General features: G+C 42.0%; 1 protein-coding gene across 1 annotated transcript; it reads left to right on the top strand.

Moving 5' to 3' along the window:
• Positions 1-17,467: 17,467 nt before the first annotated feature.
• cckbra (cholecystokinin B receptor a) lies at positions 17,468-68,734 on the top strand. The gene is made up of 5 exons (XM_064967978.1): positions 17,468-17,639; positions 25,915-26,163; positions 62,975-63,236; positions 67,623-67,750; positions 68,169-68,734. The coding sequence occupies exons 1-5, from the start codon at positions 17,468-17,470 to the stop codon at positions 68,732-68,734; spliced, it is 1,377 nt and encodes a 458-aa protein (XP_064824050.1).
• Positions 68,735-72,089: the final 3,355 nt, after the last annotated feature.

Here is a 72,089-nt window from a genome sequence, read left to right as displayed (position 1 = left end):
AGACCACAGAGTTAATGAAAAGCAGACAACAAGTGCTCAGCATATGTGGGAACTCCAAGACTGTTCAAAAAGCATTCCAGGTGAAGCTGGTTGAGGGAATGCCAAGTGTGTTCAAAGCTGTCATCAAGGCAAAGGGTGGCTACTTTTAAGAATTTCAAATGTAACATTTGGTTACTACATGATTCCATACATGTTATTTCATAGTGTTGATGTCTTCACTATTATTATAGAATGTTAAAAATAGTAAAAAATAAAGAAACCCTTGAATGAGTAGGTGTGTCAACTTTTGGCTGGTACTGTATATGCAGTGCCCTGCAAAAGTATTCATACCCACTGGATTTCAAATTGTGTGTTACAAAGTGGGATTCAAATTGATTTCATTATCATTTTCTTTTCAACAATCTACTCAAAACACTCTGATGTCAAAGTGGAAGAAAAGTGTAACATTTGTTAAAGATGAATTTGTTTAGGAAAGCCTATATATACTGGGGCTTAATCAAATCTCGTAATACGTTACAGACTCAGTCTGTGAAATAATAGAGGTTGACATGATTTTTAAATGACTTTCTTTCCATGTCTTCCATATATACAACATATGTAAGGTCCCTCAGTCAAGTACTGAATTTCAAAAAGATGGTGCCGTTTTGAAAAGCTCTGACCGAACTTTGCTATTTTTCTTAAAAACGACAACTTTTTGAACATCAGATTGGCAGTTACTTACCTCAATTCTGGCTTCAACTTCGAATTCCGATCCAATTTTCAGGCTACCCAAGAGGAAATGCTGGCATCAGAGACAAGAGAGGGGGCGATCCTGGCAGGATTAAGGCGTAGGGAAATCTGGTCACCTCTTCTCTCCATTCAACTTTCCAATGTACTCGAAAATAAGATGGATGACCTCAGATCACATATTTGCTACCAACGCGATGTCTCAAAACTGCAATATTCTCTGCTTTTCTGAAAAATGGCTCTCAGACAAGATACCCCGTGGCTAACCAACTCGATGGATTCTCCATTCATCCTGCAGACTGGAGAGTGGGGTCCGAGAAATCGAGGGGGGGGGGGTGCTTCTTCATCAACAACAGCTGGTGTGCTGACTCGAGCACGTTGGAAGTGTCAGCAAATTCACCCGTATTGGAATACCTGATTGTCAAATCCCGACCCTTCTACCTCCCAATGGAGTTTTCAGCTGTTATCATGACCCTTCGTATACATTCCACCCCAGGACAAGAAAAATAATAAGCTGTCACTTACAAACTGTGCAAGGCTATAAACAAGTGGGAAATTGTTCATCCAGAGACTGCTTTGCCGGAGGATTTTAATTCCGCGTCATAAAGACGCATTATGTCCAACATCCATCAACACATATCCTTTACCACTAGGGGCGATGGAGTCATAGACCATTGTTATTCTACCCACAAGCATACAAGGCACTCCCTCACACACAATCACACTCTCTCTATCTCTCTCTCTTGCACACTCACAATCTCTTTCACACACTCTCTACCCCTCTTTCTCTCGCTCTCCGTGTCCTCTCGCGCTTCTGATGCAATTGACCACATCAATTCATTTATTTTCCTTCGAGTTGTGGAGGCCGGAAATATCAAAGTAGAGTTAGCAGACATGGTAAATACGACACATGAAAACATGATGCTTACTGCTGATGGAAAGGGGTGGGGTGGGGGGGGGGGGTTTAAACTTTGTGGTCTGAAGATTCTCCATCTTTTTTTCCTAATAATCTCCCCCTGTGTATGCTTTCAAACAGGCATACACACCATGCGTAGTACTTTGTATTCGATTAAGGGTAATATTGTGGATGTTTGAGTGCTTCTGTATGTTTTTTATAAATGTTAGTCTAAAAGAAATTTCAGATAATGTCTTGATGTTTTTTTATAGTGGATCAAGTTTATAAATTGCCTTGCTGGGTTGATGAGACAGTGGATTGTGCAGTCAGATGGAACTGAGTAAATAGGCATTATAACCTCATAGATTTAGCCGGAATAGACACTGTCTAGAATGCGGTTTTATTCAGAATTCAAGATTCAGCATTCACTGTATACATTCTTATATGAAAAAAAATGTTAAAGTCAACCATTAGTCTCTCCCTGTACACCCTGGAGCAAATCATGAGAACAGGGACATTAAACTGTTTTAATGTTTAACATAACTAACAAAATTACATTTAATGAAAATTGACCCGTAATTAACCTGTTGAGTGTAGGGGGCAGTATTTTGATGTTTGGATGAAAAACGTACCCAAATAAAACTTCCAATTTCTCAGTCTCAATCTAGAATATGGATATAATTGTCAGATTAGGATAGAAAACACTCTAAAGTTTCCAAAACTATCAAAATATTGTCTGTGAGTGTAACAGAACTGACATTGTCGGCCAAAGCCTGAAGCAAATCCAACCAGGAAGTGCCTAAGAGAAACAAATCTCCCTGTTCCATTGCATGCCTTCCCTCCATTTAAAGGGATATCAACCAGATTCCTTTCCCCATAGCTTCCACATGGTGTGAACAGTCTTTAGACATAGTTTCAGCCTTTTATTCTGAAAAATTAGCGAGTCCGATCACATCGCGTCTGTGGATGGCTGGGTGCAAGCAGAATTTTGCATGCACAACAGCTTGGACCAGACATTTTCTCTCTCTCTCCTATTGAAAAAGCTACGGTGCGGTTGAAATATTATCAATTATTTATTGTAAAAACAACCTGAGGATTGATTATAAAAAACGTTTGACATGTTTCTATAAACTTTACGGATACTATTTGGAATTTTCATCTGCCCGTCATGACCTGTACGAACGAGCCTGTGGATTTCTGAACAAAACGTGCCAACCAAATGGAGGTATTTGGATATAAAAATAATCTTTATCGAACAAAAGGAACATTTATTGTGTAACCGAAGATCATCAAAGGTAAGTGATTCATTTCATTGCTTTTCTGACTTTCGTGACCAGTCTATTTTGCAGCTTGCTGTTTGTAATGTTTTGTCTGCTGAGAGAGATATCCTAACATAAACGCTTGGATAGCTTTTGCTGTAAAGCTTTTTTGAAATCTGACACACCAGGTGGATTAACAACAAGCTAAGCTGTGTTTTGCTATATTGCACTTGTGATTTCATGAAAATTAAATATTTTTTTGTAATTTAATTTGAATTTGGCGCTCTGCCAAAGTGGCTGTTGATGAAAATGATCCCGCTAACGGGATGGTTGCCATGCACACCCTGGAACATATCATGAGAAAAGGGACATTTAAAATGTTTTAATGTTTACCATAGCTAACAAAATTACATTTAATGAAAATTGACCCTTCATAAGTCCAATATAAACTAATGTATGACACGAGACAAAATTCATAAATTCACCAGCACAATGGCAGAGTCATGTCTTATGTGTAAAACTAACAATGACTCAATAAGCTATGCCTTCTGGGAATGATATGAAGTCCAAAATTCAAGGGCAGAGTTAGAAAGTTGGCTGTCAGAAGTATTACAATATAAATGTACTTTTAATCTGTCTGTCTGCATATTTCAAGACATGGCATATGAGAGTGCAGTGAGAAACCCGATGGGTTGGACAATACTTTTTCTCGTCAATCATCTTGAAAAAAACTTAAACTGGAAATCAGCTAATCCTCTATCGTTAACTCAATGGAAAGATCAAATGCTTTATCACCTAAATGTGGAATGTTCGTGGGTGACGGAAAAAAACAAAATGGTGCAGTTTGAGGCAATGTGATAGGTTAATGCAGGAGCTGGAGATGATGTGGGCAAGTGGGTCTGGGTAGGGCTAATTTTGTGGATGTTTGTATGCTTATGTATGTTTTTTGTATTTGTATGTGTTGTGTAAAAAAAAATGAATATTACAAAAAAGATTTGTTCCAAAGAAGACAATAAGATGAAGAAATGAACATTGTTTCTAATACATATAATGAAAGATACTGTAAAGTGTTACCTAAAACATGGAAACAATAGCAATCACAGTTGTAATTAACAATGAGTTTACACACGTCTCAGTTAAAACCACATCTACAAGAAGTCTACATTAGTTCAAAGGATCTCTTCCGCCTTACAGCATGGGGAGGGGAAAGGTATGCTATGCATTCAGATAACATTTGTTACCATGTTAGAGAACAACCAGGGACCACACCAATACAATGATCATGTTGAATGCCTTGGTTGGTATCATCATCTTATTAGGAAAGCAAATTCAAGGTAAACATTTTAGTATTTCATTGTATCCAAAATGTGTATATAATGTTCAAATTTTACATATGTGTTTATTATATATTATAAGTAATGAATGTATGAACGGCACAATTTTATCTGCTTGTTGGGGAAATAATATTGTTGTTTTTGTAAGGCCTTCGTGTTTACTGTTACAAAATATTTGATGTTTTTCTATCTTATAAACTACATACTTAAACACCACATATGCACACAGACAACGACACAACCCAAACAAATACATACACACACACGAACACACACAAAAACATACACACACACGAACACACACAAATACATACACACACACGAACACACACAAAAACATACATACACACGAACACACACAAATACATACACACACACGAACACACACAAATACATACACACACACGAACACACACAAATACATACACACACACGAACACACACAAATACATACACACACACGAACACACACAAAAACATACATACACACTTTTACACATTTTCTGCTCTGTAATTTACTTTACTCGTATTATCTATCCTGATGCCTAGTCACGTTACCCTGCCTTCATGTCATGTAACGTTACCCTGCCTTCACGTTACACTGCCGTCATGTCACGTTATCCTGCCTTCATTATCTACCTCAAATACCTCAAATAACTGACCTAAAACAGGGATTTCTTTTTACCTTAAATGTCAGGAATTGAGTTAAAACTGAGTTTAAATGTATTTGGCTAAGGTCTATGTAAACTTCTGACTAAAACTCTGTATATATATACAGTATATATATATATATATATATATATATATATGCAGTGCATTCAAATAGTATTGACACACCTGGAGTTTTTCCACCTTTTGTTATGTTACAGCCTGCACCCATAATGTCAAAGTGGAATTTGTTTTTAGAAATGTTTTGTCGTTCATACAAACTACAAAGCTAAAATGTCTTGTCTATAAGTATTCAAACCCTTTGTTATGGCAAGCCCAAAATACATTTTGGAATAAAAATGTGCTTAATTAACAAATCGCATAATAAGTTTCATTGACTCATTCTGTGTTCAATAATAGTAGTTAACATTATTTTTGAATGACTACCCAATCTCTGTACCACACACATACATTCTGCATCGTTGGGAAGGGCTGGATAGCAATAATTTCACGGAAATGTCTAGAGTTGTATTTGGCGCATGTGATAAATACAATTTGATTTGATATTCCCGTAGCAAAATGTAGATGATAATGCAAAACAGTCTAACGCTTTCGGTAATTTCCTTTGGATTGTTTTATATACGCGAGAATGGGGAACACACATGTCACAATGTAAGTTCTAGCATCAAGTCCACTGTGTTCAGAATAATTTGATTTCAGTTCATTCTCATATTTGTCTTTAGGAGAAGATTATGACTGTTTCCCAGAAATTAGAGTGCCACGGAACGTTGTGTGGAATGCTTCACCGGGGAATCAGCTGAAGATTAACTGTACTATTGGTTTCTGTCCCAACTCTGTATCATCATCAGTCTCATGGTGTAAATGGGATGAAGAAATGCAGTGCGTTGCTGTCAACATTAATGCTCACGTTAAAACATGGTGGAGAGATTTAACAGACAGTACAGGGATGTCATTTCTAGTTTTTGTCAACATATCCAAACCAGATTCTGGTCTATACAGGTGTGAATTTCTCAGTTCTATAAGTCATTTCATCAATGTTACCGTCTCAGGTAAGCAGTTCATTAATCACCGTTCTCAGATTGTAATACATATTGCATCAGTCAAAGGTTATAATGTTAACTTATTTTGTCGGACACAAACTCAGCTTTACTTAGACACCATTGATATTTGATTCAGTGAGTGTTGAGTTGGTCATTGGGCACACCACGTCATTTCAAAGTGGAAATGTGGGTAATATTTGGTTGAGATGCTGATCAATGAGATTTCAAAATTGTATTAACCCACTCGAAAAGATAGCTAGAAGTGTGTTGAATTCCCAATGTGTTATCGTGCTTTTAACCATTTAAAAGCACAACCAAATTCAAAAAATGTGGGTTAGTGCAAGTGATCAATGGTGTTTGAGATTCTGCACGTTATTATAACAAGCTCTCCACAGACGACCTTTGCAAGTTATCTTGAAGATGCACGCTTTCTATGATTTACATAAGAAATGTATAGTCACATTGACCTCAAAATGTGGCCGTGGATGTGTTACTCATTTTAAGGTTGAATAAATAGTGATAAATTAGTTTGTAAGATAGCTTTAACTCTAGGCTATTTACTGTATTACATATGTCATATTGAATTGTTTGGTTGACAACGCAACTAAATCTTAACATTTTTAAGGTGATGTGTCTAATTCCTGGACAGTTGACCTTACTGACCTTACTGACCTTACTGAACCCATTAACTTTCTCAACCTTCTGTCTCTGGACTGTGATTACTCATGATTATTAATGAGACTGTTTATTGTATTGCAATTGTGATACTGAATTGTGTTTGGTTATCAACACAACCAAATATCAACATTTGAAGGAGATGTATCTTTTCTACCACTGTCTTAGTCTGGCTTTAATTCCAGTTGTCTGCAAAATAATTATTCATATGTTGGATTCATGTCTCCATCTTAACCAAAAATCTAAGTTAAAGAATAGGACTAAATCAAATCAAACTTGTAGAAAACAGAAGGATGTGAAGCGCTGTTTAAGGTACACAATAGTAGGTTTATGTAGACAGAAGGTGCTCTTTGGTAATATGGGTCAATTGGTCATACAAACGAAAGGAGGGCCAAGGCACTTCACATAATTAATTCAAATGCCTTTATTTGAATCGCATGTTCAAATGGAAACAAAGAGTAAAAAACCATGACGTGTTTTGGCTGCATGGCCTTCGTCTGATGTAATAATAGAATGTCCTCTTTTGAACAGCATTTTCCAATCAACCCTGATTTAAAGGAGTGGTTACAGAATTCACTGGACAACACCCAGTATCTTTCTACCTTTATTTACTACGCAAGTCAGTTAAGAACAAATTCTTATTGACAATGATGGCCTACTCCGGCCAAACCCGGATGGTGCCGCCCTATGGGACTCCCAATCATGGCTGGATGTGATACCGCCTTGAATTGAATCAGGGACTGTAGTAACACCTCTTGCACTGAGATGCTGTGCCTTAGACTGCTGCACCACTCCAGAGCCCAGTGAGCAATACTATACACATAAAAAGTGAAATAGATATGTTCTAACCTTAAATATGACTGGGCAAAGAGGTCTGATTTTTTTCAATTTTTTTTCACCTTTATTTAACCAGGTAGACCAGTTGAGAACAAGTTCTCAAACAAACAACACAGAGTTACACATAAACAAATGTACAGTTGGAAGTGGAGAGGCATCTATTTTATAGTAGTACTGAAACGCATCTGAGGTTTTTATCTTTGTTTCCGTGCAAATAAAGGTATTTTAATCAATTATATGAAGAGTGCATTGGTCCTCCTTTCATTTTATTTAAAGTGCATTTAATGTTTGATTAAAATTGATTTAGTCCTATTTTTTACTTAGATTTTGGGATGAGATGGAGACGCGAATCCAACATATTAATTATCAACTTGGAGATAACATTTGAAATCAACCAAAGCTTGAAACACCAGGCCTATATGTATTGTTTATGTTTTACTTTAACTCTGGGTTGACTTGAAACAAAGCTGTTGATTACTTTTGAAATGCTATTGATGATATATGACTTATAAAGTATGGTTACATTTAATTTGCTCTGTTAAACCTAAGCTTTGGAATGACTTAGATAGCAACAGTGAATCTATTTAGTTATTAAGAGATCTCTCAACAATCATTCTCACAATAGCACATTGGTAGTAGTCATTTCGGTGCTGGCAGGTAGCCTAGTGGTTAGAGAGTTGGGCCGGTAAAGGTTGCTGGATCGAATCCCGAGCAGACAAGGTAAAAATCTGTCGTTCTGCCCCTGAACGAAGATAATTAACCCATTGTTCGTCAGTAGGCCGTCATTGTAAATAAGAATTTGTTCTCAAACTGACATGCTTAGTTAAATAAAAATAAATAACGTGTTTTGAAGCTGCACTTGGTTTAAAACCCTGGATTTGAGACCACATGGTTAGCTGTAGATAGATAGTTGCTGCCCAGCCTGGATGTAACGTTGAAAATCTGACATTGTTTCAAAGGTACAAATTCAACAGATTTTATACAAGGTTTTGCTCTGTTGAAAGTTGGTTACTATGATGACATAATCCTGTGTTTGAAATTTGACCCCCAAAAAAAACATTTTACTTTGATAACATTTTTCAAATCCAATGTATTTTCAGTTTGTGCCCAGTGGGTGATGAATATGTTCTGTTTAGCAGGCAAGAGGAAACTTGTGGTAGAGCGTGGGGAAGAGAATGACAATAAGCCAGGGGAAGGTACAGTATGACCCTCTCACTCACTATACTTTCTGTATGACCAAATCACCTTTGCTTATAGCTATTCATTAAAGAATAATCTACTTTTCAATCTCGGTCACCTCACCAAAACTGACTTGCCATAATATCATTGATGTTTGATCCATGAGTGATTGTTCAGTTGGTCAATGATGAAAAGGTTCTGTTTAGCAGGATAGAGGAAATTTGTGGTAGAGCACGGTGAAGAGAATGAGAATAAGCAGGGGAGGTATGACATTCCCACTCACTAAGTTCTGTCATGATGCGAATCAAACACTATTTATCAAATAATTAACTATTTGTAATTATTATGCAATTAAATTAATAATATAACAATTTATTAAGTAGTAATCTGGGGCACCACGGGAAAAGTTCATTTAACGCGTTACCATTTCCCGAATTAACTCAAAATATCAAAATATCTCGATATCATAGCCGTCATTCATCAATCATTTGCTCCTATTTCAGTCTCATTCTGAATGTCGTAATATCCTAGAAATCTGCATGAACCCTAGTCTCCATGAGGAATCAGATTGACTTAATGATTTATTTACTGACTAATGAAATAATCACACAGAAAACACACACACACAGGATATAATTGAATATTAACATAATGCAATGAAAAGTCCCTAGTGGACTAAACCATTATGATGGCTTGTTACACTATTTATTGATTTATTATTTCAACTTTATTTAACCAGGTAGGCCAGTTGAGAACAAGTTCTCATTTACAACAGCGACCTGGCCAAGTTTAAGCAAAGCAGTGCGACAAAAACAACACGAAGTTGCACATAAACAAACATATAGTCAATAACATGAAATAAAATAAAAATAGAACGATCTAGGGTAAGTAATAATATGGGGATGAGGTGTGCTATTTACAGATTGGCTGTGTACAAGTACAGTGATCAGTAAGCTGCTCTGACAGCTGATGCTTAAAGCTAGAAAGGGAGATTTAAGACTCCAGCTTCAGAGATTTTTGCAATTCATTCCAGTCATTGGCAGCAGAGAGCACTGCATTTCTAAATCCGAATGAGTGGTTGTTATGGTGAGGGGGTGGGGAAAGAAAGAGAGGGAGAAGGAGAGACAAAGGAATTCAACTATCGTACATACAGTTAAATAATGTGCTCATCGTAAATGTGGATATTTAGCACCCTCACGACCACTCATTCGAATTTAGAAATGCATTGTACATATTTACGCTTGTATGTCTTTGTCTTCTTACTTTGTTGAAAATGCCCTGTCCATTTCCTGGGGAGTCAGTTGACAGAAAGTCTGGTTGTGTCTGTTAGAACGTATCTTTCAGAGGTGTACCACACTGTGTTCCGTGGGCCTTGTCCTTCGCTCTGTTTGTTTAGCATTGATACCCTAGAGATACCTAAAGTGGTGAGAGGAAATTGTTCTTTGTCTCTCGTCTTCGGTCGAGTTTCCTAGGATAACTGCGCATAAGCAGCTGCAGAATGTTCCTGTGTAGTCTTCTTCTTCTGGAGAGTTTCAGAGTCTTACCATTTTCTGGTATTGTAGTCTTTAAACCATTTCGTAAAGTATTCAGCTCGCGCTGCAAATATACTGGTCTTTAGTTTTAACCCATTTCGTAACGTTCAGCTCACGCTGTATGTCACGCTGGTCTGGTATAGTCTAACCATTTGTGACGTCTGTCTCAACACCGTCCGCCTGCTTGGTCTAATATGTTAATTATTTAGGAGTCCTTTATAAGCACTCTGGTAAAAAAAGGGTGTTCCATCCTTTTGGCAAAATGTCTGTGCTCACGTGGGCGTGGTTACTGACTGGGTAAAACTTTACATGAAAAACAATTATCTCATTTGGAAGGCTAAAATCACATTTCATCTTCTCACAAATTGGTTCATATTAAATCATATAAGTTTTACAACATCTAAATGTAAATCTGATAACTGGGACAAATACATTTGTAGAGTTACCGTTATTTGGTTATAAAGTCCATAATGATATCACAAAACGGTTATTTCCCCTCAAGCCTGCATGGTAAATGAGAGACAGTTCCATCATAAAACTGGCCAACTTCAACCCACTGTAACCTGATCCTTTGGATTTTCACAGGAGAGTCATGACATTTCAGAATGAACAAATCCCCTTAACGTACAGTTATTCATCAAAAGAAATTCTGTACTTTTTAAATCTCACTCACACACTGCTGGGGAGACGTTTTAACCTATTATCATCACATTTACATTTCTGTTTATATTGTAATTATTTTTGAAATGCATAACAATGTAGACATCAAACAGATTACCTAACACTTTTTTTGTATGTTTTGCCTTTTCTAAAGACAAGCTCAGTGTCATCGGGAACATCATGCGCATCGTCTTCTTCGTGTCTCTCACTTTGGTTGTCATGGGGTTGTGTGGGCGTTGGGTTATGAAAGATAAAGGTATGGTACCAATCTTCCTATTTAAGCTAAAATAATCTAAACAAACAGAGGACAATATCCATGTTTTACATTTCCTTTTATGTTTTGTTATGAAATCATTGTTGGGAGACTTTGAACCAATCCCAAATGGATACCTAAAACTTTTGGGATTATTTGATCGCTATAAGCAAAGTTAAAAAACTTTAACCTAGCCTCTCCGAGGGCAAGGTGGAGTTGTTATCATATTGATTGCACCTGTCAAATCCTCTCAGATCTCCACAAGTGCATAGCGTGTTGGGTCTAGTGGTCCACTTATGTTACTGAATGTAAAACCCTGTGACCTGCAGGAAAATTCTGTCCTGTGTGGATCCCACCACCAGAGGGCAGTATAATGCAGTGTTCCAATGAAGAATCCCCACAGGCTGGCTCGTCTAACATGGAGATGACCACCATGGCTGCAGCTGCATGGGCTGACTCCCCAGAAGACTCCTCTGAAGAAGATTATGATGACTTTGTGTGATGCTGATCTGAGAAATACTATACAATAATACAAAAGTCTATATTTAGTCATGTGCTTTTATTCATTTTAAATACATTTATCTAGATACATTGCCAGTTAAAATCATATTGTTAAAGTGATGCAGCAGAGTTTTTGAAATTATTGCTCACGAGCCAAAACGGATTCACGGGAATTATACACGATTGTGTACAACGCCAACCATTTCGTATGATATGTTACATCCCGTAAAATGTTTTTTTTTTATAAAATCCTGCAATTCATATATATTATGAATTTGTAAGTGCTTAAGATCCCGTTCAATCGCTTTAATTAATAACAAGGAAACAGTAAAGATGTCATCCCCTGCGAATGATGCAGCACCTCCCCTTTCGCCAATTAGTGACAACATTTCAAGCTCAAATGGGACAGGAGATATGCTTGTTCAAAGTTTGGAATTACTAATGTACGAACGGTCGGTGACAGAGCCACAGTCTCCCCTCTGATTTATTTGTGGGGAGAACAAAGTGCCAATTACACGCCAGCGAAGAGCAAGACCGATGTGTGTTTAATCTACTCCCTTTTCACTTTTAGTAACTGTCCAAATTTGAACCTACCAGGTAAGACAGAACCTACTATGGACGAAGCTAACTAGGGAAGAGAGAGAGAATAAGCAAATAGCCTAATACACAAACTCTGAACCTCTATCTATTGAAGGGGAAATCTGGGATTGGTACATCAATTTGGGAATTTGACCACAGGGTGATCGCTTTGTTGTTGTTTGAATCGCTGATTGCCCCTTTATTTCTGTGCTCATTTTCAAACATTAATCGGTAGCTATTTATTCATAAAATTATGGTTATTCAATTACATCAGAGGGATTCATTAACTTTTGCTCAGACATCAGGCTGCTTTTGCCTCCAGCAGAGAATACAGACACAAACAGAAAGGATCAAAGAAGATGGCATATCCCTTCATCCAAATAATAGATGGATGAAAGACCTAATGATGAAGGTATATTCTCAGAATAAAGGTGCACTCTCCTGTGCTCATGCATCACACACACGCAGGCGCACACACACACACACACACACACACACACACACACACACACACACACACACACACACACACACACACACACACACACACACACACACACACACAGACACACACACACACACACACACACGTCTGTGCACACACACTGCTGTGATTTACAAGGCTTCTCCGTCAGACTCCCACTCAGATTGGTCCTAAAAAATGATCCAATTAAATGGCTTTCTCCTTTCATCACTGTCACTCCCATCATTACCCATGATGCTTAGCGCCCTCTCTGATTTGTCACTGACTCAACACAAAGTAGTACACAATAGGACAGGCAGCGGAGTAAGTACATTTCAAATGGCACCCTATTCCCTAGTCTAGTAAACTACTTTTGACCAGAGCCCTATAGACTCTGGTCACAAGTAGTGCAATAAATAACCATAAATCAATCAAATTATTTATAAAGCCCTTTTTACATCAGCAGATTTCACAAAGTGCTTATACAGAAACACAGCCTAAAACCCCAAACAGCAAGCAATGCAGATGTAGAAGCATAGTGGCTAGGAAAAACTCCCTAGAAATGCAGGAACATAGAGAGGAACAAGGCTTTAAGGGGTGGCCAGTCCTCTTCTGTCTGTGCTGGGTGGAGATTATAAACGTACATGGCCATTAAGGTCCGATTGTTGTGTCACAAAGTTCTAAGAGCACAAGGACAGACGCAGAGCCTTGGTCTGACGCCATTAAAAGGTCATTTAGCACCTTCACGAATGCAGTCTCAGTATTTTGATGGTGTCTAACACCAGACTGGAGTGTTTCGTATACATTATTTGTCTTCAGGAAGACAGTGAGTTTCTACACAACGGCTTTTTTTTTTAAATTGAGAGGAATGGGAGATTCGATATTGGTTGATATTTTTTTACATTTCAGGAGAGGCTTTATTACTGCCAATTTTAGTGAGCACAGGAAATAGCTCTTTCAGTAGTTTTGTTGGAAATGGTCTAGTAGGCAGTTGGAAGGTTTAGAGGTACAGGGTTAAAAACCTGAGTGTCTCTATTGATCCTAGGTCCTGGCAGTTCTGTGCAGACTCAGGACAACTGAATTTTGGAGAAATACAAATATTCAAAGAGTAGTCCATAATTTTATTTCTAATGATCATTATCTTTTTGTCGAAGTAGTTCATGAATTCATCACTGCTAAAGCGAAAGCCATCCTCACTTGGAGAATGTCAATTTTGTTGTTAACGTCTTGGTGACAGGGGGGCAGTATTGAGTAGCTTGGATGATTAAGGTGCCCAGAGTAAACTGCCTGCTACTCTGTCCCAGATGCGAATACATGTATATTATTAGTAGTATTGGATATAAAACACTCTGAAATTTCTAAAACTGTTTGAATGTTTTCTGTGAGTATAACAGAACTCATATGGCAGGTGAAAACCTGAGAAAAATCCAACCAGGAGGTGGGAAATCTGAGGCTTGTAGTTTTTTAACTCCTATTGTAGATACAGTGGGATATTGGTTATGATGCACTTCCTAAGGCTTTCACTAGATGTCAGCAGTCTTTAGAACTTTGTTTGAGGATTCTACTGTGAAGTGGGTCACGAGAGAGTTAGCTCTCGTTCCATTGCTTTTCTACAGACATAGGAATTCTCCAGTTGGAACATTATTGAAGATGTATGATAAAAACATCATAAAGATTGATTCTATACTTAGTTTGACAAGTTTCTACGGGCTGTAACGGAATTTTTTGAACTTTTCGTCTGACATTCCGCTGGACCTAAACACGTTTATGGATTTGTTTACCAAACTCCCTAACAAAAGAAGCTATTTGGACATAAATGATGGACATTATCGAACAAAACAAACATTTATTGTAGAACTGCGATTCCTGGGAGTGCATTCTGATGAAGATCATCAAAGGTAAGTGAATATTTATAATGCTATTCCTGACTACCCAATATGGCGGATGTCTTTTGGGCATCTTTGTTGTCTGAACGCTGTACTCAGATTATGCTTATTCCATAAAGTTATTTTGAAATCTGACACAGCGGTTGCATTAAGGAGAAGTATATCTCTAATTCAATGTATAAGTTGTATTTCCATCAACACTTATAATAAGTATTTCTGTAAATAGATGTGGCTCTCTACATAATCACTGCATGTTTTAGAATTACTGAACATAACGCGCCAATGTAAAACTGGATTTTTTGATATAAATATGCACTTCATTGAATAAAACATACATGTATTGTGTAACATGAAGTCCTTTGGGTGTCATCTGATGAAGATCATTGAAGGTTAGTGAATTTTACTTCTGTTTGTGCTTTTTGTGACTCCTCTCTTTGGCTGGAAAAATGGCTGTGTTTTGGTGGTAACCTAACATAATAGTTTGTGGTGCTTTCGCAGTAAAGCATTTTTAAATCAGACACTGTGGCTGGATTAACGACAATGTTATCTTTAAAATACTTTGTAAAATACTTGTATGCTTGAGGAATTTTAATTATTCGATTTTTGTTGTTTTGAATTTGGCGCCCTGCACTTTCACTGGCTGTTGGCGAGGTGGGACGCCATCTTTCCACATATCCCAGAGAGGTTAACTTTGCGACAGTATAAAAACAACATTTTTAATTGTTTTTAATTCTCTACTTCAGGGTTCTGGTATTTTCTGTATACCAGGGAGCACATTTTTTGAACAAAGTTTTATTTTTATTTTAGCGGTTCGACTGCATCCAGGGTATTATGCAAAGTTAAGTTTCGATCCTCGGTTACATTTACATTTAAGTCATTTAGCAGACGCTCTTATCCAGAGCGACTTACAAATTGGTGAATTCACCTTCTGACATCCAGTGGAACAGCCACTTACAATAGTGCATCTAAATCATTTAAGGGGGGGGGGGTGAGAAGGAACTTTTTGAACTTTTCGTCTGACATTCGGCTGGACCTAAACACGTTTATGGATTTGTTTACCAAACTCCCTAACAAAAGAAGCTATTTGGACATAAATGATGGACATTATCGAACAAAACAAACATTTATTGGTTAGGTGGTTAACGTATTTTTGTACTCCAATGTCCGTGGGGAGGTGGAGGGAGTCTGGAAGGGCATCTAGGAAACTTTGGGTTGTCTGAGATCCAGGGAGATCCAGGGTATAATTGTGGCAATAAGTAGGTCTGGAGACAGGTTGGACAAAACCCAGTCGATAATGGCTCCAAAAGACTTTTTTGAAGTCACCAAAAAGTTGGTTATTATCTGCCATGACTACGAGTTCCAATAGGAATTCAGGGAACTCAATAAGGGATGCTGTATATGGCCCAGGAGGCCTGTAAACAGTAGCTATAAAAGGTGATTGAGCAGACTGTTTCATCCTAGCATTGTTGTTGCCGCCGTGGATAACAATATCCTTATACCATCTACACACGCCAGTTTTAGCCTCAGCCAGTAACATCTTTAGATTAACCTTTAAATCGGTAGCCCCACCCCCTGGTAAACAATGTATGATCACTGGATGATTATTTTCAAGCAATGTTACAGGTAATGGAGTCGCTAATGACTTCTGTTTTTAATTTGTCCAAGCTAATGTTAGGCTGTTTCAGCAGCTCATACCCATAACTGGTGGAGGAGAAAACCGAGAAGATCAGGCTCTGATGCTTAGAGGGGAAAACCGGTTGAAAGTTTTTATTGGCTGAATGAAATTCACCAGTTAAGCATGCCTGCAACATTTATTTCCAGAAGCCATGAGAAAATTGTTCATCTGTGGGGTCTGTGGAGGGGTTTTAACACCAATACTTGTATTTACTTGTGACACAGACACTTTACCATCCTTTCCAAGACTTAAATTGCCCTTGCCTAACGATTTGTCTTAGACCAAGCTTGCAACTCAGCTATCCTCACCATAAGGCAACAGTTCTCCTATATTTTAAGATTACAGCGACTGCAACGGGAAGGCATAATGTTACTTAGCTTTTTTCCTCGGCCGGAGAAGATCCCACAGATCTATGTCCAGATAAAGCGTCCAGGTGAAAAAGTTTAATGAAAAATGTTGTGTGAGGACAAAACTAAGACCTTGGTAGACTTGTTAAATACAGAGTTTTATCAAATACAGTGGGGCAAAAAAGTATTTAGTCAGCCACCAATTGTGCAAGTTCTCCCACTTAAAAAGATGAGAGAGGCCTGTAATTTTCATCCTAGGTACACTTCAACTGACAGACAAAATGAGGAAAAAAATGATTTTAATGAATTTATTTGCAAATTATGATGTAAAGTAAGTATTTAAGCATAGGCAATTTAAGCATAAGCAATATGCTTAAAAAAATCTGAATTGTAGATCTCAGCTTGCTTTGGTCTCAAAAAGTGATCTTGGCTCAGAAAATGTTGGCGACCACTGGGCTAAAGTGTTGTAACTTCCACTGGGAGGCAGCATCAAGCTGCAGTATATTCTACTGTGCTGCAGTTAAGTAACTGCATGGCCTCTCATGCCAAACACCCCTCTCCAACGCGTGTTTATATAGTGACACGCAAAGAGAGGAGAGAGAGAGCGAGAGAGAGAGAGAGATATCCTTCAGTATAAAAACACACACCCTCTCTCTATATGCCAGAAAATCTCTCAGGTCTCCACGCAACAGTAATGCCAGTGTGCTCTCGGTGACTCTACTCATGGATCTGCATCTTTCCGCAGACTGTCAGTGGATTGACATATATGACAGGTTTCGTTTCTATGTCGAAACGACAGGAGAGTAAATTGGAAATAATCCCGTGGACCAGATATGCTACCATGGGCATTTTTGTGATGCACTTTGCAACTTTATAGTTCTTTCATAGAGATACAACTGATAAGGATGAAAAGTAATTTGATTAATTTTAATAGTTTGAAGAACAGAGAAAAAAAACATGGCATTACAAACTTCGAATGACACTTCCTTGACAACATTCCTGGACTGTCTGCCACGCCTGCAGAGCAAATCATCCATGAACGCATCTGGAAATATGAGCAAGGAAGTTACCAATACTACCTGTACCAATGCGTCTATCATCACAAAACCCCCATCCGCACGACAAAAAGGTAATACTGGATGATTCCTAAAGATTCTCTATAACTATCTCTGTTGTTTTGAGGTTCTTGAATAATTTCCTATCATTAAATTAATTACATGAGATTAATTCCTCCATTAAATGACATGATGGGTTGTGAAGAAAATCATTTTCAATATTTGGCATTGTTTGTCACAGCAGCAGGTTGTTCACACCACATTGAACAATAGGGTAACTTGGGGGAAGATGCCCACCTTAATGGAAATGTATATTTTCTGAGAGAAAAAAAGTTTTGTAAGATTTAGATATCTAGATGCTGGCTATCCTAAGGCAAACCCATTTTAAAGGGAAATATGAGGGCAGAATTCTTTTGGGGCAAAATGACCCCTGAAGATTTGTGTGTTCAAATTAATTTTACTTTGTCATTTTTGAGTAATTGCCTCTTAAAAACCAGTAAATAAATCAAATTTTGGAACAAAATGACATTGCACATGTAAAGGACGTCATGCTGCTTGCTTAGAGAGTACTACTTCCTCCCGATTCGGCCCGTTCCTGGCGCAAACTCTGCCTTGCTGGCACAGGTGACACCTTCCTGAAGCGTCTTACCAGTCAATGCCACACAAAAGCTAGTTATTCGGTGATGCAAGTGGGGACACTTTGGATAAAACAGATGAAATGTTTAGTTGAACAAGACTAGTGGTATCCAGAGAAAGTGTTGAAAATACATTTGGTGACCACTCATTCAGTGTGCACATAATGTAATGGTTCTTTATCTAGGCACAAAAAAAGTTAATATACAGTACCAGGCAAAAGGTTTGAACACACCTACACATACAAGGGTTTTTCTTTATTTGTACTATTTTCTACATTGTAGAATGATAGTGAATAATCAAAACTATTAAATAACACATATTCAATCATGCAGTAACCAAAAGTGTTATATAAACATATTTTTGAGATTATTCAAAGTAGCCACCCTTTGCCTTGAAGACAGCATTGCACATTCTTGGCTTCCCCTGGAATGCTTTTCCAACAGTCTTGAAGTTCCCACATACTCTGAGCTCTTGGTGGCTGCTTTTCGTTCACTCTGCCGTCCAACTCATCCCAAACCATCCCAGTAGGGTTGAGGTCGGGTGATTGTGGAGGCCAGGTCATCTGATGTAGCACTCCATCACTCTTGGTCAAAGAGCCCTTACACAGCCTGGAGGTGTGTTGGGTAATTGTCCTGTTGAAAATTAAATTATAGTCCCTCTAAGCGCAAACCAGATGGGATGGCATATCGCTGCAGAATGCTGTGGTAGCCATGCTGGTTAAGTGTGCCTTGAATTCTAAAAAAACTTGTAGACGGTGTCACCAGCAAAGCACCACTACACCATCACACCTCCTCCTCTATGCTTCAAGGTGGAAATCACACATGCAGAGATCATCTGTTCACCTACTCTGCGTCTCACAAAGACACAGCGGTCGGAACCAAAAATCTCAAATTTGGACTCATCAGATTTCCGCTGATCTAATGTCCATTGGTCGTGTTTCTTGGCCCAAGCAAGTCTCTTCTTCTTATTGGTGTCCTGTAGTAGTTGTTTCTTTGCAGTAATTCGACCATGAAGGCCTGATTCATGGACTCTACTCTGAACAATTGATGTTGAGATGTGTCTATAACTTGAACTCTGTGAAGCATTTATTTGGGCTGCAATTTCTGAGGCTGGTAACTCTAATGAACTTATCCTCTTCAGCGGAGATAACTCTCGGTCCTCGTTTCCTGTGGCGGTCCTCATGAGAGCCTCTTTCATCATAGCGCTTGGTGGTTTTTGCAACCGCACTTGAAGTTCTTGGAAATTTGACTGACCTTCATGTCTTAAAGTAATGATGGACTGTCGTTGTCTTTTTGCTTATTTGAGCTGTTCTTACCATAATATGGACTTTTACCAAATAGAACTATCTTCTGCATACAAATAGGGCTATCTTCTGTATACCACTCCTGCCTGTCACAACTGGCTAAAACGCATTAAGAAGGAAAGAAATTCCACAAATTAACTTTGAACAAGGCACACCTGTTTATTTGAAATGCATTTCAGATGACTACCTCATGAATTTGGTTGAGAGAATGCCAAGAGTGTGCAAAGCTGTCATCAAGGCAAAGGGTGGTGTCACGACTTCTGCCGAAGTCGTTGCCTCTCCTTGTTCGGGCGGTGCTCGGCGTTCAGCGTCACCGGTCTTCTAGCCATCATTGATCCTTTTTTCATTTTCCATTGGTTTTGTCTTGTCTTCCCACACACCTGTTTCAATCCCATTCATTACCTGTTGTGTATTTAACCCTCTGTTTCCCCTCATGTCTTTGTCAGAGATTGTTTTATTGTCAGTATAGTGTGATTGTTGTATAGGTGCGCGTCGGGTCCTCGTACCCATCTTTGGTTTGTTTGTACATTTATAGTTATGGAGCATACTCGTGGAACTTTATTAAAATACACCATTTTACACTCAGTTTGACTCTCCTGCGCCTGACTTCCCTGCCACCTATTACACCTATGCATGACAGGTGGTTACTTTGGAGAATCTCAAACTGTTTTCGGTCACCTGGCTGGAGTGATTTCTATTGATACCCCAATCACATCGATCTCAACACATTCACATTATATTATTCAATTAAATATGATATCCTTCAATTTTATATTTGGTAATATTTAATTTAAATGAGGCATCTTTAATTCATATTCAAGCTTATTATGATCTACAAGAATAAAAAAACAAGCAATTGTTATATGCTCGACTCTCTTTGAGTGACAATAAGAACAAATCCGTTTTTGCCGCTGCTTGTCATGCACCACTGAACATTACAATAGTTGAGAAACTCCTCACGGCTGGCTGTGTCTGGTGCATACTTAGTAGACTAGGCGTCTATTATCAGACTGAAACAGACCTTGTGGTTCCAGGCGATTCGCTGTTCTCTCCTAGGTTTTTACTATAGTAGAGGAGGAAATTAAATCAAAGTCTATATAATTCTATATATTTCACACTCCACTGGTGCATCACTTTTATGGCTCAATATGCTGAAATTGCATTTTCCACAGAGCATCACTATTAAAGTTCATATATTTTCAACTTAACTATCTCCAGACAAAGTTGTGTAAATAATCAAATATAGAAAAAAATGAAATCCTGTGGAGATACCTTTCCTCAAAATAGGAGCGGTATGGACCAAAATTATGGGGAAAAGGTATAGAACTGCACTCATAGATACGACACAAGCCCCCCTTACATACAAGCATATGCACGCATGGACACACACGCACGCAGACAAGCACACACACACATACACACACACACACACACACACACACATACAGCCCTGACATTCTTTTCTTATATTGTAGACTTCATCTGCAGACTCCATGGCTAAAATGTTTTCAGCTGACTCGGCTGTCTCAGAGACAGACCAATTTATGGCCTGACAGTAACTGTCCCTTCCATCCAAGGTTATTACAATAAACTGAAACTAAAACAAAAACTAATCCTGAAAAAAACATCAAACTGAAATAAAATATTTAAACTGCGAGGCTAAACTTCACTTCACTCCACTGTTTTGGTCCTGTGGCTATCATGCTGTAATGGTGTGAAGCGAACCCATGCATTTGTGGAGATACTGTGTGAGAGCGAAGTCTTGCATCTCGCTCATCTCAATATCTGTGGTGGTGCTGCTCATGGCAAAGTAATTTCGCTGAGTCTGCACTCTTAGAATAAGGACTGACTCAAGGAACCCTTGAGATTATCAAGGAACCCCTAGAGTTCCTCAAGGAACAATGGCTGTTCAATGCTTCATATTTGCACCTTCAGCTAGTTGACGGTTTCTTGGAGGAACCTTTAATGGTTCAATGTAGTAACAGGTTCCTGGAGGAACCATGGAATGGAGGCTTAGCTTATTAGGGGCGTGGCTTTAATATATCTTTTTGAGAGTAGATGTCATTTCTGTTAAACTTTTCTGCTGTATTGTCATCAAGGTTTAACACTGACAGTTTTGTAGCATCAATGAGGCTAACAGAGGTTTATGAGTTCCTCAGAAGCCTATGCAAATCCCATAGTTAGATTAGTTACCACTTTAATACTGAATGTAATCAGCAATGTTACTATTATATTAGCATATATAATTGCATACATTTTCAAGGAAAACATTTTTTTTTGCAGTGTACAGGAATGACATTTACGCCAACAGGGGACCAAACATAACTATCTGAAAGCCACACCTCTAATCCGATAGGCTGCCACCTCCTATATTAAAACAGTTCAAAATTGAACTCCTCCCATCACAAAGGGTTCCGGTTTGAACGTTTACACAGAGGGTTCCTTAAATACCCTTTTCAGAGGTGTTCCTGGAGAAACCTTTTTCAACTGGAAGGTTCTGCCGGTGTGGCAACACAAAATAATCTTCCAGGCAACTTTACTTCTATGAGTAAAGAGTACTTTTAGAGTACTTAAAAAAAAAAAACGTTTTATACATCAAATAAAGGCCATCATGAATTATGTTCCGTTTTTTTAATAAATGCCACCCCACCATGTAAAAATCAGTCTGACAGCATTTTTGACAGTATGGTTTGAAGTGAATGAAATGCATTAGAAAGGTATTACAATCATGCAATAATGTATGATTGATCCTGTGTAGAAAATAACATCACTAACCACGTTAACATCCACAGTTTTAATGCAGGTAATTTCATACGGTTTAAAATAAAATCAGGACAGCTGTGATGGAAACATTAGGTTTCGGGACAATTTTATAAATTCTGACAGATCATTTATTTGTTCGACATGGTGGGATTTGTATGGTGTCCGTAAAATTAATTATGCACAAATTAGCTGTGGAATCGCCTTTGTGCGTAAATATTGATATAATAACCATATCGAAGTAAACTTTAAGTCGTGATGATATGGTATGTGGTCCTCCCACTACGACTTGGGAAAGCATACAGTTTATTTGGCTATTACAACCGCATTGTGCAGCAACCAGAGGTTTCTGGCATAACCCTGGATCTACCAGGCGCAAATTTTTACTCGTGACGCAATTTTCAAATCAAGCAACCCCATTTGGGGTTGCGACCCCTAGTTTGGGAAACCCTGATTCTAAGGTAGACTCAGCGCAATGACGTTGCCACAAGCAGCACTGCAGATATTGGGAGTGTTTGAGTGGTAAGGATAAAGCTGTAGACTGTAGATGAATGTCTAGGAATGAAGTGACAGCCGAAAGTCGGACCCAAATGTGGTTTTCTAACAGCATGGCTCAGATTAACATGGCAGTGTTGCTATTGTTTATGGAAGGTTTTCTTTATAATGTCGAAGTAAACATATCACACACTCACAAACTAAATTCATAATATAATATGTGTACATTGTACAATCACTGAGAGAGAAAGAGCCTCAAATATCACATGTATTTGTATATCCACTGTTGTACATACAAATCCTGTTTCAGTCTAACAAAAACACCCTAATTATTTTTTGACAATAGAGCCTCCCACAATGCAGACAAAACCTGCAGGATGAAGTTGCTGAAGGGCAACTGCAGAAGCTTGCAGTCCACTGCAGTCAAAACCTCATTAACTTTGATTACAGGATTCCTGTAAAGTTAATGCAGTTGATATGTAGATGCAAGGGGACATTGCCCTGCGTAAGGTGCCATCTTTCGGATGGGATGTTAAACAGATGTCCTGACTCTGTGGTAATACAAAATCTGATGGCACTTATCGTAAGAGTGCAAGTGTTAATCCTAGTGTCATGGCTAAATTCCCAATCTTGCCCTATTCCATCATGGCCATCTAATCACCCCCCTTATTCCTACACGGCATATATCACTCCTCACATCTCCACCTGATAGCTGATGTGTGGTGAGCGTTCTGGCAAAAAATGGTTGCCGTACATCACCCAGGTGGGTGTTGCACATTGGTGGTGGATGAGGTGAGTTTCCCCCTTATTATGAAAAGCACTTTGAGTAACTCAGGCTTTAAAAAAGTTCTATATACTGTAAATCCAATCCATTTTTATATAAATCTATGCCACGTCGTTGTCGTTGCCGAAGTCGTTGCCTCTCCTTGTCCTGGGCGGTGCTCAGGCGGTCGACGTCACCGGCCTAGTGGTTAGAGCATTGGACTCATAACCGAAAGGTTGCGAGTTCAAACCCCCAAGCTGACATGGTACAAATCTGTCGTTCTGCCCCTGAACAGGCAGTTAACCCACTGTTCCCAGGCCGTCATTGAAAATAAGAATTTGTTCTTAACTGACTTGCCTGGTTAAATAAAGGTTAAAAAAAAAAAGATCCATTTTTCATTTTCCATTGGTTTTGTCTTGTCTTCCCACACACCTGGTTTCTATTCCATTCATTACCTGTTGTGAATTTAACCCTCTGTTTCCCCTCATGTCTTTGTCAGAGATTGTTTTATGTCAGTGTTGTGTTTGTTGTATAGGTGCGTGACGGGTCCTCGTACCCATGTTTGTTTCTGTCTGTTCTTGTTAGTGTTATGGAGCATGTTACTTGGACATTTATTAAATGACTCCATTTTACACTCTGTTTTTGACTCTCCTGCGCCTGACTTCCTTGCTACCTATACACACGACTCTGACAATCGATTCATAAAACTAGTCAAATGCATCTGAAAACGAACTGAAACTAAACTAAATGTACATAAAAAATTGTTGAACTAATATAAATAAAACGACTGTACAGTTTAAGTCGGAAGTTTACATACACCTCAGCCAAATACATTTAAACTCAGTCAAACCTGACATTTAATCCTAGTAAAAATTCCCTGTCTTAGGTCAGTTAGGATCACCATTCTATTTTATGAATGTGAAATGTCAGAATAATACTAGAAAGAATGATTTATTTCAGCTTTTATTTCTTTTATGACATTCCCAGTGGGTCAGAAGTTCACACACACTCAAATAGTATTTGGTAGCATTGCCTTTAAATTGTTCAACTTAGGTCAAATGTTTTGGGTAACCTTCCACAAGGTTCCCACAATAAGTTGGGTGAATTTTGGCCCATTCCTCCTGAGAAAGCTGGTGTAGATGAGTCAAGTTTGTAGGCCACTTTGCGCGCACACGCTTTTTCAGTTCTGCCCACAGATTTTCTATAGGATTAGTGTCAGGGCTTTGTGATGGCCACTCCAATACGTTGACTTTGTTGTCCTTAAGCCATTTTGCCACAACCTTGGAAGTATGCTTGGGGTCATTGTCCTTTTGGAAAACCCATTTGCGACCAAGCTTTAACTTCCTGACTGATGTCTTGATGTTGTTTCAATAAATCCAATAATTTTCTTGCCTCATTATGCCATCTATTTTGTGAACTGCACCAGTCCCTCCTGCAGCAAAGCACCCCCACAACATGATGCTGTCACCCCCGTGCTTCACGGTTGGCATGGTGTTCTTCGGCTTGCAAGCGTCCAGCTTTTTCCTCCAAACATAACAATGGTCATTATGGCCAAACAGTTCTATTTTTGTTTCATCAGACCAGAGGATATTTCTCAGAAAAGTACTATCTTTGTCCGCATGTGCAGTTGCAAACCGCAGTCTGGCTAATTTATGGCGGTTTTGGAACAGTGGCGTCTTCCTTGATGAGCAACCTTTCAGGTTATGTGGATGTAGATACTTTTGTACCTGTTTTCTCCAGCATCTTGGTCCTTTGCTGTTGTTCTGGGATTGATTTGCACTTTTCGCACCAAAGTACGTTCATCTCTAGGAGAACGAACCTTCCTGAGCGGTATGACGGCTGCGTGGTCCCATGGTGTTTATGCTTGCATACTATTGTTTGTACAGATGAACGTGGTACTTTCAGGCATTTGGAAATTGCTCCCAAGGATGAACCAGACTTGTGGAGGTCTATATTTTTTTCTGAGGTCTTTGCTGATTTCTTTTGATTTTCTCATTATGTCAAGCAAAGAGGCACTCAGTTTGAAGGTAGGCTTTGAAATACATCGACAGAAGCTTCTAAAGCCATGACATCATTTTCTGGAATGTTCCAAGCTATTTAAAGGCACTGTCAACTTAGTGTTTGTAAACTTCTGACCCACTGGAATAGTGATACAGCGACTTATAAGTGAAAAAATCTGTCTCTAAACAGTTGTTGGAAAAATGACTTGTCATGCACAAAGTAGATGCCTTATCCGACTTGCCAAAACTATAGTTTGTTAACAATGAATGTGTGGAGTGGTTGAAAAATACGTTTTAATGACTCCGCCATAAGTGTATGTAAACTTCCGACTTTTACTGATGTTTTAATATGTGATCATTGTCATCTGCCTCTCTCTCTCTCTCTCTCTCAGAGATGGACTCGGTGCGCATCCTGCTCTACTCTCTCATCTTCCTGCTCAGCGTCTTTGGCAACCTTCTGATCATTGTGGTCCTGACGGTCAATAAGCGCATGCGCACGGTCACTAACTCCTTCTTGCTGTCGCTGGCGGTCAGTGACCTGATGTTGGCTATCTTCTGCATGCCCTTCACACTCATCCCAAACCTGCTGGAGGACTTCATCTTCGGAGCCGCCATGTGTAAAATGGTCACCTACTTCATGGGTAAGATTGTGGGCATCTCCAGACAGTCTGCAAAGCAGTCGAACCAGCAATATACAAATTGGTTTAATTATTTATTTACTAACTAACTAATATATGTGACATACGTACATACGTAACAAACGAACAGTAGATATTGGTTACTACACAATATATTGATATGTCCCTAGTGTGCTAAACCGGTATGATGGCTTGGTAGACAATGGAAAGGGGTGGGGACAGATAAAAGAGCAGGAAAGACAAAATGGATTCACTACGCACAGTTGATAATTATATTAATTGAAATGCTAATCCTTTGCACATGAACGGCCGCTCATTCTCAAAGAAATTGCAATGTACATATATACATTTGTTTGTCTTGTTGTCTTTCTCTGATGAAATCGCTGGTCCGTCTGCTGAAGAGTCAATCAACAGAAATTCTTGGGTTGTGTTCATAATGGATACGTCAGGCGTACCATGTTCTTAGAATAGATGTTTCGGTAGATGTCAGTATTCTCATCCTAGGTTTATGTCATTTCTAGCTGCAGACCAGTAATTCTATGTTTAGGATTCCTCTTATTCTGTAGTGATTGATAGTCTCAACAATTTCTAACCGTGTAGCCAACACAACACGCGGTCTGGTTTTCTGGACTTGTAGCTTTAAACCATTTGTCAGCCATGTAGCCACAGCTGCATGTGGACTGGTCTAATGTAAGTTTCGTCAGGAGTGGGTTTTATACACTTCTGAGAAAGGGGCGGTCCATGACGCCGATGTAATGGCTCACGAGGGTGTGGCCACTGACTAGTTAAAAGTATCTTGTTTAGAAGGCCAACATGACATTACACCTTCTCACAAATAGTTTAATATTCAATCGTATATTTGAACTTTTTATGGCTGCAGGGGCAGTATTGAGTAGCTTGGATGAAAAGGTGCCCATTGTAAACGGCCAGCTCCTCAGTCTCAGTTGCTAATATATGCATATTATTATTAGTATTGGATAGAAAACACTCTAAAGTTTCCAAAACTGTCAAAATATTGTCTGTGTGTATAACAGAACTGATATTGCAGGCGAAACCCTGAGGAAAATCAAAACAGGAAGTAGTTTCTGTTTTGAAAACTCCATGTTCCATAGCCTCCCTTTGCTGGATTTAAAGGGATATGAACCAGATTCCTTTTCCTATCGCTTCCTCAAGGTGTCAACAGTCTTCAGACATAGTTTCAGGCTTTTATTTTGAAAAATGAGCCAGAACAATAACATCACATCAAGTGGTCACGTGAGTTTTGCTCGCGCAACAGACTTTGGATAGGTATTACTTTTCCCTCTCCTACTGTGAAAGACATTTACGGTTGATATATTATCGATTATATATTTTAAAAACAACCTGAGGATTGATTATAAAAACCGTTTGACATGTTTTTGTGGACATTATGGAAACTATTTGGAATTTTTGTCTGCGTTGTCATGACCGCAAACAAACACCGGTATTTTGGATATAAAAATAATCTTTATGGAACAAAAGGAACATTTGTTGTGTAACTGGGAGTCTCCTTAGTGAAAACATCCGAAGATAATCAAAGGTAAATGATTAATTTGATTGCTTTTCTGATTTCACACCTATAGTAGCCGGGCTATAAATGTCTATTGTCCTGCTAATCTCGCTACAAGTGTTTGAAAACCTGTTTTCAAAATGTCACCATCTGTCCATCACTACTGTAAATAAAAACACAGCATATTGTTTACAGTCTTCATTGTAACCACAATGTCACAAATCATTTGCATCTACCTTTCCAATTACTTTTAGAGTTTGGGATTTACAAATGTGTGCTTTGCATGTAATTTTTCTTAAATCTAGTTCGGATATAAGGATAACGTTTGAGTGACACCTTTAGTGAGAGGTCAAATGCTTTAATATTTAATAATACCTGCCCTCCGAATTCATAACTAAGGGAAGTTTTTTGCGCCATTATTAGTTACATTGTTTTAGTTTCAACGTGCAGAATAGCACTAATAACAGCGGGAACGTTTTCCTAGTCAGTGCCATTTGTTAGTGCAATGCCCCTTAAAGTGTTGCTCTGGGCTACCCATTGGGGTGGGGTGTGGTGGGGGTCCCTCCCCCTCCTCCCTCACCGCTTCCTCCTCCTCCCTTCCCCATGGGCTAGGTCCATCTTCTGTGTTCAGCTCTACGGCCCATCCGGTGCCCCCTACCCTCGTGCCTTGAACCTCGCGTGCGCACCGATATTTCAGTGGATACAGCTGGAGAACTGCAAGCCAATCCCATTGTGCACCACTCAGGAGCCATGACCAATATGACCAATATATATTGTCCTGCTAATAACAGGGTTAATAATATATCTGTGAGAATATCCCAGGGGCTTTTTTGTCATTCTAATAATCGATTTGTGTAACCTCTAGCGTCGAGCAATCCCGTATCCAGGAGCGTAATCATAGCCTCAAGCTCATTAGCATAACGCAACGTTAACTATTCATGAAAATCGCAAATGAAATGAAATAAATATATTGGCTCACAAGCTTAGCCTTTTGTTAACAACACTGTCATCTCAGATTTTCAAAATATGCTTTTCAACCATAGCTACAAAAGCATTTGTGTAAGAGTATTGATAGCTAGCATAGCATTAAGCCTAGCATTCAGCAGGCAACATTTTCACAAAAACAAGAAAAGCATTCAAATAAAATAATTTATCTTTGAAGAACTTCGGATGTTTTCAATGAGGAGACTCTCAGTTAGATAGCAAATGTTCAGTTTTTCCAAAAAGATTATTTGTGTAGGAGAAATCGCTCCGTTTTGTTCATCACGTTTGGCTAAGAAAAAAAAAACGAAAATTTAGTCATTACAACGCCAAACTTTTTTCCAAATTAACGCCGTAATATGGAAACATGGCAAAGGTTGTTTAGAATCAATCCTCAAGGTGTTTTTCACATATCTATTCGATGATAAATCATTCGTGGCAGTTGCCTTTCTCCTCTGAACCAAATGGAAAAGTGCACGCAGCTGGAGATTGCGCAATAATTTCGACGGAGGACACCAAGCGGACACCTGGTAAATGTAGTCTCTTATGATCAATCTTCCAATGATATGCCTACAAATACGTCACAATGCTGCAGACACCTTGGGAATGACAGAAAGTGTAGGCTCATTCCTGGCGCATTCACAGCTATATAAGGAGACATTGGAACACAGCGCATTCAAAATCTGGGGCATTTCCTGTATGAACTTTCATAATGGTTTTGCCTGTAGCATTAGTTCTGTGGCACTCACAGACAATATCTTTGCAGTTTTGGAAACGTCAGTGTTTTCTTTCCAAAGCTGTCAATTATATGCATAGTCGAGCATCTTTTCGTGACAAAATATCTTGTTTAACCTGTTGCGTCGCGCAATCCCGGATCCGGGATTCTATTTATAGCCTCAAGCTTATTAGCATAACGCAACGTTAACTATTCACGAAAATCGCAAATGAAATGAAATAAATATATTTGCTCTCAAGCTTAGAATTTTGTTAACAACACTGTCATCTCAGATTTTCAAAATATGCTTTTCAACCATAGCTAAACAAGCATTTGTGTAAGAGTATTGATTGCTAACATAGCTATAAGCCTAGAATTCAGCCAGCAACATTTTCACAAAAACAAGAAAATAATTCAAATAAAATCATTTACCTTTGAAGAACTTCAGATGTTTTCAATGAGGAGACTCTCAGTTAGATAGCAAATGTTCAGTTTTTCAAAAAAATATTATTTGTGTAGGACAAATCGCTCCGTTTTGTTCACGTTTGGCTATGGAAAAAAACCTGTATACAGTTATAGCCTCAAGCTCATTAGCATAATGTAACATTAACGATTTCTGAAAATCGCAAATAAAATGAAAATAATGCGCCTGCTCTAAAGCTTAGCCTTTTCTTAACAACACTGTCATCTCAGATTTTCAAAATATACTTTTGAACCATCGCTATTCACTAATTTGTGTAAGAGTATGCTAAGCTAGCTTAGCATTTTGAGTAGCATTTAGCACGCAACATTTTCACAAAAACCAGACCAAATAAATAAAATCATTTACCTTTGAAGAGCTTCGGATGTTTTCAATGAGGAGACTCTCAGTAACATAGCAAATGTTCAGTTTTTCCTGAAAGCATCTTTGTGTAGGAGAAATCGCTCCGTTTTGTACATCACATTTGGCTACCGAAACGAACCGAAAATTCAGTCACCAACAACGTCAAACTTTTTCCGAATTGACTCCATAATATCGACCGAAACATGGCAAACGTTGTTTGGAATCAATCCTCAAGGTGTTTTTTCACATATCTCTTCATTGATATATCGTTCGTGGAAGCCTGCTTTCTTCTCTGAATTCCATGGAAAAATACTTGCAGCTGAGGTTTGCGCACCAATTTCGGCGCAGGACACCGGGCGGACACCGGGTAAATGTGGTCTCTTATGGTCAATCTTCCAATGATATGCCTACAAATACGTCACAATGCTGCAGACACCTTGGGGAAACGACAGAAAGGGCAGACTCATTCCTCTCGCATTCACAGCCATATAAGGAGACAATGGAAAACGGAGCCTCAAAAATCCTGCTCATTTCCTGGATGCCGTTTCATCTTGGTTTTGCCTGTAGCTCACGTTCTAGGGCACGCACAGAAAATATCTTTGCAGTTCTGGAAACGTCAGAGTGTTTTCTTTCCAAAGCTACCAATTATATGCATAGTCGAGCATCTTTTTGTGACAAAATATTGCGCTTAAAACGGGCACGTCTTTTTATCCAAAAATGATATAGCGCCCCTAGAGTTTCAAGAGGTTAAAACGGGAACGTTTTTTTTATCCAAAAATTAAAAGAGCGCCCCCTATATCGAAGAAGTTAATAAAAACAATATTTTGGAGAAGATTTCATTTTCAAATAACTTAAAATGAGTGAGGAAGAAGGCCATTCTTGTAAATAAATCCATTTTGTTGTTTAGAATAATTTATTTCTGTTTTTAGAGGGAGAGAAACCAAAAACCTACAGTAATCTCATTGATCTCCCAGTCAAGGCCAGCATGGGTATGAACCAGCATCTGTAGCAACACTGCTTGCATTGTGGTAAAGTGTCTTAGACCACGGCACCACTAAGATGCTGTACAACGAGACTGGTCGGGAGTAGGGTGCAGTACTACAGCGACACAGTAGTGCCTTGGGACCCAAAAGCATAATCAGAGCTCTAACTCCCCCTTTCGCTGGTCTGGAGCAATGAAGTAGTGACGCAGGGTACCATACTAAACCACAAATTACCCCTAAGTCCCGCAGTATAATTGCAAACTGTTTAGTGGAGCAACCACTGTATCTTGTAGTCTGAACAGAGCAGTGCCATAGGCACTGTATTTAAGTCCCTTTTTTTGGGCAGGAGAGTCAAAGCCGCCCGACGGCAGCTCATTGGCAATTCTCCCACCCCAATGCACTCACGAAACATGCAAAAGAAATCCAATCCAATTATTCCTCCGAATGTTTTATAAAACTCCACTGGGTTATGTCCTCTGTCAGTTCATGGGACAACAGGGGAATGTCCATTTCATCCCTCTGTGCCAGATAGAGCTTAGGGAGTTCTGCAAACAAAACCTGAACACATATAGGATCACACAGTTCTGCCCCATACAACTCAGTATAAAACTCCACAGTCCGCTCCCGTATCTCCCCCACCACAGAGGTTACCCACCCATCCGAAAGCCGTAGACAATGCATACCCTTGGCTTCACCACTCTGTCTTTCCAAACCAAAGAAGAAGGAGCTGGGAGCATCCATCTCCTTGAGCTTGGAGAACCTAGCTCTTACAAGTGCTCCCTTTGCTTTAACCTGAAAAAACCTGCCTAGGTCCCTACTTAATTCAGCTAAATTATCCTGGAAGCTTATATTGCCTTGCCCCACCAGCTCAATCTCCATCTCACTAATACTACGTTTGAGTTCCCCTAAAATTATCCTAGCCTCTGAGGATGCAAGAGCTGTATACTGTTGACAGAAAAGCCGGATCCCACCATTGACTCAGACTCATACTCTTCTCTTCGCTGCCACCACCATTCCCAAAAAGTCTGGAAACCTGAGCAAAAAGTGACATCTTGTAAGGGCTTTACATTAAACTTCCAATAGGATGCCTGCCGAGGCCCTGGTGAAAAAGACAGCTGAGTCATGGTTATGTGATGATCCGAAAAACCCACCAGGAGAATGTTAGCGCCCAACAGCCTATTGCTCTTATTCCTGGACATGTAAAATCGATCAAGCCGGGCTGCACTCACCCTTGCTCCAAAGACCTTCACCCATGTATACTGTCTTGTGTTGGGTTGTCTAGTTCGCCAAACATCCACTAGGTCAAACTGCTTAATGATGTCCCTTAACATACCCACTGATCCTGAATGAGGCTCCTCCCCATTTCTATCTTTCGTAAAATCCAATGTGCAGGTCTCCACCGACCACCAGTGTCTCCTCAGGCGCTACCTGTGAGAGTCCCTGTCTAAGACACCCAAATAGAAGTCCCCCCTCTCTCCCTGTGTTAGGCGCAAACACATATAAAGACAAAAACCCATGTTGTTAATTTCTGCTTTTACTACAAGCAGTCTTCCCCTATACACCTCATTTGAGGAGCACATTTACAGACAGAGCAGGTACAAAAAGGACTGCAACCCCTGCAATAATATTTGTCCCATGGCTCAGCATGGGACAAATACCAGAGCCCCCAATTGACTTCATTCACCAAATCACTATGAGTGTCCTGCAGAAACAAAACCTTTACTTTTATTTGTTCTATAAATTCACACTCCTCTTTCCCACATCTCTGGCACCATTTATATTAAGTGAGCCTACACAAAGAGTCTCCATAAGAAGTGGGAGAAAAGCCAGCAAAGAAAGAGATCAATGGCAAAGCACAAAAATCCTCAGTGCCAAAAATAAATTATTCATCTTAACAGCATCTGAAGGTAGACCTTAATCCACTTCCACAACATAAACCATTTCCTGGGAGAGAGGACACCATGCCCTTCATTTTTCATACGTTTGGACTGATCTTACAAACTTTACCGGATCGCATAAAAAGCCTCAAGATTAACTTTTTTCCCCTTAGTCTCTTTTGGGAACCTTTACTGTTTCCTCACCGTATACTTTGACCACTCTGCCTGACTGGCTGTCAGCTCTGGACCCATTGAGGAGGAGTCTTAAAATAAATCTTCCTCATCGTCCTCTTCCTCAGATTTACCTTCCTCCTCCTCATCTCCATCTCCCATCCTGAAGACCTGCCCTTTCTCTCTCGTCGCCCCCCCCTCCCCCCGGCAGCAGGCAAAGCATCCCGGAGTCGTCTCTTCACTGTTGACGTTGAGACTGGTCTTTTGCGGGTACTATTTAATGAAGCTGCCAGTTGAGGACTTGTGAGACATCTGTTTCTACCATTCTGACCAATGAGGCTGTGCTCAGTATCAACATAATGATTTGTTTAATACTGATGAAAAATGTATTCTGACTTAGATTGCTGAGAACTGTTTAAGCTAGTGGACGAGGAGAGTATAGTGGGGAAGGAAAAGCGACTGGGGGGGGGGTGGAGGATGGTGTCATGCGGAAGAGGAAAAAGGGGCAGAAGATAGGAAAAGGGCCAAATGTTAGTGATGGCTGTTTAACAGTCTGATGGCCTTGAGATAGAAGCTGTTTTTCAGTCTCTCGGTCCCAGCTTTGATGCACCTGTACTGACCTCGCCTTCTGGATGACAGTGGGGTGAAGAGGCAGTGGCTTGGGTGGTTGTTGTCCTTGATTAACTTTTTGGCCTTTCTGTGACATCGGGTGATGTAGGTGTCCTGGAGGGCAGGTAGTTTGCCCCCAGTGATGCGTTATCCTCTGGAGAACCTTACGGTTGTGGGGGGGAGCAGATGCCGTACCAGGCGATTATACAACCTGACAGGATGCTCTCGATTGTGCATCTGTAAAAGTTTCTTAGTGTTTTCAGTGACAAGCCAAATATCTTCAGCCTCTTGAGGTTGAAGAGGCGCTGTTGCGCCTTGTTTACACACTGTCTGTGTGAGTGGACATTTTCAGTTTGTCCGTGATGTGTACGCAGAGGAAAGTAAATCTTTCTACATTCTCCACTACTGTCCCGTCGATGTGGATAGGGTGCCCCCTCTGCTGTTTCCTGATGTCCACGATGATCTCCTTGTTATTTTCTTGACAGCACTCTCCGAGGGCCCCCACCTCCTCCCTGTAGGCCGTCTCATCGTTGGTAATTAAACCTACCACTGTATTGTCGTCTGCAAACTTGGTGACTGAGGCGTGCATGGCCACGCAGTCATGGGTGAAGAGTGACTACAGGAGAGGGCTGATAACGCACCCTTTTTGGGCCCCAGTGTTGAGGATCATCGGGATTGAGATCCAGGGTGTCGAGCTTAATGACGAGTTTGGTGGGTACTATGGTGTTAAATGCTGAGCTGTAGTCAATGAACAGCATTCTTACATAGGTATTTCTCTTGTCCAGATGTGATAGGTCAGTGTGCAGTGTGGTTGCGATTGCGTCTTCTGTGGACCTATTATGGTGGTGGGTAAATTGGATTGGGTCCAGGGTATCAGGTAGGGTGGGGTGGGGGTGATATGATCCTTGACTAGTGTCTCAAAGCACTGCATGATGACAGAAGTGAGTGCTATGGGGCAATATTTGTTTAGCTCAGTTACCTTAGCTTTCTCGGGGACAGGAACAATAGTGGCCCTCTTGTAGCATGTGGCCACAGCAGACTGGGATAGGGATTGATTGAACATGTCCATAAACATACCAACCAGCTGGTCTGTGTATGCTCTAAGGACGCGGCGAGGGATGCCGTCTGGGCCGGCAGCCCTGCGAGGGTTAACACGTTTAAATGTTTTACTCACGTTGGCCACGGTGAAGGAGAGCCCACAGGTTTTGGTAGCGGGCCGTGTCAGTGGCACTGTATTGTCCTCAAAGCGAGCAAAGAGTTATTTAATTTGTCTGGGAGCAAGATCTCGATATCTGTGAATGGGCTGGTTTTCTTTTTGTAATCTGTGATTGCCTGTAGACCCTGCTACATACCTCTCGTGTTTGAGCCTTTGAATTGTGACTCTACTTTGTCTGTATACTGACACTTAGCTTGTTTGATTGACTTGTGGAGGGAATAGCTACACTGTTTGTATTCGGTCATATTGCCTGTCGCCTTGCCACGATCAAAAGCAGTGGTTTGCGCTTTCAGTTTTGCGCGAATGCTGCCATCAATCCACAGTTTCTGGTTAGGGAAGGTTTTAATAGTCACTGTGGGTACAACATCACTGATGCACTTGCTAATAAACTTGCTTGCCGAGTCAGCATATCCATCAATGTTGTTGTCTGAGGCTATCCGAAACATATCCCAGTCCATGTGATCGAAGCAATCTTGAAATGTGGAATCCGATTGGTCAACCCGGGTTGTACAGACCTGAGCTCGGGTGTTTCCTGATTTAGTTTCTGTCTATAGGCTGGGAGCAACAAAATGGAGTCGTGGTCAGATTTGCCTGAAGGAGGGTGGGGGAGGGCTTTGTATGCATTGCGGAAGTTAGAGTAGCAATGATCCAGAATGCTGCCAGCTCGAGTTGTGCATTCGATATGCTGATAAAATTTAGGGAGCCTTGTTTTCAGATTAGCTTTGTTAAAATCCCCAGCTACAATAAATGCAGCTTCAGGATATATGGTTTCCAGTTTACATAGAGTCCAGTGTAGTTCTTTCAGGGCCGTCGAGGTATCTGCTTGGGAGGGACATACACGGCTGTGATTATAATGGAAAATAATTATCTTGGTAGATAATGCAGTCAGCATTTGATTGTAAGGAATGATATGTCAGCTGAACAAAAGGACTTGAGTTTCTATATGTTGTCATGATTACACCACGAGTCGTTAATCATAAGGCATACACCCCCACCATTCTTCTTACCAGAGAGATGTTTGTTTTTGTCGGCGCGATGCATGAAGAAATTGGGTGGCTGTACCGACTCTAACATTTCCTGAGTGAGCAATGTTTCTGTGAAACAGAGAATTTTACAATCACTTATGTCTCTCTGGAAGGTAACCCTTTCATCTACCTTGTTGTAAAGAGACTGGACATTGTCGAGTATACTCTGGAGCGGTGAGCGATGTGCCTGTCTATGGAGCCTGACCAGAAGAGCGCTCCGTCTGCCACTTCTGTGGCGCCGTTGTTTTGGGTCACCTACTGGGATCAGATCCATTGTCCTGGATGGTGGTCCGAACAGAGGATCCGCTTCGCATTCCTTGTCGTAATGTTGGTAAATTGACGTTGCTGTTATATCCAATAGTTCTTCCCGGCTGTATGTAATAATACTTAAGATTTCCTGGGGTAACAATGTAAGAAATAAAACATACATTTAAAAAAAACTTCATCGTTTCCTAAGAACGCGAAGCAAGGCGACCATCTCTGTCAGTGCCTTGTATGCTAGTCATTTACGACATTAACAATGTCTACACTGTATTTCTGATCAATTTGATGTTATTTTAATAATGGACAAAACATTTTTTATTTTATTTTAACAACAAAGACATTTCTAAGTGACCCTAGACTTTTGAACGGTAGTGTAGTTCATGATTCAGTGAGTCCATTCTCAGTAGAATATTCCAGCCGACCATTTAGGCCACATAAAAATGTATTACCTCTCAATCGCCTCGCTATTTATGTTGAATAAAATTGCCTTTAAATTTCAACTATGCAAGCTGGGAAAACATTCAGTTTACATCTTCAAAATCTGTAATAGTGGGAGACAGAGAGCTGGTTTCAAGTGCAGGGCGCAGCAGGTGTTTATTGTAAAGGACCACAGGAGGAGGCAAGTAGCTGGGTCCAGGTGCAGGCAGAAGGTTATACACAGGTGGTCCAAAAAGGCTACAGCACAGGCAGGGAAAAGGCTAGTAACGTCATCCAGGAGATAAGGCAGTGGGTTGATAACAGGAAAGTACAGGCAGGGAATAGGCAAAAGGCGTCGTTAGAGAGACAGGCCAAAGCTATCATACACAGGAGGATTAATTATAGGAAAAACAGAACTCTGACTAGAAGTGTGTCGCAAAAAAAACAATACCAATGATGGGGTGCAAAGAACTGAACTAAATAGTGTTTGATAATGACATACAGGTGTGTGAATAGTTGGTCAGAATTCAGGTGATTGGGATCTGGAGAGTGAGCTGCATTCAGGGGATCTATGTGTTTGAGAGTGTGAGCTGGAAAGTGGGCTGGAAAGTGAGCTGTGTTCAGGGGATCTACGTGTTTGAGAGTGTGAGTTGGAAGCAGACGTTACAATATCTACAAAAGAAAAACATGGCAATAGTTGAATCACAATCAGAAAGTCAATTTTCAGTCAGTAACGCTATTGAAATAACAAATAAATCCCGCAAATAACCCAATTATAATGGTTTGTGGTCTTAACATCTGGCACATAACAACGACACAAATTATAATCAAAAACTAACATAATAACTTCTCATCACAGGGATGCCACTTTAATTATTATGTTATCTCCTGTTTCGCGGGTTGTACTTTCCCTTATGATGCCTTGTGACCCTGCTCTACCAAACATTTTACTAACATGGCGATGTTTAGCATATGAGTGTCTTCCGTCTTTTTACGCCAATAACCAATTCACTACATATTGTATCAACACAGAACCCTCACATTTACACGATATAGTGATTGTTTCAAATGTGGCTTGATACAAAGTGAGACTATTTGTAAACATAATTTGTGCTCTCGTTCATACCATGCCAATTTTAATATGTTACTTAATCCACTGATGATTTCCATAAGGATTATTCAACCCCAAAATCTGCCAAGGAGCAGGGTTGAATCAAGCTCTGATCTCACAAAGGCAGTCAAGCAGCCAAGCTAACTGGCTAAAGTTGGCTAGCCTGTTACAGCTGAGTGTTCCGCTAGCAGAACGTTTCGACAACATCCAGTGAATTTGCTGAGTGCGAAAAAAATGATTCAAAATATATAACTTTCATACAATCACAAGTGCAATACACCAAATAAAAGCTTAACTTCTTGTTACCGTGTCACCGTGTCAGATTTCAAAAAGGCTTTACGGCGAAAGCAAACCATGCTATTATCTGAGGACAGCACCCCATCAAACAAACACATGACAATTATATTTCAACCCGCCAGGTGCAACACAAAACTCATAAATAACGACATAATTCATGCCTTACCTTTGAAGATCTTCTTCTGTTGGCACTCCAATATGTCCCATAAACATCCCAAACGGTCTTTTGTTAGATTAATTCCGTCGTTATATCCCCAAAATGTCCATTTATTTGGCGCGTTTGATTCAGAAAAACACCGGTTCCAACTCGCCCAACATGACTACACATTACCTAATAAGTTACCTGTAATCTTGGTCCAAACTTTTCAAACAACTTTTCTAATACAACTTTAGGTATTTTATACCGTAAATAATCGATCAAATTTAAGACCGAATAAACCATGTTCAATAGCGGATAAAATGAAAGTGGAGCGAGCGATTGGTCTCACACCCCAAACACAACAGTACACTAGACTCGACCCTCGTTCTGAATTGCCATACTTTTTTATTACTCAAAAGAAAAACATCAACTAATTTCTAAAGACTGTTGACATCTAGTGGAAGCCCTAAGAACTGCAACCAAAAGCCTCAGAAATCTGGATTCCCGTAGAAAACTTGGATAGTTTGTCCTCGGAGTTTCGCATGCCAAATAAGTTCTATTATACTCACAGACGTAATCGTAACGGTTTTAGAAACTTTAGAGTGTTTTCTATCCAAATCTACCAATTATATGCATATCCTAGCTTCTGGGCCTGAGTAGCAGGCAGTTGACTTTGGGCACGCTTTTCATCTGGATGTGAAAATACCGCCCCCTATCCCAAACAGGCTAGCTTGCTAGCTACTTCCAGACATAAACAAGAAAATACATCCTCGCTCTGACAATTCTATTCACCCCAGCAGAGCTGGTTAGACTTTGTCCATGTTATTCAAAGCGTTGGTGACTAACTGCGCTGCGCTGCTGTCAATTTAATTACGTTATTTTCCCTAACGTTTACTGTCAACGGCCATATTCAGTGGGAGTTGACCGCTCATAAATTCATCAGTTATTCTGCACTCTGGTATATTCAGACAAGTGTTCTGAAATCCAAACAAAGCACCCTATGTCCAATGTCCAATGAGAATGCACAACGACTATACCATTTAGCTATGCTAAAAACAATGTGAATAGTTTATATACTAGCAAGTTCGATGCATTGATATGCTATGCAGTTCATAAGAATAGCGTAACCAACAAATTTGTCAGCCAACATTGAATTAACCCTTGTATAGTCTTAGCATTCTGTATACTCCCCTTGAATCTTTAACCCCAAATCTATTTTGCATGAAGAAACAACATGTCATTCATCTCAAACCTTTTGAATATCTGGGTTTACCCTCCTCACAATGCAGAAAGTCAGCATTTAATCAGTGGACAGCACTCGTTTTTATTCCAACATACCTGTCATAATTGTTTTATTTCCTAAAGTAGGGGTTTATTATTATTACTAAAGGTACTGCATAGGTGTAAACATGATTTGTTTTGAAAGAGACAGCACTTGTATAGCCTAGGAAAGTGTCAGAAATGTGCAGAAAGTAGTTTTGAATGCATTTTATTGAAGGGAAACAATAACAGTGTAACGGCTTTCCTCCTGGGAAGGAGAGGCGGACCAAAATGCAGCGTGGTTATAGTTCATGTTTTTTTAATAAGAAAACTCAACATGAACATATTACAAAATAATCAACGTGGCAAAACCAAAACAGTCCTAACTGGTGCATAAAACACAAAGACAGGAAACAACCACCCACAAAACAGGCTACCAAAATATGGACAATAACTAACACCTGCCTCTGATTGAGAACCATATTAGGCCCAAACAGATAAAATAGACATCCAACATAGAATGCCAACTCAGATCACACCCTGACCAAACAAAACATAGAAACATACAAAGCAAACTATGGTCAGGGTGTGACAGTACACTGAGGGGTGGAAGCTCTGGCAGCGCCGGACAGGCGGGAGACTCCGGCTGCCCTGGAAAGGAGGAAGGCTCTGGCAGAGCTGGACAGGCGAGGCGCACTATAGGCCTGGTGCGTGGTGCCGGCACTGGTGGTACTGGGCCGAGGACATGCACCTCAGGGCGAGTGCGGGGAGCTGCCACCGGAGGGCTAGTGCGTGGAGGTGATACTGGATAGACCAGATCGTGCAGGCGCACTGGAGCTCTTGAGCACCGAGCCTGCCCAACCTTACCTGGTTGAATGCTCCCGGTCGCCCTGCCAGTGCAGCGAGGTGGAATAGCCCGCACTGGGCTGTGCAGGCGAACCGGGGACACCATGCGTAAGGCTGGTGCCATGTACGCCGGCCCAAGGAGACGCACTGGGGACCAGATGCGTAGAGCCGGCTTCATGGCACCTGGCTCGATGCCCACTCTAGCCCGGCCGATATGCGGAGCTGGTATGTACCTCACCGGGCTATGCACCCGCACCGCGGACACCGTGCGCTCCACAGCATAACACGGTGCCTGACCGGTCTCTCTCGCCCCCCGGTAAACACAGGAAGTTGGCGCTGGTCTCCTTCCTGGCTTCGCCATACTCCTTGTGTGCCCCTCCCCCCCAAGAAATCTTTGGGGCTGACTCTCGGGCTTCCATCCACACCGCCGTGCTGCCTCCTCATACCAGCGCCTCTCCGTCTTTGCTGCCTCCAGCTTTTCTTTGGGGCGGCGATAATCTCCTGGCTGTGCCCAGGGTCCATTCCCGTCTAGAATCTCCTCCCAAGTCCATTTCTCCAAATAATTCTGCCTCTCTTGCTGTTGCTGCTTCTGCTGCCTCTCCTGCTGTTGTTGCTTTTCACCACGCCGTTTGGTCCTGTTGTGGTGGGTGGTTCTGTTACGGCTTTCCTCGTCGGAAGGAGAGGCGGACCAAAATGCAGCGTGGTTATAGTTCTTTTTTTTAAATAATAAAACTCAACATGAACATAATAGAAAATAATAAACGTGGCAAAACCGAAACAGTCCTAACTGGTGCATAAAACACAAAGACAGGAAACAACCACCCACAAAACCCAACACAAAACAGGCTACCTAAATATGGTTCCCAATCAGAGACAATGACTAACACCTGCCTCTGATTGAGAACTATATCAGGCCCAAACACAGAAACAGACAAACTAGACATCCAACATAGAATGCTACTCAGATCACACCCTGACCAAACAAAACATAATATATATTTAAAAAATTGAACCAGTGGTGGACGTGGATATAAACATTAAGATCAAGGCATGCTTGAAGTTGGTGTTTTAATTATGTTTATTGAGCATTCTTTTTCTGATAACTATAGTGTTTTCTGCAAGAAAGAGTTGTTTGAGTGTTTAATGTTTCCGGACAAAACAATACATGAACAGTAATCCTTATAACTAGTGGCTATCTTCTCCTAAAACGTCATGCTTTGCTTTATTTTAGGATTATTAGAATAATCACTTGCCTATATCCTTAGTTTCACCCAGTTGAATATATCCCGTCCTCCCTGATTAGGTGCCCGGTCGGCGGTCATGCATGATTCACACTCTAGTCCTTAATCGGTTCCACAATTTTATTGTTTGATCCTATTGCATTGGGACTTGGACAAATCATATTATTCTGATATTGAATCTTGGTGGACATGGTGTTGACCACTATGGTAAATGTTTACTTTAAGGTAGTGCTTTAATTAATTGAGATTATTGAATAAGCCTACATCCGCCACTAAATATAGTGCCCATTATTGATTTATTTGAGTAAGTAATGTTCCAATAAGAAACCTGCATTATCTATAGTTTTCATTGGGGCCAATTCCGACCCAATTTAACTGTGCATAAATGGAACGTATTTCCCCTTTTATGCAGTTCTCTCTATGCATATTCTGACTAAAGCATGAGAATAGCATGCTATTCAGCCATCATTTGTTCGAGGTGGAGATCGAATAAATGAAGGTGTAGCTGAGTTGTGTCTACAGATATGCCCTATTCTGACCTTGATTAAATTTAATCATAATTTTACCACATGTGGGGTGGTATACAGAAGATATCGCTATTATGGTAAGAACAGCTCAAATATCCAAAGATAAAGGACAGTCCATCATTACTCTAAGACATGATGGTCAGTCAATACAGAAACTTTCAAGAACGCAATACAAATCGGGCACTATGATGAAACTGGCTTTCATGAGGACCGCCACAGGAAAGGAAGACCTAGAGTTACCTCTGCTGCAGAGGATAAGTTCATTAGAGTTAACTGCACCACAGATTGCAGCCCAAATAAATGCTTCACAGAGTTCAAGAAACAGACACATCAATTGTTTAGAGGAGACTGTGATTCAGTCCTTCATGGTCAAATTACTGCAAAGAAACCACTTCTAAAGCACACCAATAAGAAGAAGAGATTTGATTTGGCCAAGAAACACAATCAATGCTCATTAGACTGGTGGAAAACTGTCCTTCGGTCTGATGGGTCTGATGAGTCCAAATCACTGTTATCACATTCTGACCTTTATTTCCTTTGTTTTGTCTTTATTTAGTATGGTCAGGGCGTGAGTTGGGGTGGGCAGTCTATGTTTGTTTTTCTATGATTTGGGTATTTCTATGTTTCGGCCTAGTATGGTTCTCAATCAGAGGCAGGTGTCACTAGTTGTCTCTGATTGAGAATCATACTGAGGTAGCCTGGGTTTCACTGTGTGTATGTGTTTGATTGTTCCTGTCTCTGTGTCTGCACCAGATAGGACTGTTTGGGGTTTTTCACATTTCTTGTTTTTGTAGTCAGTTGTTCATGTGTACATTTACGTATTAAAAAGAACCATGGACACTTACCACGCTGCATATTGGTCCTCTGATCCTTTTCGCCTCTCCTCTTCGGAAGAAGAGGAGGAAATCCCTTACAACTGTGCCTTTGTGAGACGCAGAGTAGTTGAACGGACGATCTCCGCATGTGTAGTTCCCACTGTGAAGCATGGAGGAGGAGATGTGATGGTGTGGGGGTTGATTTTCTGGTGACATTGTCTGTAATTTATTTAGAATTCAAGGCACACTTAACCAACATGGCTACCACAGCATTCTGCAGCGATATGCCATCCCACCTGGTTTGCGCTTAGTGGGGCTATCATTAGTTTTTCAACAGTACAATGACCCAAAACACACCTCCAGGCTGTGTAAGTGCTATTTGACCAAGGAAAGTGATGGTGTGCTGCATCAGATGACCTGGCCTCCCAAATCACCCGATATCAACCCAACTGAGATGGTTTGGGATGAGTGAGATAGCAGAGTGAAGTAAAAGCAGCCAACAAATACTCAGCATGTGTGGGTTTCCTTCAAGCCTGTCGGAGAAGCATTCCTCATGAAGCTGTTTGAGAGAATGTCAAGAGTGTGAAAAGCCATCATCATGGCAAAGGTGGCTACTTTGAAAAATCTAAAATCTAAACATTTTTAGATTTCTTTAACATTTTTTGGTTACTACATGATGCCATATGTGTTATTTTATATTTTTTATGTATTCACTATTCCACAATGTAAAAATAAAGAAAAATCATTGTAGTAGGTGTGTCCAAACTTTTGACCGGTATTGTTCATGTAGGTAGAGGTTTTTGGTTACTACATGATTCCATGCATGTTATTTCATAGTTTGATGTCTTCTCTATTATTATACAATGTAAAAATAGTCCAAATATAGAAACCATGTAATGAGTAGGTGTGTCAAAGTTTTGACTGGTGTTGTACATGTAGGTAGTGGTATTGTGACCTCACATGTGTAATAAACAGAATAGCGGGGGGGTAGAAGCTGTTAAAAAGCATTTTGGACCTAAAACTTGGCACTCTGGTTGAAGAGAGAACATTGTATGACTAGGGTGGCTGGAGTCTTTGGCAATTTTTAGGGCCTTCCTCTGACACCGCCTGGTAAAGAGGTCCTGGAAGGCAGGAAGCTTGTCCCCTGTGATGTACTGGGCCGTATGCACTGCCCCCTGTAGTGCCTTGTGGTCGGAGGCTGAGCAGTTGCCATTCCAGGCAGTGATGCAACCAGTGGTGTAGCTTTTTGAGGACCCATGCCAAATCTTTTCAGTCTCCTGAGGGGGAATAGGCTTTGTCGCGCCCTCTTCACGACTGTCTTGTCATGTTTGGACCATTCTAATTGGTTGGTGATGTGGACACCATGGTCTCAACATGGTCCACTACAGCCCCGTCGATAAGAATGGGGGCATGCTCGGTCCTCCTTTTCCTGTAGTCGACAATCATCTCCTTTGTCTTGATCATGTTGAGTGAGAGGTTGTTGTCCTGACACCACACTGCCAGGTGTCTGGTCTCCTCCCTATAGGCTGTCTCATCGTTGTCGGTGATCAGGCCTACCACTGTTGTGTCATCGGCAAACTTAATGATGGTGTTGGAGTCAGGAGTGGTGTGTGGCAAAGACGCACTATAGGCGCACTGATGATGGTGCATACTTAATGATGGTGTTGAAGTCGGGATGTGTGTGTTGCGAAGACGCACTATAGGCGCACTGATGATGGTGCATACTTAATGATGGTGTTGGAGTCGGGAGGGGTGTGTGGCGAAGACGCACTACTTTTCAGCACTGACTCCGGCCAATTAGTGCGTGCTGTTTGTTTCATTTTGTTAATTGTTTGTCAATGTTTATCAACGCACCTTGAAATATATATATTCATCAGTGTTAATCCCAACATATTTCCCTTCATTTCCCCATAAATTTAGAATGTTTGGATATGGAAATGTTGTTAATTCATTGAATATAATATACATTTATACCATTCTCATTCTCGAAGTGGAAACAACGCTACACTTGTGATAAATAACTTTTGATTTATTCAGTTGCATTTACCAGTTTACTGTACATTTCTTTGTTGTCTTTGTTTGTCAAACTTAATGTTGCGTGAACTCATGCATTTTAATGTGCATAGATATACATTGCATTCGGAATGTTTTCAGACCCTTGACTTTTTCCACATTTTGTTACATTTAAAAATATTTTTTCCCCATCATCAATCTACACACAATAACCCGTAATGGAAAAACAAAAACAGGTTTTATACATTTTTGCAAATGTTGCTGGACATGCTGAGAAAGGAGTTCGGATTGGTCTGCAAATTTGATTTTATTTGATTTGCAAATAGAAGGCTTCTGTCTATTTGAGCTCAGTCTGTGTTGGTAATCCTGTCGAACGCATTTTTTTATGTAGCTGCATAAGTGTTTCTCTCCACTTCCTGGAAGATCGAGTTTTGAAATCAGTGGAATTAGAGTATAATGGCTAAAAAGATGACAAAACCACTCATTTCCGGATTATGTCTTCAAACTAAGGGCATTTCTGACATGTTTCTAATTTTAACAGAAAGTAGTTTCATTTCAAGCTAAAGTGTACTGTTAGCTAGGTAGCTAACGTTAGCTGGCTGGCTAGTGATGTGTAAATTTTACACGTTGTTTACCTAGCTAGCTCACTACATGTCTATAAGCTAATGTATACTGTTAGCTAGCGTTAGCTGGCTGGCTCCCTAGCTAACGTTAGGTGGTTGGCTCGTTAGCTAATGTGACGTGTACATGTTGTGTACCTAGCTATGTTCATTGTTTACCTAGCTACATGTCTTAAGCTAAAGTGCACAACACCCGTTGAATATGGCCGGTGACAGTAAACGTCTGCAAAAAAAAACATAATGAAATTGTTGCCTGAAGGGCTGTTTTCATGTTATCCAGGGATAAACAAATCATTGGCCAGAATGTCACGTGAGCTCTCAACGCTCCGAAAATGAAATGAGATGGGTAGGGCTAAAGCTTAAGAGGGTGTGAACGATGCTGAATGGGTATAGACAAAGAAGAGCTCTCTCACCGAAATACGAAAATACCATTTTCTCAAAAGTGAGTTTACAGGTTTATAAACTTTTGAAGCCAGATTACTTTCCCATTGTTCCTCAAATGCAGTATATAATATACCATTTTGTAGCTCTGAGTCTCTACCTTCATGAAATGAAAAAAAGAATGTTGCTACTTTAGACCGAATCCAGGTGTTGAGTCACATTTACATAAGTATTCAGACCCTTTACTCAGTACTTTTTGAAGCACCTTTGGCAGCGATTACATCCTTGAGTATTATTGGTTTGACGCTACAAGCTTGGCACACCTGTATTTGGGGAGTTTTCCCCATTCTTCTCTGCAGATCCTCTCACACTCTGTCAGGTTGAATAGGGAATGTCGCTAAACATTTTCAGGTCTCTCCAGAGATATTAAATCTGTTTCATGTCCGGGCTCTGGTTGGGCCACTCAAGGACATTCAGAGATTTGTCCCGAAGCCACTCCTGCATTGTCCTATTGGAAGGTGAACCTTCATCCCAGTCTGAGGTCCTGAACGCTTTGGAGCAGGTTTTTATCAAGGATCTCTCTGTACTTTGCTCTGGTCATATTTCCTTCAATCCTGACTAGTCTCCCAATCCCTGCCACTGAAAAACATCCCCACAGCATGATGCTGCCACCACCAAGCTTCACCGTAGGTATGGTGCCAGATTTCCTCCAGATGTGACGCTAGGCATTCAGGCCAAAGAGTTCAATCTTGGTTTCATCAGACCAGAGAATCTTGTTTCTCATGGTCTGAGTCCTTTAGGTTCCTTTTAGCAAACTCCAAGCTGGCTGTCGTGCCTTTTTTCTGAGGAAGGGCTTCTGTCTGGGCAATCTACCATAAAGCCTGGTTTGGTGGAGTGCTGCAGAGATGGTTGTCCTTCTGGAAGGTTCTGCCATCTCCACAGAGTAACTCTGGAGCTCTGTCAGAGTGACCATCGGGTTCTTGGTCACCTGCCTGACCAAGGCCTTTCTCCCCCAATTGCTCAGTATTTTTTTCCCCCGTTTTCCCCCCAATATCGTAGTATCTAATTGGTAGTTAAAGCCTTGTCTCATCGCTGCAACTCCCGTACGGACTTGGGTGAGGCGAAGGTTGAGAGCCATGCGTCCTCCGAAACACAACCCAACCAAGCCGCACTGCTTCTTGACACAATGCCCAATTAACCCGGAAGCCAGCCGCACCAATGAGTTGCCGGCTGCGACAGGGCCTGCACTCAAACCCAGAATCTCTAGTGCCATAGCTAGCCTTAGACCACTGCACTACTCAGGAGGCCCGCCAATTGCTCAGTCTTGGTGGCATAGTGGTGTCCTCATTCACCTGTGTAGCCAATATCAGGTTGATAGTCACAGTAAGCACACACATACAACACATAAAAGCAAGAGTACACCCATCATCAATACTTGAATTGAAAATAAACAATCGTCAATGTTATTAATTAAAAATGTACAATTATCTTGTTTAAAACTAACAGTGACTCATCCTCTGGCTTCAAAACATTAAGTCCAAAACTTGTGATAGTTCAATTGTAAATGTTGTCTGTAGCTGTATTCGGTCTAGTCACAAATACTATTTCGGTCTCTTTATCTTTAGTCTTTATAAAGTTTGTAATGTGCAAAAGTGCAATGAAATTCTCAAAATAGTGAACTACTATTGTTAACTAAATGTTTCATACATTTTATTTTGTAATGTTGATTGACCGAGTTGGAAAACGTGTTGTGGCAGTGCTTTGCTAGCAGCTACATTAGTGAATGATGGGGAAATGCTAGCTCGCTTTAGCACCACCCTGTGTTAGTACATTGTAACATCCTTATTGCTTTGAGTCTGGAATGGAGAATTTAATTTGAATGGTTTGAATATGAATCTTTTTCAAATCCATTAAATAAAAGTTCAACTGAAAAATGTTCTCCTGTCTACTTATTTCTCTTGGTTAGCCTTTTGTCTGCAAAGGATGCTACATTGTAACTGCAAAGTAATTTAAAATACCCCTTAATTGCTTGCTCCTGTGTAAGATCATTTTAAATGCATGTATATCCTTGTAACAACATTGTAATTACAGAGTTGATTGTTACATTATAAGAACATTTTACTAAAATGGATAGGCCTAATGTTCTTCTGTCTCCTAATTTCTCCTGGTTAGCCTATTGTCTCCAAAGGCTTTACATTTTCCATATAAAGGTTATACCCAACTGGGTTTCACTTTAGATTAAGTTGCTTGCTCCTGGGTAGTTACAAGTATATCATATGCAACTAAATTGTTCTTAAATCACACTTGATTTGGCATAGCCTTTGAGCCGGGTCATAACATAGAAATAAACTAATTGAAAATGGCCGGTAGCTAATGACAGGATGTGCCTGTTGTTACCAGGTTCTAGCATATTTATCAACCCTGGTATTACATGTGGATTCTATAGTAGTGGCACCTTTTAGTTATGACACAGTAATATCTGGTTTTAGTTATTAACATGGTAATTCATTGGTAAATTTCAAATGTGTAATTACAAAACATTACTTACATAGTGGAACAAGATAATGTGTTATCAGTAGTTTCACTGGTGGAATAACCTTTAGCAAATGAATGTGTAATTACACATTCCTTGTTCCAACTGTGTAATACCTGATTCCGCAACAACCCTATTCAATCTAATTACAGTACCAGTCAAACGTTTGGACACACCTACTCATTCAAGGGTCTTTCTTAATTTCTACATTGTAGAATAATAGTGAATAAATCTAAACTATGAAACAATATGTATGGAATCATGTAGTAACCCAAAAATATATTTGACATTTTAGATACTTCAAAGTAGCCACCCTTTGCCATGATGACAACTTTAAACACTTGGCATTCTCTCAACCAGATTCACCTGGAATGCTATTCCGACAGTCTTGAAGGAGTTCCCACATATGCTGAGAACTTGTTGGCTGCTTTTCTTTCACTCTGCGGTCCAACTAATCCCAAACCATCTCAATTGGGTTGAGGTCAGGTGATTGTGGATGCCAGGTCATCTGATCCATCACTCCATCACTCACCTTCTTGGTATAATAGCCCTTACACAGCCTGGAGGTGTTTTGGGTCATTACCCTGTTGAAAAATAAATGATGGTCCCCCTAAGCGCAAACCAGCTGGGATGGCATATCGCTGAGGTAGCTATGTTGGTTAAATGTGCCTTGAACTCTAAATAAATCACTGACAGTGTCACCAGCAAAGCACCATTACACCTCCTTCTCCATGCTTCACGGTGGGAGCCACACATGCGGAGATCATCCGTTCAACTACTATGCGTCTCACAAAGACACGGCGGTTGGAACCAAAAATCTCAAATTTGGACTCATCAGACCAATGGACAGATTTCCACCAGTCTAATGTCCATTGATTGTTTTTATTGGCCAAAGCAGGTCTCTTCTTATTATTGGTGTACTTCAGTATGCGTTTTTTTGCAGCAATTCAACCATGAAGGCCTGATTCACGCAGTCTCCACTGAACAGTTGATGTTGAGATGTGTCTGTTACTTGAACTCTGTGAAGCATTTATTTGGGCTGCAACGTAGAAAATAGTCCAAATAAACAAACCCTGTAATGAGTAGGTGTGTCAAAACTTTTGACTGGTGATCAAATCAAGTCAATTCATATATTATTGGTCACACACGTGGTTAGCAGATGTTATTGTGGGTGTAGCGTGATTGTTGTGCTTCTAGTTCCGACAGTCCAGCAATATCTAACAAGTAATCTAACAATTCCACAACAACTACCTAGTACATAGAAATCTAAGTAAAGGGATGGAATAAGAATATGTACATATACATGTATGGATGGGCCATGACCGACCGGCATAGACAAGATGCAATAGATGGTATAAAATACAGTATATAAATTTGGAATGAGAAGTGCAAGATACTATGTAAACATCATTATTAAAGTGGCATTAATAAAGTGCTAGAGTGTCAAATGATTTCAAGTCTGTATGTAGGCAGCAGCCTCTCTGTTTTAGTGATAGCTGTTTAATTAACAGTTTGATTGCCTGAGATAGAAGCTATTTTTCAGTCTCTCGGTCCCAGCTTTCATACAACTGCACTGACCTCACGTTCTGGATGGCAGCGGGGTAAACAGCCAGTGGCTCGGGTGGTTGTTGTCCTTGATTATCTTTTTGGCCTTCCTGTGACATCAGGTGCTGTAGGTGTCCTGGAGGGCAGGCAGTTTTCCCCCGGTGATGCCTTGTTTAGACCGCACTACTCTCTGGAGAGCCCTGCCGTTGTGGGTGGTGCAGTTGTTGTACCAGGCGGTGATACAGGCGGTGAGGGCTTTAGTTGACAAGTCAAATTTTGTCAGCCTCTTGGGTTAAAGAAGCACTGTTACAAATTCTTCACCACACTGTCTGTGTGGGTGGACCGTTTCAGTTTGTCCGTGATGTGTACGCCAAGGAACTTGAAACAGTCCACCTGCTACATTGCGGTACCGTCAATGTGGATAGTGGGGTGCTCCCGCTGCTGTTTCCTGAAGTCCACGATCATCTCCATTGTTTTGTTGACGTTGAGTGGGAGGTTGTTACTACTGTAGTGTCGTCTGCCAACATAATGATCGAGTTGGAGGCGTGCATGGCCATGCAGTCATCAGCAAACAGGAAGTACAGGAGGGAACTGAGTATGCACCCTTGTGGGCCCTCAATGTTGAGGATCAGCGAAGAGGAGATGTTGTTTTCTACCAACTCCTGGGGGCGGCCCATCAGGAAGTCCAGGACCCAATCGCACTGGGCGGGTTGAGACCCAGGGCCTCAAGCTTAATGATGTGCTTGGAGGGTACCATGGTGTTGAATGCTGAGCTGTAGTCAATGAACAGCATTCTTACATAGGTATTCCTCTTGTCCAGATGGGATAGGGCAGTGTACAGTGTGATGGCGATTGCATCGTCTGTGGACCTATTGGGGCAGTATGCAAATTGCAGTGGGTCTAGGGGGGCAGGTAAGGTCGAGGTGATATGATCCTTGACTAGTCTCTCAAAGCAGTTTATGATGACAGAAGTGAGTGCTACGGGGCGATAGTCATTCAGTTCAGTTACCGTTGCCTTATTGGGTACAGGAACAATGGTGGCCCTCTTGAAGCATGTGGGGACAGCAGACTGGGATAGGGAGAGAGTGAATATGTCCATAAACATATCAGCCAGCTGGTATGCGCATGCTCTGAGGACACAGCTTGGGATGTCGTCTGGGCCGGCAGCCTTGCGAGTGTTAACACGTTTAAATGTCTTACTCACGTCGGTCACGGAGAAGTAGAGGGGAGGCCCGTAGTCCTTGATGTCCGGTTTTCTTTTTGTATTACGTAATTGCCTGTAGACCCTACCACATATGTCTCATGTCTGGGCCGTTGATTTGCGACTCCACTTTGTCCCTGTACCGACGTTTCGCTTGTTTGATTGCCTTGCGATGGGAATAAATACACTGTTTGTTTTTGGCCATATTCCCAGTCATCTTTCCATGGTTAAATGCTGTGGTTTGTGTTTTCAGTTTTGAGCGAATGCCGCGGTATCCACGGTACAACATCTTCTATGCACTTCCTTATAAACTCACTCACTGAATCAGCGTATAAATCTATATTATTCTCTGAGGGTACCTGGAACATGTCCCATTCCACGTGATCAAAACAATCTTGAAGTGTGGATTCTGATTGGTCAGGCCAGCGTTGAATGGTCCTTGTCATGGGTACATCCTGTATGAATTTCTGCTTATAGGAGGGGAGACGCAAAATGGAGTTGTGGTTGGATTTGCCGAACAAAAGGCGGGGGATGCATCGCGGAAGTTAGAGTAGCAGTGATCCAGTGTTTTTGCCAGCCCGGGTACTACAATCGACATGCAGACAGAATTTAGGTAGCTTCGTTCTCAAATGTGCTTTGTGAAAATCCCCATCTACAATAAATACAGCCTCCGGATATATGGTTTCCAGTTTGCACATAGTCCAATGGAGTTTCTTGAGGGCTATCGTGGTGTTGTCTTTGGGATGATTTACACCGCAGTGACAATAATGGACAAGATTTATCTTGGGAGATAATACGGACGGCATTTGTATGTGAGGAATTCTAGGTCCGGTGAACAGAAGGGCTTGAGTTCCTGTATGTTGTTACATATACACCATGAGTCGTTAATCATGGAACATACACCCCCGCCCTTCTTCTTCCCTGAGAGATGTTTATTCCTGTCAATGAGACGCACAAAGAATCCCGGTGGCTGTACTGACTCCGACAGCTTGTCACCATAGAGCCTTGTTTCCATGAAACAGAGTCTGTTACAACCCCGGATGTCTCTCTGGAAAGCAACCCTAGCCCTATTTTCGTCTAGCTTGTTATCTAGAGATTGGACATTAGCAAGTAAAATACTCAGAAGCGGTGGGAGGTGTGTATGCCTCCTGTAGCAATGTCGTTTTGGTCAGACTCTGGAATCAGTTCGAATGCCTTGGGTGGTATGAACAAAGGATCCGCTCCGGGAAATTCGTATTCCTTGTCATAGCGCTGGTAAGTTTACGTTGCTCTGATATCGAATAGTTCTTCCCGGCTGTATGTAATAACACTTAAGATTTTCTGGGCAAACAATGTGTCACACCCTGACCATAGTTTACTTTGTATGTTTCTATGTTTGGTTGGTCAGGGTGTGATCTGAGTGGGCATTCTATGTTGGATGTCTTGTTTGTCTATTTCTATGTCTGGCCTGATATGGTTCTCAATCAGAGGCAGGTGTTAGTCATTGTCTCTGATTTGGGAACCATATTTAGGTAGCCTGGGTTTCACTGTGTGTTTGTGGGTGATTGTTCCTGTCTCTGTGTTTTGCACCAGATAGGGCTGTTTTCGGTTTTCGCACGTTTGTTATTTTGTTAGTTTATCGTGTTGGAGCGAGCGGTCGCATCTACACTTCGGTCCGCAGGTAGTATAACTTTTCATTACATTTCATTACATTTCGTTATAGTACAACGGTTTGATTTGCCTAATCTTAGCAATTTCTTCTTAGCCAGCTACATAGCCGTCTTTGTATCAACGACAATTGCATAATTATCGTATTTCGTCGTCCTAACGTATCTGCCCAGCAGCTAGCTAAGCAGCTAGCTAACATCCACTGTCCACTAGCACTGTAGAAACTATTTCACTCTACTGAACGACTCGATTAGCGTAGTGTCAGCTAGCTACATAGTTGTCTTCGTATCCAAGATAATTGTGCAGTTTAGAGTGTGTAGACTTAGAGTGATTATCTTAATTTTGAGGTTAGCTAGCCAGCTATTTGTCGTCCTTAACGTAGGAAATGCTGCTAGCTAGCTAGCCAACAGCTAGCCAACCTCTACCGAATTGAACTCCAACTACCCGGTCAACATTCCGCGTCGCTCCACAGGTAGTATCACATTTTCATTTCACTTCATTACAGTACAACGGTTTGATTTGTTTGATCGTAGCTAGCCAGCTACATAGCCGTCTTTGTATCTAAGACAATTGTGTAGTCTAGAGCGATTTTCTAGGTTAGCTGGCCAGCTATTGTCGTTCTTCTAACGTAGCTAGCCAGCTAGCCCCGAATAGCAGCACTGTAGTAACTATTACAGTACAACGGTTTGTTTTGTTTGATCGTAGCTAGCTAGCTACATAGCCGTCTTTGTATCTAAGACAATTGTGTAGCCTAGAGCGATTTTCTAGGTTAGCTGGCCAGCTATTGTCGTTCTTCTAACGTAGCTAGCCAGCTAGCCCCGAATAGCAGCACTGTAGTAACTATTACAGTACAACGGTTTGTTTTGTTTGATCAGCTAGCTAGCTACATAGCCGTCTTTGTATCTAAGACAATTGTGTAGCCTAGAGCGATTTTCTAGGTTAGCCAGCCAGCTATTGTCGTTCTTTTAAAGTAACGGAACGCAATCAACCTTGCTAGCTAGCCAGCTAGCCCCGAATAGCAGCACTGTAGAAACTATCACACTCGACGGAACGACTTGATTAGTGTAGTGTCAACATCGCAGCCACTACCAGCTAGCCTACTCCAGCAGTACCGTATCATTTCAATCATTTTAGTCAATAAGATTCTTGCTACGTAAGCTTAACTTTCTGAACATTCGAGACGTGTAGTCCACTTGTCATTCCAATCTCCTTTGCATTAGCGTAGCCTCTTCTGTACCCTGTTAACTATGTGTCTATCTATCCCTGTTCTCTCCTCTCTGCACAGACCATACAAACGCTCCACCGCGTGGCCGCAATGCCACCCTAATCTGGTGGTCCCAGCGCGCACGACCCACGTGGAGTTCCTGGTCTCCGGTAGCCTCTGGAACTGCCGATCTGCGGCCAACAAGGCAGAGTTCATCTCAGCCTATGCCTCCCTCCAGTCCATTGACTTCCTGGCACTGACGGAAACATGGATCACCACAGATAACACTGCTACTCCTACTGCTCTCTCTTCGTCCGCCCACGTGTTCTCGCACACCCCGAGAGCTTCTGGTCAGCGGGGTGGTGGCACCGGGATCCTCATCTCTCCCAAGTGGTCATTCTCTCTCTCGGCCCTTACCCATCTATCTATCGCCTCCTTTGAATTCCATGCTGTCACAATTACCAGCCCTTTCAAGCTTAACATTCTTATCATTTATCGCCCTCCAGGTTCCCTCGGAGAGTTCATCAATGAGCTTGATGCCTTGATAAGCTCCTTTCCTGAGGACGGCTCACCTCTCACAGTCCTGGGGACTTTAACCTCCCCCACGTCTACCTTTGACTCATTCCTCTCTGCCTCCTTCTTTCCACTCCCTCCTCTTTTGACCTCACCCTCTCACCTTCCCCCTACTCACAAGGCAGGCAATACGCTCGACCTCATCTTTACTAGATGCTGTTCTTCCACTAACCTCACTGCAACTCCCTCCAAGTCTCCGACCACTACCTTGTATCCTTTTCCTCTCGCTCTCATCCAACACTTCCCACACTGCCCCTACTCGGATGGTATCGCGCCGTCCCAACCTTCGCTCTCTCTCCCCGCTACTCTTTCCTCTTCCATCCTATCATCTCTTCCCTCTGCTCATACCTTCTCCAACCTTTCTCCTGACTCTGCCTCCTCAACCCTCCTCTCTTCCCTTTCTGCATCCTTTGACTCTCTATGTCCCCTATCCTCCAGGCCGGCTCGGTCCTCCCCTCCCGCTCCGTGGCTCGATGACTCATTGCGAGCTCACAGAACAGAGCTCCGGGCAGCCGAGCGGAAATGGAGGAAAACTCGCCTCCCTGCGGACCTGGCATCCTTTCACTCCCTCCTCTCTACATTTTCCTCCTCTGTCTCTGCTGCTAAAGCCACTTTCTACCACTCTAAATTCCAAGCATCTGCCTCTAACCCTAGGAAGCTCTTTGCCACCTTCTCCTCCCTCCTGAATCCTCCTCCCCTCCCCCCTCCCTCCCTCTCTGCAGATGACTTCGTCAACCATTTTGAGAAGAAGGTCGACGACATCCGATCCTCGTTTGCTAAGTCAAACGACACCGCTGGTTCTGCTCACACTGCCCTACCCTGTGCTCTGACCTCTTCTCCCCTCTCTCTCCAGATGAAATCTCGCTTCTTGTGACGGCCGGCCGCCCAACAACCTGCCCGCTCGACCCTATCCCCTCCTCTCTCCTCCAGACCATTTCCGGGGACCTTCTCCCTTACCTCACCTCGCTCATCAACTCATCCCTGACCGCTGGCTACGTCCCTTCCGTCTTCAAGAGAGCGAGAGTTGCACCCCTTCTGAAAAAACCTACACTCGATCCCTCCGATGTCAACAACTACAGACCAGTATCCCTTCTTTCTTTTCTCTCCAAAACTCTTGAACGTGCCGTCCTTGGCCAGCTCTCCCGCTATCTCTCTCAGAATGACCTTCTTGATCCAAATCAGTCAGGTTTCAAGACTAGTCATTCAACTGAGACTGCTCTTCTCTGCATCACGGAGGCGCTCCGCACTGCTAAAGCTAACTCTCTCTCCTCTGCTCTCATCCTTCTAGACCTATCGGCTGCCTTCGATACTGTGAACCATCAGATCCTCCTCTCCACCCTCTCCGAGTTGGGCATCTCCGGCGCGGCCCACGCTTGGATTGCGTCCTACCTGACAGGTCGCTCCTACCAGGTGGCGTGGCGAGAATCTGTCTCCTCGCCACGCGCTCTCACCACTGGTGTCCCCCAGGGCTCTGTTCTAGGCCCTCTCCTATTCTCGCTATACACCAAGTCACTTGGCTCTGTCATAACCTCACATGGTCTCTCCTATCATTGCTATGCAGACGACACACAATTAATCTTCTCCTTTCCCCCTTCTGATGACCAGGTGGCGAATCGCATCTCTGCATGTCTGGCAGACATATCAGTGTGGATGACGGATCACCACCTCAAGCTGAACTCGGCAAGACGGAGCTGCTCTTCCTCCCGGGGAAGGACTGCCCGTTCCATGATCTCGCCATCACGGTTGACAACTCCATTGTGTCCTCCTCCCAGAGCGCTAAGAACCTTGGCGTGATCCTGGACAACACCCTGTCGTTCTCAACCAACATCATGGCGGTGGCCCGCTCCTGTAGGTTCATGCTCTACAACATCCGCAGAGTACGACCCTGCCTCACACAGGAAGCGGCGCAGGTCCTAATCCAGGCACTTGTCATCTCCCGTCTGGATTACTGCAACTCGCTGTTGGCTGGGCTCCCTGCCTGTGCCATTAAGCCCCTACAACTCATCCAGAACGCCGCAGCCCGTCTGGTGTTCAACCTTCCCAAGTTCTCTCACGTCACCCCGCTCCTCCGCTCTCTCCACTGGCTTCCAGTTGAAGCTCGCATCCGCTACAAGACCATGGTGCTTGCCTACGGAGCTGTGAGGGGAACGGCACCGCAGTACCTCCAGGCTCTGATCAGGCCCTACACCCAAGCAAGGGCACTGCGTTCATCCACCTCTGGCCTGCTCGCCTCCCTACCATTGAGGAAGTACAGTTCCCGCTCAGCCCAGTCAAAACTGTTCGCTGCTCTGGCCCCCCAATGGTGGAACAAACTCCCTCACGACGCCAGGACAGCGGAGTCAATCACCACCTTCCGGAGACACCTGAAACCCCACCTCTTCAAGGAATACCTAGGATAGGATAAGTAATCCTTCTCACCATCCCCCCCCCTTAATGATTTAGATGCACTATTGTAAAGTGGCTGTTCCACTGGATGTCAGAAGGTGAATTCACCAATTTGTAAGTCGCTCTGGATAAGAGCGTCTGCTAAATGACTTAAATGTAAATGTAATGTATAGTTTCTTAAATAAAATGAATAACAACCACGCTGCATTTTGGTCCGCTCCTCCTTCCCACAACGAAAGCCGTGACAGAATCACCCACCACAACAGGACCAAGCGGCGTGGTAACAGGCAAAAGCAACAGCAGGAGCAACATAAAGAGGAATGGACATGGGAGGATGAATTGTTTGGAGAAGGACCCTGGGATCTGCCTGGAGAATATCGCCGCCCCAAAGAAGAACTGGAGGCGGCGAGAGCTGAGAGGCGCTGGTATGAGGAGAAGCAACAGCGGCAGCAGGAGCAACAATATCGGGACAACACTACTTGGGAGGAAATAGACAGGTGGGCGGTCGACCCAGGGAGAGTGCCGGAGCCCGCCTGGGATTCACTGGAGCAGTGCGAAGAGGGTTATAGGAGAATGGAGATGGCGAAGCAAGCACGGTGGCGCGGAAGGAAGCCCGAGAGTCAGCCCCCAAAAATTATTGGGTAGGGGCTCACAGGGAGTAGGGCTACGCCAGGTAGGAGACCTGCGCAAACTTCCTGTGCTTACCGGGGGGCTAAAGAGACTGCACGGTCCGGTCTATCCAGTGCCACCTCCACACATCAGTCCTCCGGTGGCAGCTCGCCGCACCAGGCTTCCTGTGCGTGTCCTCGGCCCAGTACAATCAGTGCCAGCACCACGCATCAGGCCTACAGTGTGCCTCGCCTCTCCAGTGCTACCGGAGCCTTTCTCCTCTCCTGCGCTGTCGGAGTCTCCCGCCTGTTCAGCGCTGCCCGAGCCTTCCTCCTCTCCTGCTCTGCCGGAGCCTCTAGCCTCTCCAGCGCTGCCGGAGCCTTTCTCCTCTCCTGCGCTGCCGGAGTCTCCCGCCTGTTCAGCGCAGCCAGAGCCTTCCTCCTCTCCTGCGCTGCAGGAGTCTCCCGCCTGTTTAGCGCTGCCAGAGCCTTCCGCCTCTAAAGCGTTGCCGGAGTCTCCTGCTTGTTTAGCGCAGCCAGAGCTGCCAGCCTGCATGGAGCAGCCAGTCTGCATGGAGCAGCCAGAGCTGTCAGTCTGCATGGAGCAGCCAGAGCTGTCAGTCTTCATGGAACAGCCAGAGCTGCCAGTCTGCATGGAGCAGCCGGAGCTGCCAGTCTGCATGGAGCTGCCAGTCTGCAAGGAGCTGCCAGTCTGCAAAGAGTTGTCAGTCTGCAAGGAGCTGTCAGTCTGCAAGGAGCTGCCAGTCTGCAAGGAGCTGTCAGTCTGCAAGGAGCTGCCAGAGCTGCCAGTCTGCAAGAAGCCGCCAGAGCTGCCAATCTGCCAGACTCTTCCAGATCTGCCAGTCAGCCAGACTCTTCCAGATCTGCCAGTCAGCCAGACTCTTCCAGATCTACCAGTCAACCAGACTCTTCCAGATCCGCCAGTCAGCCAAACTCTTCCAGATCCGCCAGTAAGCCAGACTCTTCCAGATCTGCCAGTCAGCCAGACTCTTCCAGATCTGCCAGTCAGCCAGACTCTTCCAGAGCTGCCAGTCAACCAGACTCTTCCAGATCTGCCAGTCAACCAGACTCTTCCAGATCTGCCAGTCAACCAGACTCTTCCAGATCTGCCAGTCAACCAGACTCTTCCAGATCTGCCAGTCAGCCAGACTCTTCCAGATCCGCCAGTCAGCCAGGATCTGCCAGAGCCTTCCTCCTCTCCTGTGCTGCCGGAGTCTCCCGCCTGTCTGGCGCTGCTGCCGGAGTCTCCCGCCTGTCTGGCGCTGCTGCCGGAGTCTCCCGCCTGTACGGCGCTGCTGCCGGAGTCTGCCGCCTGTCTGGCGCTGCTGCCGGAGTCTGAAGAGCCCCTCTGTCCTGAGCTGCCCCTCTGTCCCGAGCTGCCCCTCTGTCCCGAGCTGCCCCTCTGTCCCGAGCTGCCACTCTGTCCCGTGTTATTAAGTAGGGTTGCCGTGGCTAGGAGGTCACGGAAGCGGTCAAGGTGGGGGAAGACTATGGTGAAGTGGGGGCCACGTCCAGCACCAGAGCCGCCATCGCGGACAGATGCCCACCCAGACCCTCCCCGATAGGTTCAGGTTTTGCGGCCAGAGTCCGTACCTTGTTGTCACACCCTGACCATAGTTTACTTTGTATGTTTCTATGATTGGTTGGTCAGGGTGTGATCTGAGTGGGCATTCTATGTTGGCTGTCTTGTTTGTCTATTTCTATGTCTGGCCTGATATGGTTCTCAATCAGAGGCAGGTGTTAGTCATTGTCTCTGATTGGGAACCATATTTAGGTACCTGGGTTTCACTGTGTGTTTGTGGGTGATTGTTCCTGTCTCTGTGTTTTGCACCAGATAGGGCTGTTTTCAGTTTTCGCACGTTTGTTATTTTGTTAGTTTATCGTGTATAGTTTCTTTAATTAAATAAAATGAATAACAACCACGCTGCATTTTGGTCCGCTCCTCCTTCCCACAACGAAAGCCGTGACACAATTTAAGAAATAATACATTAAAAAACGAAATACTACACAATTTCTTAAGGACTAGAAGCGACTACCCTCTCTGTCGGCGCCATCTTTTATGACTTTTATGACTCCTGTACACACTAACGCATATGTATCTACTATGTTGTTAACTCAGTTATTACTGTGTCAATTACATAGTAGTAAGGGCAACTTAATATAAAGTGTTACTTAGTTAATTTTCTTGGGCTTGCCTAGAGTGCCAGATTCGCGGGTTTGCATTTTTGGGAGTATCCCATTGGTTCCGATGTGCCAAGAAAGTACAATTAAGCACAGCTTACTATTTGAACCCAGGTCTCTAGCAAAGTGATGATACAGATGCTGCAGATGCTTAAACATGGGTGGAAATAGAACAAAAGAAGACCTTTCCTCCAAAGTTCAAGTCAAACCTCTACCTGTAGCTAATTGAATTTAGTTGACTTATTGAAGGCGATTCTGTGTGTCTCCTTGAATGTGATCAGTTTGCTGCGGGAACAACAGGAACTGAAAACTGGACTGGAGCGGCAAAAAACACTCAAACTGGATAGTTTTGTCTCGATCTCTACATTCCAAGACTAAATCATGGACACACTTACTGACATTGTGGCTGCTTAGCACATGATGTGTTGCTGTCTCTACCTTTTTGCACTTTGTGCTGTTGTCTGTGACCAACAATGTTGTACCATGTTTGTGCTGCTGCCATGTTGTGTTGCTATCATGCTAACTTGTCATGTGTTGCTGCCATGCTGTGTTGTCTTATGTCTCTCTTTTGGAAGGGTTGTGATGTCTCTCTTGTCATGATGTGTGTTTTGCAGGAGGCATTTTGCCTTTTGGTAGGCCATCATTGTAAATAAAATAAAAATCTTATTAACTAGTTAAATAAAGGTTAAATAAAAAATTCTGACGTGTAAATTAATTCCCTGTAAGAGATTAAAGCGATACTATTGTACTGTATGCTGACTTAAAATGTAATTTGAGCACAGAGCAGACAGCTTTACAATCTTCACTTCAGAGGGTAGAGTAGAATTCTATTATCTTAGCATGGAGCGCACGTTGCATATAGTGCTTAGAAAAATATACTGCCAAGTGCTCACTATAAAGCTGGGGTTTCCAAACCTCAAGAGGGTCAAATTGTCTGTCTGTCTGTCTGTCTGTCTGTCTGTCTGTCTGTCTGTCTGTCTGTCTGTCTGTCTGTCTGTGACTGTGCATGCAAAAAACAATATTAGCCTATGAAATGAATGCCTCTGTGGATGCAGCCTTCTGCTGATCAGAGAAGTGTAGTGCGAAAACAAAGCATTTCTGTGATTGTGAAATAGAGTATAAGTTGTCATGACTCTCGCTCCTGGGTGAGAATCAAAGATAGACTCCCCTCTCTCCCACCAAAGAGGAAGAGGGGGAGTGCGGCCGGTTATATGACTTTAACAACCAGTTGTAAACTTTCTCTCTCTAGACTTGCAGTATGTAGAAGTCCAAAATGACTTGTGTGTAGAGAAAGACTCATGTTAAAAACTTTAGCATCAAAAGATTTGGATCTCCACTGAACTTCCCAAAAGTTTGGATTTCAAAACGAATGTTCTCGTTTTGAAATCCAAACTTTTGGGAAGTTCAGTGGAGATCCAAACAATAATCATGTCAGATAATTAATTATTCTGTGATCATCATTAAAGACGTTATAACGGAAACATTGTAACCTTCACAATGTATATGTCAGAGTTACATCTAAATGTTGTAAAACATATATGATTCAATATAAAACTATTTGTGAGAAGATTACATTTTTGATTTTAGCCTTCTAAATTACATCATTGTTTCTCATGTAAAGTTTTACCCAGTCAGTAATCACGCTGACGTGAGCACAGACATTATGCCAAAAGGATGGCACTCCCCTTTTGCCAGAGTGCTTACTAAGAACTCATAACAAAATTTACATCAGACCAGTACATTGCTGAGACATACAATCGTAAATATATACATTGCAATTGTTTTTGAATGAGCGGTCGTTCATGTGCAAAGTATTCATTCTCATGAGCATAGCTTCCACATGTATGCACTAGCCTACTCAGTCTGTTCTGCTCTCTTTATCTTGCCCATCCCTTTCATTATGTAACAAGCCGTCATACTGGGTTAGTCCACTAGGGACTTTTCATTGCATTATGTTACTAATCAACCTGTAATCTATCCTGTGTGTGTTTATGTAATTCTGTATGATTAGTTAGTTAGTAAATACATAATGAAGCCAATTTGTATATCGCTGAATGATCATTTAGACTAGAGTTTGTGCACATTTGCAGTCAACAACATTTAGAATGAGACTGATATGAGGTCATAATTATTGGATGACTGGTATGATAATGGTATATTCTGTCAAATTCTTGAGTTAATTCGGGAAACGATAACTCATTAAACAAACTTTTTCCGTAGTGCCCCAAGTTACAATTGAGTTAATTGTTACATGATTCATTTAATCACGTAATAATTAATATAGGTAATTGATTTGATAAAATAGATGTCATCACATTAATGATAGTCATGACAGAGGTGGGTCTGGTATTAAAGTTGTGGATCTTTCTAAGGAGGGAGGATTAGTGGGTGGAATATATTAGAGCGAGTCTCTGGGTAATGGCTGCCGGTTTAGTGCAGGTACAGTATGCCTTTATTAATGCTATTCATCTTCACTGCTGACTCCTTGTCTGACTGCAGACCGATTGAGCGCACTCCCTCAGTGCAGCTTCATACATATTTATGTAGGCAAACACAGTTTGGGTTGAAGATTTTCACGAAAGGATTTTCATTCAAGTTTGAAACCAATTATAAGGGTGTCCTATGGTATTATAATGCACTTCAGAGGTCTAACATTGAGCAGGACAGAACGACAATGGTGTGATTCCATCAGTGTGAGGCTATTTGTCTGGAATGTAATGTACTTCGTGTCTTTACTTAATGATAAGCTAAAGAGGTTTCACCATTTGTCTTCACTTTTTTGGTGGCATACTTGCATCTCTCTGATGTGTCAAGCCTGCTCAAATATATAGGTGTTTATCACCTGGTAATATAGTATTTGTTTTCATTCAAATGTGTTTTCTGCTTATTTGAACTTGCCTTGCTCAATGGTGCTAAAAGTTTAAACCCTGTACATCTGGCACTCCAGACAGAAAGAAAATAAAACAAGTACTATTTGAACCCAGGTCTGATCACTGTTGATACTGTCATTTTAATCTCTCTCTTATTGACCCCTCCGCCTTCCCTGCGTTCCCATAGCGCTCTCCGTCAGCATCTCCACCTTCAGCCTGGTCGCCATTGCGACCGAGAGGTACAGCGCCATCTGCAACCCACTGAAGTCGCGGGCATGGCAGACTCGTTCCCACGCCTACCGGGTCATCGCTGCCATCTGGGTGTTGTCGTTGGTCATGATGGTGCCCTACCCAGTGTTCAGCCAACTCAAGTCCTTCCCCAAACCCGACCAAACTACGGGCCACATGTGCCGCCTGGAATGGCCAAGCGGTGGGGTAGAACAGACATGGTGAGTGAGTTTCTGACTGGAGACCTCGAGTGCAGTGGTCAGAACAGGCTTCTGACTGGTCCCTTAGATAAGTTCTTGACACTAATTGGCAGTTCTCGTGTGGTAGTTTCAAAGTAAGCAGGCATCAATGGAACATAGATTGCCAGTCCCTTGTACAAAAAAGTATCTTGGGTTTGTTCGGTTTGTTTTTATGTTTGATTGCTTATATTGAATAGATTTTGTTTCAAAATAAAGATTTTCTGATCAGGGAAGCAATGAGGCATTTTATGCTATTTTCAATATATTTCCACTGACATTACAATTGTCAGGACCCGGTTACGAACCTGGGTCTCCGGAGTGAGAAACAGTCACTTAACCAACTGAGCCACGAATAGTCAGCAGAACCCAGAAGATGAGGCAGACACAGCAGTACTTAAGACGGTGTATTTAATAAAGTAAAAAGGAGAAATCCTTCAATACAAAAAATGGCAAATCCAAAAGGTGGTAGGAATAGCACAAAAAAGCCTCAAGAGATACTCAAAAACAAAAACAGAATTCCACAAGAGCATCCACCGGAATCGACAAGAATACACAGAAAACTAGGGCTGGGTGCTAACATACAAACACAGAGCACAGAACTGAGGGAAACTAAGGGTTTAAATACAATCAGGGGAAACGAGGCACAGGTGCAAATAATAATGGGGAACAAGGGAAAAAACATGAGGTCAAAAAGCACAATGGGGGCATCTAGTGACCAAAACCCGGAACAACCCTGGCCAAATCCTGACAACAATTGCCTAAAAGTAAAGTCTTCCCTTTTCCCCCTGTAAAACTGAACAGAATTGTCATAGCCGGACATTTAGGAGCACCACAGCAACATTATTGCAAAGAAATTCTATTTTAGGACAGATTAGATCGCATTGCCTCAGGGCTAGGGATGCAGTTTTAGAAGGTACACTTCCTGTAGGCTCATCCTGACATGACCCTCCAGCATGACAATGCCACCAGCCATACTGCTCGTTTTGAGCGCGATTTCCTGCAAGACAGGGATGTCAGTGTTCTGCTATGGCCAGCGAAGAGCCCGGATCTCAATCCCATTGAGCACATCTGGGACCTGTTGGATCGGAGGGTGAGGGCTAGGGCTATTTCCCCCAGAAATGTCAGGGAACTTGCAGGCGCCTTGGTGGAAGTGTGGGGTAACATCTCACAGCAAGAACTCGCAAATCTGGTGCAGTCCATGAGGAGAAGATGCACTGCAGTACTTAATGCAGCTGGAGGCCACACCAGATACTGACTGTTACTTTTGATTTTGACTCTCCCTTTGTTCAGGGACACATTATTCCCTTTCTGTTAGTCGCATGTCTGTGGAACTTGTTCAGTTTATGTCTCAGTTGTTTAATCTCGTTATGTTCATACAAATATTTACACATGTTAAGTTTGCTGAAAAGAAACGCAGTTGACAGTGAAAGGACATTTATTTTTTGCTGAGTTTAGTTGTTCACTGATTGTGGCCTGTCAGAACCTCCCACCCCACCCCCAGACTATACTTATTTTTATTTACACTACAACCGCAAGAGTCCTTTGGGGATATACAGTGTATTCGGAAAGTATTCCGACCTCTTGACCTTTTCCACATTTTGTTGCATTACAACCTTATTCAAAAATCTATTAAATAATTTTTCTTCCCCTCATCAATCTACACAAAACCCCATAATAACAAAGCACTGTATAAATGCAAAACCCTCATTTTTCAAATCTATAAATAAAAAACATAACAATTCCATTTACATAAGTTTTCAGACCCATTTCTCAGTATTTTGTTGAAGCACTTTTGGCAGCGATTTCAGCCTCGTCTTTTTGGGAATGATGCTACAAACTTGGCACGCCTGTATGAGGAGTTTCTCCCATTCTTCCCTGGAGATCCTCTCAAGCTCTGATGTTGGATGGGGAGAGTCGCTATGCAGCTATTTTCAGGTTGCTCCATGGATGTTCGATCGGGTTCAAGTCCGGGCTCTGGTTGTGCCACTCAAGGACATTCCAAGACTTGTCCCGAAGCCACTTCTGCATTGTCTTGGCTGTGTACTTAGGGTCCTTGTCCTGTTGGAAGGTGAACCGTCACATCTTTCCCTCAATCCAGACTAGTCTCCCAATCCCTGCCACTGAAAAACATCCCCACAGCATGATGCTGCCACCACCATGCTTCAGCGTAGGTATGGTGCCAGGTTTACTTCAGATGTGGCTTTCAGGCCAAAGACTTCAATCTTGGTTTCGTCAGCCAGAGAATCTTGTTTTTCATGGTCTGAGAGTCCTTTAGGTGCCTTTTGGCAAACTCCAAGCGGGCTGTCATGTGCCTTTTACTGAGGAGTGGCTTCCATCTAGCCACACTACCATAAAGCCTCATTGGTGGAGTGCTGCAGAGATGGTTGTCCGTCTGGAAGGTTCTCCCATCTCCACAGAGGGGCTCTGGAGATCTGTCAGAGTGACCATCGGTTTCTTGGTCACCTCCCTGACCAAGGCCCTACTCCCCGATTATTCAGTTTGGCCAGGTGGCCGAACTTCTTCCATTCCAGAATGATTGAGGCCACTGTGCTCTTGGGGATCTTCAAAGCTGCAGAAATGTTTTGGTATCCTTCCGCAGATCTGTGCCTCAACACAATCCTGTCTCGGGGCTCTACAGATTCCTTTGACCTCATGACTTGGTTTTTGCTCTAACATAAACTGTCAACTGTGGGACCTTATATAGACAGGTGTGTGCCTTTCCAAATCATGTCCAGTCCATTTAAATTACCACAAGTGGGCTCCACTCAAGTTGCAGAAACATCTTAACCTTAAGGATGATGACTGGCAACAGGATGCATCTGAGCTCAATTTTGAGTCTCTGAATATTATGTTTTTATATACATTATGGAATATTGTGTGTAGATTGATGAGGATTTTTTGTTTTTAATCCATTTAACAATAAGGCCGTTGTCACGACTTCTACCGAAGTCGTTGCCTCTCCTTCTTCGGGCAGTGCTCGGCGTTCGACGTCACCGGTCTTCTAGCCATCATTGATCCATTTTTCATTTTCCATTGGTTTTGTCTTGTCTTCCCACACACCTGTTTTCAATCCCATTCATTACCTGTTGTGTATTTAACCCTCTGTTTCCCCTCATGTCTTTGTCAGAGATTGTTTATCGTCAGTGTAGTGATTTTTGTATAGGTGCGCGACGGGTCTTCGTACCCATATTTATTTATATTCATTTTTTCTATTTAGTGTTATGGAGCATGTTACTTTGACATTATTAAAAGACTCCATTTTACACTCCGTTTGACTCTCCTGCGCCTGACTTCCCTGCCACCTATACACATGTCTAACAGCCGTAACCTAACAACATGTGGAAAAAGGGAAGGGGTCTGGGGAAGGGGCCACTCTCTTTACAGTGACAGGTAAAATTATTTTAATCAGATTTATATTATAATGTGTATTGATATTTAAAAAATTATGAAAGCAGAGGTGACAGTAGATGTCATCGACAAGCACACAAAATATAATACCTATCATTTTTAGTTACTACAATATACTTCAGAAAAGATGCTATTGAAACACAACTTGTACTTACTTTGGTGACCTATTTGAGGTTGAGCATCTTGGTGTAATGGCTAAGGTGTTGGACTGACAGCCACAGGGACTGTGGGTCCATTACGGGCTACTCCCCAAATTGGCTATTAAATCAGAGTGTGTAATTATGATTATGCTTACAAATGATGCCAGCCATGAAGAATCCTCAAATAATGTGAAACAGAAATATTAGTGTAGCACCTGTTCCTCGCTCCCTTCCATGTTCCTCTCTGACGATAGAGAATCAGGATCAAAGACTAAACAAAAAGATGAACCGGAACCTCTAACCTCTATTTACTTCCTCTCTGTATGTCCCTGCTTCCTGTCACCTTGTGTCCCCCCCACCCCTGATATGTGACCCACTATCAAACAGAGTACTGATGAAAAGCTTTGAGTATCAGAGGCTGCATTAATGAATGAATGAGAGCCTAACCTGCTGCAAAGGCTGATGGGAGATGAAAAAGGAACCATCCATGGAGGATGTTCAGAGGAAAACACCCACGCACACATTAGAATTTCACACAACACAAAATAAGGGCTTCCTCTCTACTAATTCTCAAAGTGTGTAGAAGGAACAATAGTGGATTTGTACTTTTTTTTGTATACGGCCAAGTTGATAGCATCTGGATGATGTAAAGATAATTGGTAAAATGTTAATGACCACCATAGAAATATTATGCAATTTTATGACCACAATGATCAAAGTCACTTTTTTCTCTTCCTGTCTGGCTTCCTGTCCCTCTTTCTCTCTCTTTCTTCCCTCTTTCTCTCATTTTCCCTATTTTCCCCCTCTCCTTTCTTCTCAGGTACATGCTGTTGCTTTTAATCTTGTTCTTCATCCCTGGGGTGGTAATGATCGTTGCCTATGGACTTATCTCCAGAGAGCTGTGCCGGGGGATGAAGTTTGAGCTGGACCAAAACAGAGAGAGCAGTGGTGAGACTCCTACACCACATGTATCATCCTGTTGTGGATTTGATTGAACATCTCATTTGTTTCTTACAAATTGAAAGTTACACAAGTGAAGTTAAGGTTTTGGGTTAGGGATTTGGGTTTTGAAATAGGGTTGTGTTGTGAAGAAGCAATGAGAGCAAGGACTAGGTTTAGGGTTTTTAAAACAGAAAATAATAAGGCTGGGGCCAGGGTAAGGGTTTTGCATTCATACAATAACTTTGTTTTCATAAGGCCTATTTGTTTGTGAATGCATGTTCCCCACAATGCAGGCTTATGTCATCAACTCTTTGCTTATGCTATTATTTGTCATGTACTCTTTCTTCAACCTACACACCTACACTCACCTACACACTTACACCCAATTTAGACCCACTTACAGACTTCCATGTACATTTCACAGCACTGAAGAACGGAGTAAACACCACCGTGACCAACGACACAGACGATGATGGCTGCTACATCCAGATGCCGAAGAAGCCACCGTCCATGGAGCTGTCTACCCTCACCACCCCTACTCCGGCCCCTCCCAAACCCAGAGTGTCCACTGAGCACCCTCGAAGCAATAGCTCGGAGGCTAAACTCTTGGCCAAGAAGCGCGTGATCCGCATGCTCATCGTCACTGCCGTCCTCTTCTTCCTCTGCTGGATGCCCCTGTACACGGCCAACACGTGGAAGGCTTTCCACATCAGCTCAGCCCACCGGCTCCTCTCGGGGGCACCCATCTCGTTCATCCACCTGTTGAGCTACACATCGGCGTGCGTTAACCCCGTTATCTATTGTTTTATGAATACACGCTTCCGCAAGGCGTTGATCACCACCTTTGCCCACTGCCCTCCGCCCTGCTGTCGGCGCCGCCGGGGGAGGCGGGGCGGCAGGGATGATGAGATGACAGTGACAGGGACTATTGGTCCTTCGTCCATGTCCAAGATCAGCTATACCACAGTGAGCACCGCGGGGACCTACTGATTATTTGTGAAGGGGAATAGGGGTACAGTGTCCACATTAGGACAGCCTCAGTCTCAGCAGGACTTCTTCCTAATATGGACCCTGTATAGGGGGAACACAGGGGGCTGTAGCATTGGGTACACAGGTAGTTGTGACCAAGGATGGCAACCGACAGAATGCTTGGGCGTTTCTTTGCTTGTTTGCTCCTATCTGATTAGCTGCAGGTGTTTATGCTCTTTGTGGAATACTTTATTGACTGTCAAGTGTCTGTGGTCTACAGTGGGCATCATAAATATTCAATCCCCTTGGATTTCTTCACATTTATTGTGATACATACTGGGATTAAAATTGATTTAATTGACCTCTTAGCCAACGATCTACACAAAACACTCTCACAGAAGATTTTTTAAAGATTAATTAAAATAAAAAAATTATTCAGCCCCCTGAGTCAACACATGTTACAAACACCTTTGGCATCGATTAGAGCTATGAGTAATCTTGGGTAAGTCTCTAGGTGCTTTGTACACCGGGATTGAACAATATTTGCCCATTATTCTTTTCAGAATTCTTCAAGCTCTGTCAAGGTTTTGGGGATCATGACTAGACAGCAATTTAAAGTTTTGCCATACATTTTCATGCAGATTTAAGTCAAAACTGTAACTTGGACATTCACTGTCATCATGGCAAGCAACTCCAGTGTAGATTGGGCCTTGTGTTGGAGGTTATTGTCCCGCTGAAAGGTGAATTCCTCTCCCAGTATCTGGTGTAAAGCAGACTTAAGAAGGTTTCCCTCTTGGATTTTGCCTGTGCTCAGCTCCATCCCATTTATTTTCGTCTTTGCCAATATCAAGCGTACGTATACCATAATGCAGCCAACACCATCATTGAAAATAAGGCGTCAGTTCGTCAACTATGTGTTGGGTTAGATGTACCCCAAACATAAGGCTTTGCATTTAGGCCAAAAAGTGTATTCCTTTGCCGTGTTTCTTTGCAGTATTCCTTTAGTGCCTTGTTGCATGTTTTATTCTGTATATTGTGTATTCTTCTTTTCACGTCATTTAGGTCATCATTGTGGAGTCACTACAATGTTGTTGATCCATCCTCAGTTTTCTCCCATAACAGCCATTTAACTCTGTAGCTGTTTTAAAATCACCAATGTCCCCATGGTGACATCCTTGAGCAGTTTTCTTCCTGTTATGCAGCTCAGTTCAGAAGGACGACTGTGTCTTTGTTATTTCTGCGTGGTTTAATACGTCATCAACAGCATAATTATTCACTTTTTTGTTTTATTTTATTTATTTATGAAATAATGAAATGAATGAAATATAGGACAAAATGCATGTCACGACAAGAGAGACAACACAACACTATTTAAGAGAGACCTAAGACAACAACATAGTATGGCAGCAACACATGACAACACAGCATTGTAGCAACACAACATGGTAGCAACACAACATGCAGCAGCACAACATGGTAGAAGCACAAAACATGATACAAACATTATTGAGCACAGACAACAAAGGGCAAGAAGGTAGACACAACAAATAAATCATGCAAAGGAGCCACAACTCTCAGTAAGTGTCCATGAATGAGTCTTTGAATGAAGAGATTGAGATACAACTGTTTGTTGCAGCTCGTTCCAGTCGCAATCTGCAGTGAACTGAAAAGACGAGCGAAACAGGGATGTGTGTGCTTTGGGGACTTTAACAGAATGTGACCGGCAGAACGGGTGTTGTATGTGGTGGATGAGCTATGATATGCGCTGAGAGAAGGACAATGTACCGTCTAGCCGTACTCCCAAGTACTTGTATGAGGTGACTACCTCAAGCTCTAAACCCTCAGAGGTAGTAATCATACCTGTGGGGAGAGGGGCATTCTTCTTACCAAACCACATGACCTTTGTTTTAGTGTTGTTCAGAACAAGGTTAAGGGCAGAGAAAGCTTGCTGGACACTAAGAAAGCTTTGTTGTAGAGCGTTTAACACAAAATCCGAGGAGGGGCCAGCTGAGACTAAGACTGTATCATCTGCATATAAATGGATGAGAGAGCATCCTACTGCCTGAGCTATGTTGTTGATGTAAATTGAGAAGAGCGTGGGGCCTAGGATCGAGCCTTGGGGTACTCCCTTGGTGACAGGCAGTGGCAGAGACAACAGATGTTCTGACTTTATACACTACACTCTTTGAGAGAACTTGATTATAAGCTTAATGCTTAAATGTCAGATTTGTTTTTGTTACCCATCTATCAATCACTGCCCTTCTTTATGAGGCTTTCAAAAAGCTCCCTGGTCTTTGTAGTTGAATCTGTGTTAAATTCAGTACTTGACTGAGTGCCCTTACATATGTTGTATGTATGGGAGCCAGAGGAATGGGGAGCCAGAGGAATGTCAACCCCTATTATTTCATACAGAGTTAGTCCATATATTTTACTGCTGAACTTATTTAGGTTTGCCTAAAGAAAGGGGGTGAAAATGTATGCAACAACAACTATCTTAGTTATTTAGTTGTATTAGTTTGTATACATCTGTAGATGTATCTATTCACTTTGACATTATGGAGTATTTTGTGTAGATGAAAGACAAACAAATTACAATTAATGCCACAAAATGTGAAAAAATCCCAGGGCGAATACTTATGATACCCACTGTCTGTGTGGTTTATTTATAGGACTGATTACCTGAACATATAAGGTATTTCAAATACAAAATGGAATGTTGATATCTTATGTAGTGCTGTATATGTAATGTACATGTTTTCGTGTTATTGTATCACACAATGAGGAAAAGATAGCATAAGGCCGCATACACTGAGTACACAAAACATTGTGTATGTGTGCCATTCAGAATGTGAATGGGCGAGACAAAATATTTAAGTGCCTTTTAATTGAGTGTGTCAAGAACTGCAACGCTGCTGGGTATTTCACGCTCAACAGTTTCCCATGTGTATCAAGAATGGTCCACCACCCAAAGGACATCTAGGCAACTTGACACAACTGTGGGAAACATTGGAGTCAAAATGGGCCAGCCTCCCTGTGGAATGCTTTCAACACTTTGTAGATGCCACCGAAGACTTGAGGGTGTTCTGGGGGCAAAAGGAGTTGCGACTCAATATTAGGAAGTTATCATCAATATTATATAGTTTCAGTGTTGAAGTTGCCTGATGACTCATCCTGAATTTAATTTAGCTGCTCGATCGCTGAACCTATTACCGATGAAGTTGTTTGTGCTGACGTGAATATATGTGTATTGGAGTGTAGTTTTTTTCTCCCTAAATAATCTTAAAATGGGTTGGAAAGAGGTTATCAGGTCCTTTCAAATACATGGGACATGTTACAATTGCAAACGTGTAAATCATGTATGGCTGTTTCCCACAGG

The sequence above is a fragment of the Oncorhynchus masou genome, chromosome 6, assembly GCF_036934945.1.
Source record: "Oncorhynchus masou masou isolate Uvic2021 chromosome 6, UVic_Omas_1.1, whole genome shotgun sequence".
In the NCBI taxonomy this organism is placed as follows: domain Eukaryota; kingdom Metazoa; phylum Chordata; class Actinopteri; order Salmoniformes; family Salmonidae; genus Oncorhynchus; species Oncorhynchus masou.
The sequence above is the reverse complement of the archived record's forward strand: the minus strand, read 5'-3'. Positions and strand labels throughout refer to the sequence as shown.

Bases quoted from the DNA above. Each gene is read 5' to 3' on its own strand.
- cckbra (XM_064967978.1), top strand. From the start codon at position 17,468: ATGGCATTACAAACTTCGAATGACACTTCCTTGACAACATTCCTGGAC. The intron at 17,640-25,914 runs GTAATACTGGAT...TCTCTCTCTCAG, and splicing joins CCCATCCGCACGACAAAAAG to AGATGGACTCGGTGCGCATC. The intron at 26,164-62,974 runs GTAAGATTGTGG...GCGTTCCCATAG, and splicing joins AATGGTCACCTACTTCATGG to CGCTCTCCGTCAGCATCTCC.